The 72,089-nt window shown below is 39.5% G+C and overlaps 2 protein-coding genes across 3 annotated transcripts in view; both read left to right on the forward strand.

The window, feature by feature from the left end:
- Positions 1-5,902: 5,902 nt before the first annotated feature.
- On the forward strand, positions 5,903-56,275 carry zbbx (zinc finger, B-box domain containing). The gene is made up of 9 exons (XM_061925790.1): positions 5,903-6,048; positions 13,974-14,099; positions 17,419-17,532; positions 24,775-24,856; positions 25,929-25,983; positions 28,200-28,309; positions 44,798-45,002; positions 55,539-55,698; positions 55,924-56,275. Exons 1-9 carry the CDS (start codon positions 5,903-5,905, stop codon positions 55,991-55,993), a joined length of 1,068 nt encoding a protein of 355 aa, XP_061781774.1. The 3' UTR covers positions 55,994-56,275.
- Positions 56,276-65,843: 9,568 nt separating this feature from the next.
- LOC133572897 (uncharacterized) overlaps positions 65,844-72,089 on the forward strand; it is a 23,292-nt gene continuing 17,046 nt past the window's right edge. The window contains exon 1 of one of the 2 annotated variants that reach the window (XR_009810591.2): positions 65,844-65,924. Coding sequence is in view for 1 of the 2 variants with exons in the window: in XM_061925972.2 (XP_061781956.1) it covers positions 65,879-65,924 (46 nt within the window). In the remaining variant the exon portion in view is untranslated. The remainder of the gene's footprint in view (positions 65,925-72,089) is intronic. The other variant, XM_061925972.2, reaches the window with a different exon arrangement.

Below are 72,089 nucleotides of genomic sequence, written 5' to 3' on the forward strand. Positions count from 1 at the left end.
GAGGCCGTATTAAAATTCCGCAGAAGGCACCGCATTATTCCAAACAAGGGTCACGCGTGGTCCTCCACATGCTATGCAGTCTGGAACATGCAGGTCACACCAGGTGGGGGATTAAAAGTGTCCACTTGAGGGTGTTTGCTCGGTATTAATCCTGCGATAAGACTGCAGAGTTGTTCTTTTAACATGCATTGGCTGGACGGGATGGGTGGTCTCCAACAGCTTGGGAGTGATAAGAACACATAGATATGATCAAATAATATCAGAAGGACATTTTCCATCCAGGTTTTTATTGTTGGGTGTTGTGAGTTTACACCCAAGTGTGCATTGGGTGCACATTAAGCATCTACAAAACCCAAAACCAGTGAAGTCGGCACTTTGTGTAAATCGTGAATAAAAACAGATGCAAATCCTTTTCAATGTATATTAAATTGAATAGACTGCAAAGACAAGATATTTAATGTTCGAACTGGAAAACGTTGTTATTTTTTTCAAAAAAGCTGGCACAAGTGGCAAAAAAGACTGACAAAGTTGAGGAATGCTCATCAAACACTTATCTGGAATGTCCCACAGGTGAACAGGCTAATTAGGAACAGGTGGGTGCCATGATTGGGTATAAAAGCAGCTTCCATGAAATGCTCAGTCATTCACAATCAAGGATGGGGCGAGGGTCACCACTTTGTGAACAAATGCGTGAGCAAATTGTTTAAGAACAACATTTCTCAACCAGCTATTGCAAGGAAGTTAGGGATTTCACCATCTGCGGTCCGTAATATCATCAAAAGGTTCATCGAATCTGGAGAAATCTCTGCACGTAAGCAGCAATGCTGAAAACCAACATTGAATGCCCGTGACATTCGATCCCTCAGGCGGAACTGCATCAAAAACAGACATCCGTGTGTAAAGGATATCACCACATGGGGTCAGGAACACTTCAGAAAACCACTGTCAGTAACTACTGTTCGTCGCTACATATGTAAGTGCAAGTTAAAACTGTACTATGCAAAGCGATAGCCATTTATCAACAACACCCAGAAAGGCAGGCGGCTTCGCTGGGCCCTGAGCTCATCTAAGATGGACTGATGCAAAGTGGAAAAGTGTTCTGTGGTCTGACGAGTCCACGTTGTTTTTGGAAACTGTGGACTTCGTGTTCCCCGGAACAAAGAGGAAAAGAACCATTCGGACTGTTATAGGCGCAAAATTCAAAAGCCAGCATTTGTGATGGTATGGGGGTGTATTAGTGCCCAAGGCATGGGTAACTTACACATGTGTGAAGGCACCATTAATGTTTTTGGTTTTGGAGCAACATATGTTGCCATCCAAGCAATGTTATCACGGACGCCCCTGCTTATTTCAGCAAGACAATGCCAAGCCACGTGTTACAACAACGTGGCTTCATAATAAAAGAGTGGGGGTACTAGACTGGCCTGCCTGTAGTCCAGACCTGTCTCCCATTGAAAATTAAGCCTAAAATACCACAACGGAGGACTGTTGAACAACTTAAGCTGTGCTTCAAGCAAGAATGGGAAAGAATTCCGCCTGAAAAGCTTCAAATATTGGTCTCCTCAGTTCCCAAACATTTACTGAGTGTTGTTCAAAGGAAAGGCCATGTAACACAGTGGTAAAAATGCCCCAGTCCCATTTTTTTTGCAATGTGTTGCTGCCATTAAATAATGACTTAATGATTATTTGCAAAAAAAAAAGAAGTTTCTCAGTTGGAACATTAAATATATTGTCTTTGCAGTCTATTCAATTGAATACAAGTTGAAAAGGGTTTGCAAATTGTATTCTGTTTTTATTTACGAATTACACAACGTGCCAACTTCACTGGTTTTGGGTTTTGTAAACACAGCAGATGCCTTTGATTACAAAACCATCATCGTTGTCTACAAACAGCCCTGATATTCACATGATTGTCCTTCTGCTGTTGCTCTCTTGTATTTAGTACAAACCCCGTTTCCACATGAGTTGGCAAATTGTGTTAGATGTAAATATAAACGGAATACAATGATTGGCAAATCATTTTCAACCCATATTCAGTTGAATATGCTACAAAGACAACATATTTGATGTTCAAACTGATAAACATATATTTTTTTGCAAATAATCATTAACTTTAGAATTTGATGCCAGCAACACGTGACAAAAAAGTTGGGAAAGGTGGCAATAAATACTGATAAAGTTGAGGAATGCTCATCAAACACTTATTTGGAACATCCCACAGGTGTGCAGGCTAATTGGGAACAGGTGGGTGCCATGATTGGGTATAAAAATAGATTCCATGAAATGCTCAGTCATTCACAAACAAGGATGGGGCGAGGGTCACCACTTTGTCAACAAACGCGTGAGCAAATTGTTGAACAGTTTAAGAAAAACCTTTCTCAACCAGCTATTGCAAGGAATTTAGGGATTTCACCATCTACGGTCCGTAATATCATCAAAGGGTTCAGAGAATATGGAAAAATCACTGCACGTAAGCAGCTAAGCCCGTGACCTTCGATCCCTCAGGCTGTACTGCATCAACAAGCGACTTCAGTGTGTAAAGGATATCACCACATGGGCTCAGGAACATTTCAGAAAGCCACTGTCAGCAACTACAGTTGGTCGCTACATCTGTAAGTGCAAGTTAAAACTCTCAAAGTTTCTCAGTTTGAACATTAAATATCTTGTCTTTGCAGTCTATTCAATTGAATATAAGGATTTGCAAATCATTATATTATGTTTTTATTGATTGAATTACACAACGTGCCAACTTCTCTAGTTTTGGCTTTTGTAAACACAGCAGATGCCTTTGATTACAAAACCATCATCGTTGTCTACAAACAGCCCTGATATTCACATGATTGTCCTTCTGCTGTCGCTCTCTTGTATTTAGTCCTTCTTCTTCTTCCTATCATGTTCTTTCTAGTCCTTTAATTGCCCTTTTACCCCATACACCCCCCAATCCCCATTTTAGCACAGCTTTGCCTCCTCGTTTATTGATCTTTCTCCTCCTCGCTCATCGGTATGCCCGCGCATGGCCGTCCGTCTTCACCGGCCGAGGGAGCAAAAAACGGCCGTGAGAGAGTCACTGCTGAGCAGCCAAGACAGAACCCAGCTGGGAGGGTCACGACCCTAAATGACCATCCAGCCACGGCTACGCTCAATAAGTCACACATGCTCTCTTCCGTGATGGCAGGTGCACCAGGTCATGGGCCTTCTCCAGCGTGCGGGGAGGAGGTTGAGAGATGGACATAATGACAAAAGAGAGGCTATAGTTAAAAAAAAATGCAGTATTTAGTGATTTAGGTGCTTGTCAGGATAATAACAGTATAAGTCTTACCTTGTTTTGAGTAGACAACACTGTTGTAAATATCATCATTATCAGTTTGTATCATTAAATTCATTCAGCTCATCTATCAATATTTAAAAAATGTTTTACATTTATTTAATTTTTTTCCTCCCTTTGCTGATTACATCATCAAAAACATACAGAAATGAAAAGCGAAGAGAGACAAAGAATCCGTCTGTTAGATCATCACCCGGATTTTTAAATAGTCTGGAATTCTGTTTTGTGATGATTGACATTAGAATGTCATTGACCTGTGACATTGTCAAACAAATCAGGTCTTTTGAACGACTCTTTTAAGTGAACAATAAGAACCGTTTCTCAGTTGTGAGCTGTTTGTTTGGGAGCCGTTTTTTTATGCACATACACATTTTGCGTCGACATTTACCACTTTGGACGAAAAAATTAGTCACAGTTAAAGAATTTTTTTTTTTTTAATATGTATTTTTTTTAGAAAAATATACGTGTATATATATATATATATATATATATATATATATATATATATATATATATATATATATATTTTTTTTTAATTGTATGTATCTTTTTGTTATATTTATTAATATTTAGATTCACTTTTAAGGGTTATTGGGTACTAGTTTCTATTCTGATCTATCTATGTCCGTATAATTTTGTACTCACATTCTTATTATGTCCTAATTTTTACTGCAGTTGTATTTATATTTTTTTATACCGGTTACTGCATTTCATTTGTACTTATTATCTGTGCAATTATTTTCTATATTGTTAACTGCTATGAAAATATACCACCGTCTTATGTAATGTTGCAGGGGTCCCCAAACTTTTTGACTCGGTGGCCGCATTGGGTTAAAACAATTTGGGCGGGCGCCGGGCTGTATGTATACATATATATATAAATATATATTTGTATACATATATACATATATAATATGTATGTACTGTATATATATATATATATATATATATATATATATATATATATATATATATATATACAGCATATACATATGTATATATATATATATATATATATACATATATATATATACAGCATATACATATATATATATATATATATATACAGCATATACATATTATATATATATATATATACATACAGTATATACATATTATATATATATATATATATATATATATATATATAGACAGTAGAAATATATTATATATGTATATATGTATACAAATATATATTTATATATACATACATATATATATATATATACAAATATATATATATATGTATATATATATATATATATATATATATATATATATATATATATATATATATATATATATATATATATATATATATTAGGGCTGCAACTAACGATTCATTTGATAATCGATTAATCTGTCGATTATTACTTCGATTAATCGATTAATAATTGGATAAAAGAGACAAATTACATTTCTATCCTTTCCAGTATTTTATTGAAAAAAACATACCATACTTATTTTGATTATTGTTTCTCAGCTGTTTGTACATGTTGCAGTTTATAAATAAAGGTTTATAAAGAAATAAAAATTAAACAATGTAAAAAAATGCAAAATAAAATAAAATTGCCTCTGCACATGCGCAAAACATAGATACAAGGAATCGATGACTAAATTAATCACCAACTATTTTTATAATCGATTTCGATTTAATCGATTAGTTGTTGCAGCCCTAATATATATATATATATATATATATGTATATAAAGATATATATATATATATATATATATATATATATATATATATACATATATACATATATATATATGTACATATATACACATATATACATATATACATATATATATATATATATATATATATATATATATATATATATATATATATATATATATATATATATATATATATATATATATATATATATATATATACCTCGCGCACTAATTGACTGAAAGAGCGCGATGATGTCACGTTATCGATGGGAAAATGCATTTTTAGACAATATGATTTGCCTGAGCGACTAGGAGACACCGAGACTAACAAGCGGTAGAAAATGGATTAGAAAGGACAGATTTAAAAAAAAAAAAAATTTTAAAACAATAAAACTAAATATATATATATATATATTTTTAAACTAGCAACTTCCTGTGGGCCGGATTTTGGCCGCTGGCAGGCCGGATCCAGCCCGCGGGCCGTAGTTTGGGGGCCACTGGTTTACAGTGAAAACGCAACAAAAAATAAAATGATGTCCAATATTTCTGAATAACTCCCACCATTAAAGTAATAATTATGTACATTTATTTATTCTCATCTACATATTATTGTAAAACTGTTACGGGTGATTGTTTTCTTGATTAAAAAAAAAAAACACTGTTCACAAAAAACAAAACGAGCCAGTCTGTTGAACGGCTCTTTTAAAGAACGGCTCCTCAAGATCTGACTCCTTTCAAAAAGCCATAAATCCCATCTCTAATCGATGCTAATCATTTAAAAAATTTTAATAATAAAGAGTTCATTCCGGGCTCCAAACATTAGTTTTCACTAAAATCTCGCCATTAACAGAGCTATCGCGAGAAAGAAAAATGGGCGTCACGTGATGCAGTTGTCATGGAAACGCTTGCTAACACTGCCGGTAGATTGCGTCCAGGAAACGACAAACTACGACCGTTTATTCCTCTCGTATTGGGAAACAAACGCTCTAATAACACACACGTTGAATTAGGTAGTCTACCAGCCTGGGTCACAACCGTCAGGTAAGTTTCTAATCTCTAATAATTGATGTTTTTGTCGTCACTATCACCAATTAGCTTACATCATACGTTAGCATGACGTCATATTCGTGTTTCCTTTGGCGACTTCAGCTTTCGTGATGCGTGATTTTAACTTATATAGTAAATATATATGTCATATTAGTGCTAGGAGTTTTGTTCAACACTCTGCTGTCTTAAATTGTTGTGCCAATTCCACCAATAAGCTCCAACTTGCCTATTTATTTTCTAAATAGTGTATGTGCTTTCCCTCTATTTATTTTTCAGACCTGTGTGAGTGTAAATATATGCCCACAAGGTGACAGGTTGTCAGCCTGTTGCAGGTGAGTTTGTCTGCCTTTTTTACAGTCATTTTCTTGTCCAAATAGTCCAATATGTGTTTATTTACTTAACTTTGTTCATGTTTTGGGTGCTACTAGAGGTGGTTTGCAAGTGTGCCTATTTTGCATGTTCTTCCTCTTATCTGGCTTCCTCCCATTATGTCCAATTGGAGACTCTATATTAGACCTAGGCAAATTAAGGCCTGGGGGCCACATGCGGCCCGTTAAGCTTTTCAATCTGGCCCGCCGGATATTCTCAAATAATTTTTTTTGGATCTTTAAGATGAAAAGTGTAGCTGCCATTATGATGTGAGGTGATGTTTTCAAATGGCCGTAAGTCTTGAACTATACAAAGTATTAATGGTTGGAATCTGCGCTTTTGCACGATATTCTAGTTACTATGGCAGGGGTGCTCACACTTTTTCTGCAGGCGAGCTACTTTTCAATTGATGAAGTCGTGGGGATCTACCTCATTCATACATATAATTTATATTTACTTATTTATGAAATATATGTTTTTGTTAACAAGTTAAAGGTGTTTAATGATAATGCAAGCATGTTTAACACGTATAGTTAATATTGTTAAACAATTAAAGGTGTTTAACGATAATACAAGTATGTTTAATACATATAGTTAATATTGTTAACAAGTTAAAGGTGTTTAAAGATAATGCAAGCATGTTTAACACATAGTTAATATTGTTAACAAGTTAAAGGTGTTTAATGATAATACAAGCATGTTTAACACATAGTTAATATTGTTAATAAATAAAAGGTGTTTAATGATAATACAATAATGTTTAATACATATAGTTAATATTGTTAACAAGTTAAAGGTGTTTAAAGATAATACAAGCATGTTTAACACATATAGTTAATATTGTTAACAACTTAAAGGTGGTTAAAGATAATACAAGCATGTTTAACACATATAGTTAATATTGTTAACAAGTTAAAGGTGTTTAATGATAATACAAGCATGTTTAACACATATAGTTAATATTGTTAACAAGTTAAAGGTGTTTAAAGATAATACAAGCATGTTTAACACATAGATTCCTTTCTTTCATGAAGACAAGAATATAAGTTGGTGTATTACCTGATTCTGATGACTTTTGCATTGATTGGAATCAGACAGTGGTGCTGATAACGTCCGCATTTTTGAATGGAGGAGAAAAAAAGTCCTCCTTTCTGTCCAATACCACATGAAAGTGGTTGGTTTTTTGGCATCTTATTTGTCCAGCTTCCGTACTCCTCTGTATACACTTTACAAGAAATACATTGTCGGCAAACTCCGTAGCTTGCTAGCTTGTGCACGCCAGCTTTCTGAGTCTCTTATTTTGTTAGCGCAACTGTGCAACTGTGCAGTCGGTCTTTGGAGTTTTGACGACAGGTACGGCGCCAGAGTCTGTTGAAATAAAGTGTTTCTCGCCTTCCAGTCGGTAATTTTAATGAGCTGGCAGCAGCCAGCGTCATCTCAGAAGACCCTCGGGTGCCGTGAATGTCAATCAAGTGACGAAAGTGACGTCATAGTGAAGATTTATGATCGCTCATTTTTAGGACTATTTTGTTAATGCCTGGCTGGTGATCGACTGACACACCCTCCGCGATCGACCGGTAGCTCGCGATCGACGTAATGAGCACCCCTGTACTATGGTAATCTAAGTCACAGCAGGCACCAAGCAGTGTGGGTGGAGGAGCGTTTCCACAGAGTGTTTCCAGAGTGTCAGCCTGAAATGCGGGTGTCAGGGACAGACGCGGAAGGAGATTTTCACAACAAAGTTCTAAAGCGATATATCAGATATATCAGATTGTAGGTGGGTTTATTTGTACCCTTCGCGTTCATAATTCGCTGTTTTGTTGCATTTCGCTTGATAGTAAAATATGTTGATCGAGAGAGGATGTGATGTTCATATGTTGTCAATATTCAGTGTTTTATCGTTCATAGTTAATATTGTAAATCCCACATTCTTTATTTTCATGTACATTCTGGGTGTCTCATTCAGTAAAAACATTTAAAATTCCATTCCTTTTTTTAAGGCGGTCCGTCATAACGTTTTTAGCATTCAATCAGACATTATTGTGAGGTTTTGTATTAGTGTTCCTAAAAATAGATGTACCGGCCCCCCAGACACATTTTTTTCCTCTAAATTTGGCCCCTGAGTCAAAATAATTGCCCAGGCCTGCTCTATATTGTCAATAGGTGTGAACACAGTGTTTTACATACATTCATTTATGTGTGGCATACAGCCACAATTAGATATGGACCGCAACAAAAAGATTTAGCGTCTGACCAAAAAAAATATGTACCATATTTTCCGGACCATAGGGCGCACCGGATTATAAGGCCCACTGTCGATGAATGGTCTATTTTTTTAATCTTTTTTAATATATTAGGCGCACCGGATTATAGGGCGCAAGAAAGGAGTCACATTATTACTTATTTTTTCTAAATGTAAAACACTTCCTTGTGGTCTACATAACATGTAATGGTGGTTTTTTGTTCAAAATGTTGCATAGATTGTTTTACAGATCTTCTTCAAGCCGCTTTCTGACAGTGGCTTACGGATGCGCCGTTTTGTGGGCGGTCTTATTTACGTGGATCACCTTTGGCAGCCTCAGCCTCTTCTCCCCGTCATCTTTGTTGTAGCGGTGTAGCGTGCAAGGACGGGAGTGGAAGAAGTGTAAAAAAAATGGAGCTAACATTCAGACTTTACTTAAATCAATAACGGAGCAGCATCTCATTATTCGGAAAAAAACACCTGGAAATGTGTCCCGTGAAAAACCGTCCGACTGGAACTCTAATAACTAAAGTTCCTTGGGTGAATAATGTAAACTCACTGCGCCGGTATGTTTTTAGCGCATTCAGGGCGAGTTTACTGACAGATATAAGAACTTTACACTACTTTATATTAGAAACGGCAACAGCGGAGGATGAATGTCCCATAACAAAAAGATAGAGAAAAATAATCGACTACGAGTTTTTCAGGATTTACGCAGATCCCAATAACAGATCAGCCGGTACCAGAAATTAAGAAAAGTTACTTTTGCATTATATTGTGAAACAATACGCCAGATAATGTCTTACCTTATACACACGCCATAATAATACTTGTATGTTTAATACGCCGACAATCCTTCAAGCGGTGCGGCTTCATAGCTTACCAAAGTCATTTTGATAGATTTTTGAGCACCGCGAGTAATGTTCAATATTTTCAATGGAACATTTAAAATGTTGGTGTTTACATGACACCCATCGTAGTGCAGCCTACACTTATTTCTTATGTTTGACTGCCATTTTCTGGTCACACTTATCATTACACCATGTACCAAATAAAATAGCTTCGAGCTGGGTAAACTCAACCAAACGTATTCCTTACATTAGGCGCACCGGGTTACAAGGCGCACTGTCGAGTTTTGAGAAAAAAAAAATGATTTTAAGTGCGCCTTATAGTTCGGAAAATACGGTATACTATAGATTTGGCATGTTCGGCTTTACTCACAAACACATTGTAATGGGACTATTTGTGTAGCTTGTTGCGCATTAACATACTTGCCAACCTTGAGACCTCTGATTTCGGGAGGGGGGGGGAGTGTGGTCGTGTATGGGGCGGGGGCGTGGTTGGGGGCGTGGTTAAGAGTGGAGGAGTATATTTACAGCTAGAATTCACCAAGTGTATTTCATATATATACATAAGAAATACTTGACTTTCAGTGAATTCTAGCTATATATATATATATATATATTTTATTTATTTTATTATATATATATTTATACATATATATATTTATTTATTCATTTTATTTTATATATATATGTGTGTATATATATATATATATATATATATATATATATATATATATATATATATATATATATATACATATGTATATATATAATAAAATATATATATATATGTATATATATATATATAATATATATATATATATATATATATATATATATATATAAATAAGAGAAATAATTGAATTTCAGTGTTCATTTATTTACACATATACACACACATAACACTCATCTACTCATTGTTGAGTTAAGGGTTGAATTGTCCATCCTTGTTCTATTCTCTGTCACTATTTTTCTAACCATGCTGAACACCCTCTCTAATGATGCATTCTGCTTCGTCTCCTTGTTGTGTGTGCAGTTGTGCACTGCACTCTCTAAAAGCCCTAGATGTTATTGTCACATATGCATGTACAGTAGATGGCAGTATTGTCCTGTTTAAGAGTGTCACAACATTGCTGTTTACGGCAGACAAACTGCTTTACGGTAGACGAAAACGTGACTGCTGTTGTGTGTTACCGCGCTGGGAGGACGTTAATGAAACTGCCTAACAATAAACCCACATAAGAAACCAAGAACTCGCCCTCGATTATTCTACAGTTTTAACGTCATAGGGCAGGCACGCTGTTTATATTGTGGGAAAGCGGACGTAAAAACAGGATGTCGACACGTCACTCAGGTCCACCTGAATTTCGGGAGATTTTCGGGAGAAAATTTGTCCCGGGAGGTTTTCGGGAGAGGCGCTGAATTTCGGGAGTCTCTTGGAAAATCCGGGAGGGTTGGCAAGTATGCGCATTAAGCATGTACTTGTTCTTTAATACAGAGGGGATACAACTTTAATTTTCCATCTGATTTGCAGGTGTGTAATTTGTTGTGAGTTCATGCACTGTGTTGGTTTTGTTTTTCTAACAAGGTGATGTTCATGCATGGTTCATTTTGTGCACCAGTAAAAAAACATAACTTTGTTTTGAATTTGAATTTTTTTATTTTTCACTAAAGAAGGGTTCAGTGAATGCGCATATGAAACTGGTGGGGTCCGGTACCTCCAACAAGGTTAAGAACCACTGGTCTACCATGAATTGATTAACTTGGACCCCGACTTAAACAAGTTGAAAAACTTATTCGGGTGTTACCATTTAGTGGTCAATTGTACGGAATATGTACTGTACTGTGCAATCTACTAATAAAAGTCTCAATCAATTAATCAATTGTTGCCTATTGAAATAGATTAAAACCAATCCAATGCCTTTGGCCCCCCCGAAACAACACCATTTGAATATGTAACATGCTTTTCGAAAAGAAAAACTAACTTTTAGATATGGAATATTGTATGAAGAACGATATAATAGTATGTACTAACTGCTGTAAGTTATGAAGTTATTCAATAATAATGTACAACATTTACCTTGGAGAGTGGACTTCAACAGTATTTCCTTTGGGCTGCTTCTCTGTCAAACACCAACAATGGCTTTTACTTATTTTCATGGAGTTAGATATTATTCCAACGTCCTTGGCTGGCGTTATTTACTCATTATGCTTGAACAGTGGTGGGCCGTCAGGGCCAGCAAGGCCTTTTCTGCTGGCCTAACAACCACAAATCATGATCATAATTAAAGATAAAAGTCATTTTTTATTTACTTTCCCTTAATATCTAAAAGTATTCATATTCTCTTCATGTCATATTATTCTCTTTCCAGTGCTGTTGTTTTTAGGTTAGTTTGTATCCAATCAGAATTCAGCTAGCTTATGATGCCATGTTGTACAAAATCTACCCGGGACCTTCAGAATCAACAATGCAGGCGTCTATGCACCGTAAGTGAACGGACACAAACAGTTGATAGACAATTGCGATAGCCAATCAGATCACCGGGACCGTTAGCGGATGAATTTGAGAACACACACAGTTGATAGACAGTTGCGATAGCCAATCAGATCACAAGTTGTTGACAGTAGCCTCTCTCGGTAGCCTGATGTTAACAAGACTGTGATTGGATACTCACGTTTATTTCCAAAGTGAGTATCCATTCACAAGTTTCAGTTTACCCGGAATCGGGAAGTGTTGACCCACAAAGGAGAACAAAGCGTTGATTAGTTGGCAGATATACATTTGCAAGGCCATTTTCAAGAAGGATGTTTAAAGAGAAACTACATCTGTGAGATGATGTTGACGATGAAATGGGGAAATGCCCGCCATTTCCACTCGAATCAATGTACTACGAGAGGTCATACGGCGTCGAATTGGTGCTACAAGTTGTCAGTTCAAATATTTTTATTTTTTATTTTTTCATGTTTAATAGGTTTTTTTGCAATTTTAATTTTGACAGTACCACATAAGATATGTTTTAGTCGCTGATGCGGGTTTATTGATTTTTAATGCGCCAGAAAATAACCCGTTTTGTACACTGTTGGTGGTGATTCAATGCCCAGTAGGGTGTAAATGTGTTTCTGTATAGTATTTCTCCAGCAATGGTCACGTGGGGACATACATTATGTTATTTTGAGAGGTAATCATTGAAGTCGGACATCACTGAAGGCCTAGGTGGGAAACGCACGGCCCGCCACTTTGCTTGAATATAGTTCAGACTAGCACTGCTACACTCAAGCTGCTTTGCCAAGTCGGCTGCATGTTTTTCGATGATTTCTTACTTCCATTCAATGAATAGCATCCACTTCTTTTCAGCCAAGAGACAGCTTATATCCCGAAAAACCCAACTCTCTAGCGATATGTCAGAGGGGCAATGTTGATACCTTACCTTTTTAAAATGGAAAATTGACCTAACACCTGTAAGTGGACCACTTCATGTTCTGTTATTAAATAAGGTTTAAGGACATGTGATAATGTCACACATTTCTTATGTCACAAACCCAAACACTCTTTATGTGGTGTTTACAACCATCCATCCATCCATCCATCCATTTTCTACCGCTTATTCCCTTCGGGGTTGCGGGGGGCGCTGGAGCCTATCTCAGCTACAATCGGGCGGAAGGCGGGGTACACCCTGGACAAGTCGCCACCTCATCGCAGGGCCAACACAGATAGACAGACAACAATCACACTCACATCCACACACTAGGGCCAATTTTTTTTAGTGTTGCCAATCAACCTATCCCCAGGTGCATGTTTTTGGAGGTGGGAGGAAGCCGGAGTACCCGGAGGGAACCCACGCAGTCACGGGGAGAACATGCAAACTCCACACAGAAAGATCCCGAGCCTGGGATTGAACCCCAGACTACTCAGCACCTTCGTATTGTGAGGCAGACGCACTAACCCCTCTACCACCGTGCTGCCCGTGTTTACAACCATTCACACTTATTTACAGCGTAACGAGGACAGCTGCCAGCAACCGCAATCAGCCGAACCGTCCACTCGGTCATCAGTGACGGATTACCTGATCCTAAATAATTTATTATTGTTCTGTATTCTTTTACTGGCCTAAAAGTCATGACAGAAACAGCAATATTTGCTTTGTCATTGCCTCAAGGTTCCCCTCGCTGAGTGAAACTTAACAAGCCTCATCATTCCAAAGTCATTACGTTATCAGCTGTGTCGCTGGCACTTTCTCAGCTCTAGCTGTAACAATATACCTAAAATGCCTCACTTAACTAATTTCTCAATAGCCCTTTAAACATTTACTGCCAGTTGTTTTAACCACCCTCCATAGCTTTCGGCAAATATGTCATGCTTTCATTTTTAGAAGGTGATGACAGGGGTGTTGTACTTGGTGTGAATTACTTTAAAATGAGTGTGATCATGCCTGTAATCTCATTATCTTTGGATTTTATTGCAGAAAAAGCCCTTTTGTGAAACAACACAGGAAGAATACCCGTGCGCCCAACTCAAGAATAGACATGAATCCAAATGAATTTGTGGGGCATCCCAGCAGTAAATCCAAATCATTACAATTCAGTGCCAGGTAAGTTCAGATAACGTCACCAAATATTTGTTTTGACAGCACTTCATATTTATTTTGCTGCAATGCCTTATAGATAAATGCTTACAGTTTAAAAGTTAGGAAGAATAGTGTGATCGGGATACTTCACCATAGCTCCTCGACACACTTAAAGGGGAACATTATCACCAGACCTATGTAAGCGTCCATATACAGGTAAAAGCCAGTAAATTAGAATATTTTGAAAAAATTGATTTATTTCAGTAATTGCATTCAAAAGGTGTAACTTGTACATTATATTTATTCATTGCACACAGACTGATGCATTCAAATGTTTATTTCATTTACGGTAATTTTGATGATTTGAAGTGGCAACAAATGAAAATCCAAAATTCCGTGTGTCACAAAATTAGAATATTACTTAAGGCTAATACAAAAAAGGGATTTTTAGAAATGTTGGCCAACTGAAAAGTATGAAAATGAAAAATATGAGCATGTACAATACTCAATACTTGGTTGGAGCTCCTTTTGCCTCAATTACTGCGTTAATGCGGCGTGGCATGGAGTCGATGAGTTTCTGGCACTGCTCAGGTGTTATGAGAGCCCAGGTTGCTCTGATAGTGGCCTTCAACTCTTCTGCGTTTTTGGGTCTGGCATTCTGCATCTTCCTTTTCACAATACCCCACAGATTTTCTATGGGGCTAAGGTCAGGGGAGTTGGCGGGCCAATTTAGAACAGAAATACCATGGTCCGTAAACCAGGCACGGGTAGATTTTGCGCTGTGTGCAGGCGCCAAGTCCTGTTGGAACTTGAAATCTCCATCTCCATAGAGCAGGTCAGCAGCAGGAAGCATGAAGTGCTCTAAAACTTGCTGGTAGACGGCTGCGTTGACCCTGGATCTCAGGAAACAGAGTGGACCGACACCAGCAGATGACATGGCACCCCAAACCATCACTGATGGTGGAAACTTTACACTAGACTTCAGGCAACGTGGATCCTGTGCCTCTCCTGTCTTCCTCCAGACTCTGGGACCTCGATTTCCAAAGGAAATGCAAAATTTGCATGGTTGGGTGATGGTTTGGGGTGCCATGTCATCTGCTGGTGTCGGTCCACTCTGTTTCCTGAGATCCAGGGTCAACGCAGCCGTCTACCAGCAAGTTTTAGAGCACTTCATGCTTCCTGCTGCTGACCTGCTCTATGGAGATGGAGATTTCAAGTTCCAACAGGACTTGGCGCCTGCACACAGCGCAAAATCTACCCGTGCCTGGTTTACGGACCATGGTATTTCTGTTCTAAATTGGCCCGCCAACTCCCCTGACCTTAGCCCCATAGAAAATCTGTGGGGTATTGTGAAAAGGAAGATGCAGAATGCCAGACCCAAAAATGCAGAAGAGTTGAAGGCCACTATCAGAGCAACCTGGGCTCTCATAACACCTGAGCAGTGCCAGAAACTCATCGACTCCATGCCACGCCGCATTAACGCAGTAATTGAGGCAAAAGGAGCTCCAACCAAGTATTGAGTATTGTACATGCTCATATTTTTCATTTTCATACTTTTCAGTTGGCCAACATTTCTAAAAATCCCTTTTTTGTATTAGCCTTACACAATATTCTAATTTTGTGACACATGGAATTTTGGATTTTCATTTGTTGCCACTTCAAATCATCAAAATTAAATGAAATAAACATTTGAATGCATCAGTCTGTGTGCAATGAATAAATATAATGTACAAGTTACACCTTTTGAATGCAATTACTGAAATAAATCAAGTTTTTCAAAATATTCTAATTTACTGGCTTTTACCTGTATACCTTGATGTTCGAGAAAAAAGACCATATATTTTTTTAACCGATTTCTGAACTCTAAATGGGTGAATTTTGGCGAATTAAACGCCTTTCTAATATTCGCTCTCGGAGCGATGACGTCACAACGTGGTGTCACATCGGGAAGCAATCCGCCATTTTCTCAAACACCGAGTCAAATCAGCTCTGTTATTTTTTGTTTTTCGACTGTTTTCCGTACCTTGGAGACATCATGCCTCGTCGGTGTGTTGTTGGAGGTTGTAACAACACGAACAGGGACGGATTCAAGTTGCACCAGTGGCCCAAAGATGCGAAAGTGGCAAGAAATTGGACGTTTGTTCCGCACACTTTACCAACGAAAGCTACGCTACGACAGAGATGGCAAGAATGTGTGGATATCCTGCGACACTCAAAGCAGATGCATTTCCAACGATAAAGTCAAAGAAATCTGCCACCAGACCCCCATTGAATCTGCCGGAGTGTGAGCAATTCAGGGACAAAGGACCTCGGTAGCACGGCAAGCAATGGCGGCAGTTTGTTCCCGCAGACGAGCGAGCTAAACCCCCTATCGACCCTAGCTTCCTTGGCCTGCTGACATCAACTCCAAAACTGGACAGATCAGCTTTCAGGAAAAGAGTGCGGATGAGGGTATGTCTACAGAATATATTAATTGATGAAAATTGGGCTGTCTGCACTCTCAAAGTGCATGTTGTTGCCAAATGTATTTCATATGATGTAAACCTAGTTCTTAGTTGTTAGTTTCCTTTAATGCCAAACAAACATACCAATCGTTGGTTAGAAGGCGATCGCCGAATTCGTCCTCGCTTTCTCCCTGTCACTGGCTGTCGTGTCGTTTTCGTCGGTTGCATACGGTTCAAACCGATATGGCTCAATAGCTTCAGTTTCTTCTTCGATTTCGTTTTCGCTACCTGCCTCCACACTACAACCATCCGTTTCAATACATTCGTAATCTGTTGAATCGCTTAAGCCGCTGAAATCCGAGTCTGAATCCGAGCTAATGTCGCTATAGCTTGGTGTTCTTTCCGCCATGTTTGTTTTTGTTGGCTTCACTATGTGACGTCACAGGAAAATGGACGGGTGTTTATAACGATGGTTAAAATCAGGCACATTGAAGCTTTTTTTAGGGATATTGCGTGATGGGTAAAATTTTGAAAAAAACTTCGAAAAATATAATAAGCCACTGGGAACTGATTTTTAATGGTTTTAACCATTCTGAAATTGTGATAATGTTCCCCTTTAATGGGAAATGTAGTCCAACTTCCGCTTGTAGTTTCTCATTTGCCAACCAGTAATTGACTGAATTGATGCTAAAGTCCTTCGGTACTCTCCTCCAGTGACTAATTGATGAAAGTATCGATCCGCCATGGCAACAGGGATCCGCAATTGCAGTAGATGAATTGAACATATTGATGAGAGCCTGGCTCACCAATCTGATGGACTGGGTCATTTGTATGATTGACTGTCATTGATTGACTTCATATAAGTGAGTGTGTGTGTGTGTGTGTGTGCGTTACCATAGGAACCCTCAAGGCCTGCAGACAGAGAGTGTGACTCTGGCCCAGCAGGGCAACGTGATGGAAGACATGCTGCAAAAGCTGAAAGAAAGCATGAAAAAGGAGAAAGGCGAGAGGGGGTGAGTGTCAAATATGTTCTGTGTACCAATGGCGGTCTAACCTTAATTCAAAGGTTATATAGATCAATATGTGGAGAGGGCCACAGATGACGCACACATAGGTAATGCTTCTTGAAATACTGTTTGCTTTTTACTGGACTCATGATATGTGAAGGTGTGGGCTACCTGTCTTTATTTTGATACAGACACCTCGTAAAAATTGCTATTTATGTTTAAAACCAAACCACAAAGTACAAAAGTATTAGTACTTGATTTAGCTACTTTATTAAATCATTGGTGTAGTTCTACACCCCACGAATAAACAAACATTTTAGCGAATGTAAATATCACACAACTCTTGATACATGTTCTTTCTATGTACAACATCTATGCTGGAGCATATTGCAATCTACAACTATTCCTAATAAGTTTATATTTGTGTATATATTTGTGTATGTATATATGTACAGTATGTACTGTTATCTGATTAAAGTGAGTACAACTTCCATGTTTCTGTAAATAGTTTTACCTCCACCAGGAGGTTGTGTACCGTATTTTCTGGGCTATAGAGCGCACCCACTAAATTTTAGAAGAAAACGTTTTCATATATTACCCGCACTGGCTTATAAACTGCAGATGTATACATTGTGAAATGAGTTATTTAAACATAAATATTTTGTAAATGTTTATTTACACAACTTAAATGTTTCCCAATGGTGTCTGTAAAACGGCAGTAAAACGGCTGATAAAAAAACCAACAACAGTAGTCATCGTCATGGACCTACTAGCTGCGGAAGCTAGCTCTCCAAACAGCTAAACAGACTTAATAATTTTATGGTGACGTTTTGGTGAATTTACAAAACTGAAACAATACAAAAAGAATGCCATTGTAAGTTTATAATACTAACGGACACTCGTAAAACATGTTAGCGTATTAGCTAATGATAATGACGCTAGCTTTATTAGATTACGATAGCACGTACAACACTCCTACGGACATCACACATGGGACGGTTTAGTAAGTAACAATTGTTTTAGTTATATTGTAAAACTTACAAACGTTGCTTGGCGTGACGAATGAAGAATCATTTTGAGCAGCAACGCTATAGACAGTTTTACTTACGGGTTGATGCATTAAAACAAGAAGTACATTTTCAACACCAATGCCATAGCACAAACAATAACACACATTTTCAGTGTATTTGCTTGTTTTTTTTAAAAACATATTTGCATTATGGCCATCAGGGAATTAAAATCCATAAACAAGCTACACTGCTTTATAAGCCGCAGGGTACAAAGCGTAGGAAAAAAGTAGCGGCGTATAGTCCGGAATTTGTGGGAATTGCTGGAGTTAGTTAAATGGTGACTTAGTTAGCAACATAACTCCGAAAATTATGACCGGGCTTTTTAGGAAATGTCAGGAATTGGCTAAGGATTTTGGAAATGGTCTGCGGATCTGGATCATTTCTACTATATTACCTTATGTTTATGTTACGAGCACGAAATTCTCTATCTTTGCTAGTGGTACTGCCTCCACCCACAGAGACAAAGAGAGTAAATGACTGCCAAGAGGATTCACTCCGTTTATTTAAACCTCTTGCAGCCTGTTTGAAAGTAACAGAACAAAATAAATCGACCACACTCACATTTAATTTATCCTTCAATTAATTTCCTCCCCCTGGTGGTTATGTATTTGTCGCTGGACTTTGTTTTTTGTCCTGTTGTCTGTTTGTTAGCTACATTGCCAAAAAAAAGTTGGAGGCAAATTTTAATTAAACTTTCAGGAAATGTCAGAAGTGGGATAAGGAACAAGTGATTAGATTTTGGGGCTGATCTGGATTACCGTCTGGATTCAAGATTTTTTTTATAAAGATTTCTTTGCTTTTGGAAGATAGAGCCTGGCAGATGTCTGCGCTACGTTTAAAAAAAAAAGTTATTACTGTTTACTTCTGGGTGGTTAAACCTTTTGCCTCCAAGGACCAAAGTGAAAATTAAGGAGCCAGAACAGCCAGTAAGTTTTGGTATTGAAAAAAACAATGGCATTGTAGAAAACGTTGTATTGACACTGAAACAAATTATGGAATTAGTGTTAAATAATAAAAAAAATGCAAACATTGAAAAAACAGTACTTTTAGTGGATATTATTTGTATCATTTCATGTTTTTCAATGCCAATCTTAATATTTAGACTTTTATTGTTTTTACGTGTATCAAAAGCATTAATTTCCAGTATGTATCATATAAATACAAAACTCAATAATTACTGTATTAGTTAGGTCAGGATTTTCTAATCTTGTCATGGGTTTAGCAGGGAAATGACCAAACACAAACATGGTTATTTAACTGCTTATTTTAGTATTAGTCTTTCAACTTGAGGGTGCCGTAGCACACTTTAACATTTGCACTACTCTCAACAAAACAGGCACATCATGAGGACGCTTGACTATGAAAAGCTGTGGGACAGAGATGTTCAAATGAGGGTTATATTGTTAATCTATACTTTCTTGTAATAGACTTTCTTAGTAGTGATGTTCTGGTTTACCTGAAAACATAGCAAAAAGCTTCCCTAAAATGTCTACTCTCCTCAGAACAATAGTAGTTCATATTTGACAAACTCTGCCTGCAACTCTTCAAGCTGTGATTTATAGCCCAGCTGTGCTGTTGTTGTGTATCTGTGTTATGCACTGCTTTGTTTTTCTCCCTGTGCTTGTCCCCCACGCCGCACTGCTCCCCGAGTGGATGGATGGCTCATCCTTGTGTTAGAGTCAGATTCACTTATAAGGGCCCAAAGAATAGTTGTGCAAATTTAGTTTGCTGAAGGAAAGTGTGGTGTAATCACTTTGTGACAAGTACACAGGCAATAATAAAGTCTGTCTGATGGCTTAGAGCGAATGCAGTACATCCTTCTGTGATTGGGTCTTCCCAACTCTCTGTTTTAACGTGGCTTTGTCTATTAGGCCTTGAAGGGTTGTAGATACTAGCTCTATTTGGCCTAGTCCTAAACTACCCTTGAGAATGGCTTTTTTCCCACTCCTTTGCTGTGCAGTTTATCTTTATTGGCTCTGGTGTTGGGTGGAAACAGCCAGGAGACCTTACGGTTGAATAACAATCTGCTTTCTTTTTTGTAATTGGTCATTTTATATTGTAGTTTGTTTGTTTTAAATAATAAACAAACAAACAAATTATGTAAACATAGGGACACACGTAAGTGATCACGTGGCCACTATAAATAGTATGTCTTCGTTAGCACGTATAATAACAATATCACCAACACTTGGTTAATATTCAATTTTTTATTGAGTATTGTTTGCGCTTTTTGAATGGTTTAATTATCTGATTTTATGGGCGGAATAGTGGACCTCCCATTACATTTTTTAATATTTCAAATGTATAAAAAAAAATCCATCCGTTGTCATGGTTTCATAATGATTGTGAACGATAGGCAAAATTCCCCAAAAAGTGCAGTTCCCCTTTAAGTTAAGTTATTTGATACTTTGTAATACGCTTCTGCCTTGGAGACTTTGTTTCTGTAAGTAATATCAACTGTAATTATTTGGTACGTGTTTATTTTGAGAAATGTGCTGTTTTGAACTGCAAATGTTGTTGAGCTAAAGAGACTTATTACGTATACTTCTTGCTTGTGCGCTATTGTGTGCTTAGCTGTTGTGTAGCTGCCAACTCCTGGTAGCTTATAGCCAACAATCTTTACTTTTTGTAAAGGACTTCACTAAAATACAAGAAAAAAACAACTTTGTGTGCTTAATGTACAGTATATATATATGTCCCGATCCAGGTTTTTGCACTTCCGATCCGATACCGATACTGACCGATACCGATACTGGCCTATCCGAGCATGTATTAAAGTTTAAAGTTATTTAGCCTACTTAGTTGTCAGAATCATGTTGAAAAGGGTTTTAGTACTCTTGATAACAACTAGCCAGCTGAATTAGGGGAGTTTGAATAATACACAATGGTTGGTAACAAGAAACTGACCTGTTTATTCAAGGATAAACACAAAATAGACAAAATTATACATGACAAACAGAAATGGCATCATTGAACTAGGGCTGGGCGATATGGCCTTTTTTTTAATATTGCGATATTTTAAGGTCATATTGCGATACACGATATATATCTCGATATTTTGCCTCAGCCTTGAATGAACACTTGATGCATATAATCACAGCAGTATGATGATTCTATGTGTCTACATTAAAACATTCTTCTTCATACTGCATTAATATATGCTAATTTTAAACTTTCATGCAGAGAGGGAAATCACAACTAAAAAAAATCACTATTTTTTTCATACGGTGTTGATGTGGAAATGTTTGCCTCGGCATTTTGATGGTGTGGACGTGTGGCACCGAATGGAGATAAGCGTCTCGACAGACCTTACAATATTTGAACAATGATGACGAAAACTGTTTTCTCTGTCGTGTCCGTGTGTCGAAAATTGTCATGCGCTTATTTTTTTATTTGATTTTGTGCGTGGCATAGATTTGTCGTGCGCAGAGGACGCTTGAGCAGGTGCGCACCTTAGCGGCTGCACTAGCATCACAGCTAACGCTAGCCATGCTGCTACCTCGCTCTCTGCTGGGAGAGGACGTATACGTATGTGACGTGACAGAATGTGACGTGTGTAAGAAGGTGCGCTCGCTGTCTGTAAGAGGGAGACACAGGAAAGTGAGAAGAGCCTGTCGTGTAATGCCAGCAGCTAAAAGCAACTGCGTGAGAATCCACAGACCTGTGGATGTGTTGAAGGTGTGCTGGAAAATGCGGAACGGAAATTAGGGAGCAGCAGAAAAGTGGAATGTATTATTTAAATCGGTGCGTTGGAAAACACGGAACAGAGGTTTTTTTTAACTGGATCTGGATCGGCATTTTCCCATGCCTTACCGATACGCATTTTTTTGCAAATATCGGCGGCCGATCCGATCCAGATATCGCATCGGGACATCCCTAGTAGATGTTAACTGGCTTTAAACTCGTTGCAGGTCTGCTTGTATCGGAGAGCTTATATCAGAGATTTTAGCTGATATCCAATACAAATATCATATCGGGACACCCCACACCTCCAGTAATCATTGGTCACCAGATTATGAAGTGAAGTGACCATGCCCTTTGTCACACTTGTAACCAACTTGAAAGCTTCGCTGCAGGCTGCGAGGGCTGTGATTACACTATTTCTGTGTGTATATGACTTGTTTAGAGAGTGTACCGCCCAACTTTGTGGAAACCTTCTCCATTATCAGATCGAAATTTGCAAAAAAAACAACCCAAACAGGCACACTTTGTGTCCCCAGGTTGCATGTCCTGAAGGGACATCTTGTCCTGCACCTGCAGAGGTGCGCCTCAGCTGTCTCCCTTGGCGACAGTCAGTTGCCAGGGCGATGGCGCTGGGGTGATTACCTGACGCCCACCCCCAGTGTCAGCATGGCACACCAATAGATTTCAGGGAGTTGGCAACTCTTGTCACAGTTATAAACACACACATTCTCTCTCACACACACAGATATTGTCTGACTTGCGGTGACAGGTTGCCAGCTCAACCCAAAATAAACAGGCTTCACAATAGCATAAATAATTCAGCGGCATGAGCATGAATAACTGCTGTCTAAATGAAGATTCCTTTTCAGATCTTCACACCAGGCAGGATTGACTATTTGTACGTTCATCACGTACACCTGAATACATTTTCATTAATGAAAAATACATTGTGCATACCTTATTTCTTAAACTAAAGTCATTTCAAGAAATAGTTAGTTCTGCCTCAAACCTACAGTAAGTACTGCTGCAATAAATCCCTGCTTAAACTTTGCAAGCATTCTGTGCACATCTGTTACTTTCCTTCATAGACTCAAGTAGTTATAGAATTTTAAAAAATTCTAACAATGTAATGTAACATACATTTTCAAATTTCCTGAAATGAAAGATCTAAGGGCTTCTGTCATGAATGGATGTGTTGATCATTTATACAAATAAGACCACAAATCCTACAGGCTTTAAACCCACTTCAGGGCATCAGACACATTTTGGACAGTCTCTTGTACAATATATTGGTGGATTCAACAATCCATGAAGTCCCAAAGGTTCTCATTGGATTCAAGTCCGAAGAAGGGGCAGGACAGTCAGAAGCATCAATATCCCTGTTCTTCAAAAAATTGCTGACACACATACCTCAACTGGGCATTGTGATGTACCAGAAGAAACGTTGGACTCGGTACACTACAATGTCTGACGATTGTTCTCGAGCTATTTGTGTACCTACCTATATGTAGTCATGGTACGCCTAGCTAGCATGCTCGGGTCCTTGCTGCCCTTCAAGGATGTGCCTCCCGAGGCTGTGACTAACCAAGTACTATCTTAATCATGCTGGAGGGTTATGTAGGAATCAAAGAATCCCCTAATCTGTCACATGTACTCAACGTGAACCTGCTATCATACTGTATATGAGACCAGGGCAACAATTGCAATTCTGCCAATTATAGTGTTCTGCTGTGTTGCGCAGATCTCACTTGTGACCGTCGGGCTGTAATGCAACCCTAATGGAATCGGCTTCTGACAGTTTGGACCAAAACACACACACAAGTGACCTGCCGGAGGTCAAATTGTTGCTCTGACTGTGCTCGTCCTGCACAGAGGAGCAGATAGTTATCCTGATGTTGGGTTTTGCCGCTACTCTTAGTTTACTGGCCTGTCTCCTGGTATCTCTTTCTCGCTCTTGACACAGCACACTTTGTGGCTATGGTTCGTATGTATGTGCTACTGGTGGAGCTGCACTACCATAGAAACGTCTTGTCGACTGCATGCAGATATCATTTCATGCTGCCATTAGTGATGAGGGCACTCAAGATGTCCGTAATCCAATAACTACCAGTACTGTATTTATTGACAATGCAAGCCTTCACAGTATGTCAAACATCAGTAAATTGAAAATGACAATAACATAATTAAACCAACCTATGTATAAAATTTAAATAAGTACTGTGGGACCTTAGAGATCAACAAAGGACTGTGAGACACGCATGGGAACACAGATGATGGTTTCTATTGGCTGTGAGATAAAGGATAAAGGATGACAACGTTTGATTAAACTGACACGGAGGAAGTCCATAACCAATGATCATTTTAATTTGAAGACACATTAGGGATTAATAAATAATTTCAAAATGCACTAAGGAAGAGTTACAGCAGCGATAGAGCATATCTTATCAAAATGATTGTATAATTATCCCCCAAAATCCTCTCCCTGTCTTTTTAGGCATCCAGGAATTCTTCAGTGGAAGGCAGGACAATCAATAAACAGCTGTGCTCCAATGCCCAACCCTAAGAAACCACAAAAGGTAAGGTTTACTGTACTCGTGGAATCTGTTCCTGCAAAAATGTTGTTACTTTCTTAATTTTACATATGTTCAATTCAATATTCTGTATTTCTTTTCAAGTTTTAGTGCATGGATACCAATACCAGCAGGCCTGCAGTGCGTTTACAGCCAGTTAACATCTAAATGTACTCCAATAAGCTTACATAGTTGGTCTTTACTAGCAGCTACACAACAGCTAAGCACCTAATAGCACACAAGCTAGACATACTTAATGTGTCCTTAATTGAAAAGCAGTCTGAAAAAGTCAATATAAACACATATCAAAAAAATATAGTTGTATTTTACTTACAGATACAAAGTCTGCAAGAAAGAAGCATATTAGAAAGTATCCAAACATGTATGTATCATTCAACTTAAAGCGGCATGAGCTTAACTTAAGGAATTATTGTGGCCACTTAGTATCCCCCAAAAAACAATTGACTTAAACTTAAAGACGGTTAATTCAAAATATGTTTTTTTACCATCGTTTTTTGTTTGAGTAATTTTACCTAATCAAACCCTTTCTAACATTCCACATTATAAGATGAAAAATGGTGTATGATTACTGCTGATATCGTATCGCACCAATATCGTTATCGGCCAATACTCAAGGCTCCAATATTGTTATTATATCAGAAGTAAAAAAAGTTCAATCAGGACACCCGCAGTTTTCAGTGTACATGTGCATAAAAGAGCAATAATTAAATGTTACACTGTGTTCCTTGTCATATTTGAATGTCATACATTTTAAATATAAAAGCTTTGACTTTGGATTGCTGTCAAGTCATGAATGGATATCCAATAAACTGAGTTTCTTGACAAAGAAGCTATTCAAAAATATGCTCTTAGCTTGAATATGGTCCGAATTAGACCAATTAATAATTGATGTACAGAAAAAAAGTAGTTGTTAGATCCAATTGCCAGTATTTCTTTTCAGTGATTAACTGAATTTTGCGATCCTAAGAGTTGCATAGAAAATGTCGAAATATAAAGGACTTTTACAGTTGAGTTGGTTTGCTCCAAGCTTTATCACTGGTTCATGTCCTGTCTCCAGCAGCTGTCAGCAGGCAAGGTGAAGATTCGTGTGCTGAAGGATGAACCTTTAACAGGTAAGAAGTCTTCAGCCACAGCATGAGCCTTTGCTGTACAGCTTCAAATGGATATGCTCTTCAAAATATTTGATTCTAAATTTACTTGGCAGCAAAGTAGGCTCTCTTTGTAGGCTCCACATGGAGGTTAATATTTAAAGGGAACCCTCATTGTTCTGACAAGTTTGCCTTACAAGGTAGAACATGTTAGGAGCATTATAAATATCTCATTAAAAAGTCATGTTAAAATCTTTTTAGTGGATTCATGTTTTTTTAATATTTGAAAGAATGTCAATGGGGTCAACTTTTGGCAATGCACTCCTGGTTGCTCATTGATCGTCAAGCATATTTTTCATTGCTGTGTCCTTATTACAGTTATACTGTAGTGTGCACAAGGGTAGAAATGACAAAATAAGCACACATGCTAAATCAAGCGCTGGATGCGGTTGTATATTAAAGGGGAACATTATCACCAGACCTATGTAAGCGTCAATATATACCTTGATGTTGCAGAAAAAAGACCATATATTTTTTTAACCGATTTCCGAATTCTAAATGGATGAATTTTGGCGAATCAAACGCCTTTCTAATATTCGCTCTCGGACCGATGACGTCACAACGTGGCGTCACATCGGGAAGCAATCCGCCATTTTCTCAAACACCGAGTCAAATCAGCTCTGTTATTTTCCGTTTTTTCGACTGTTTTCCGTACCTTGGAGACATCATGCCTCGTCGGTGTGTTGTCGGAGGGTGTAACAACACGAACAGGGACGGATTCAAGTTGCACCAGTGGCCCAAAGATGCGAAAGTGGCAAGAAATTGGACGTTTGTTCCGCACACTTTACCGACGAAAGCTATGCTACGACAGATGGCAAGAATGTGTGGATATCCTGCGACACTCAAAGCAGATGCATTTCCAACGATAAAGTCAAAGAAATCTGCCGCCAGACCCCCATTGAATCTGCCGGAGTGTGTGAGCAATTCAGGGACAAAGGACCTCGGTAGCACGGCAAGCAATGGCGGCAGTTTGTTCCCGCAGACGAGCGAGCTAAACCCCCTATCGACCCTAGCTTCCCTGGCCTGCTGACATCAACTCCAAAACTGAACATATCAGCTTTCAGGAAAAGAGCACGGATGAGGGTATGTCTACATAATATATTAATTGATGAAAATTGGGCTGTCTGCACTCTCAAAGTGTATGTTGTTGCCAAATGTATTTCATATGCTGTAAACCTAGTTCATAGTTGTTAGTTTCCTTTAATGCCAAACACATACCAATCGTTGGTTAGAAGGCGATCGCCAAATTCGTCCTCGCTTTCTCCCGTGTCGCTGGCTGTCGTGTCGTTTTCGTCGGTTTTGCTTGCATACGGTTCAAACCGATATGGCTCAATAGCTTCAGTTTCTTCTTCAATTTCGTTTTCGCTACCTGCCTCCACACTACAACCATCCGTTTCAATACATGCGTAATCTGTTGAATCGCTTAAGCCGCTGAAATCCGAGTCTGAATCCGAGCTAATGTCGCTATAGCTTGCTATTCTTTCCGCCATGTTTGTTTGTGTTGGCTTCACTATGTGACGTCACAGGAAAATGGACGGGTGTTTATAACGATGGTTAAAATCAGGCACTTTGAAGCTTTTTTTAGGGATATTGCGTGATGGGTAAAATTTTGAAAAAAACTTCGAAAAATATAATAAGCCACTGGGAACTGATTTTTAATGTTTTTAACAATTCTGAAATTGTGATAATGTTCCCCTTTAACCTCAGTTTGCTGTCATTCTGCTGTCCATCCATCCATCCATTTTCTACCGCTTGTCCCTTTTGGGGTCGCGGGGGGTGCTGGAGCCTATCTCAGCTGCATTCGGATGGAAGGCCGGTACACCCTGGACATCGCAGGGCCAACACAGACAGACAGACAACATTCACACACTAGGGCCAATTTAGTGCTGCCAATCAACGCATCCCCAGGTGCATGTCTTTGGAGGTGGGAGTAAGCCGGAGTACCTGGATGTACCCACGCAGTCACGGGGAGAACATGCAAACTCCACACAGAAACTCTTCTGTCAAGTATGTCAACTTAATGTGACCAACAGACCTTGTTTTTGCAGAATCCCAAATCTTGACCACAGACACTTGCTGCACCGACAAACCCTGACAGGGAAAACATTTGAGGAAATGTAAACTTGAGCGGGCAGGAAACACTGCTCGATGGTTGAATCACAATATCTCTGTCCCTTCAGCTCCACCTCATCTACCCTTGTGTGAAACCTGCTGCTGTCCTCAGCCACCAAGACAAAACAAGATGAGGGGACCAAACTTTGGACAAGGTGATGCGGCAACTGATAGACAGGTATCCACAAACCCACTTGAAGTGACACAACATTTTAATTAAATAATTTTCCAGACTATAGAGCGCACAGGTGTATAAGCTGCACCCACTAAATGTTAAAAGAAAAAAATATTGTTGTATATATTAGTTGCACTGGACTAAGCTGCAGATATATACGTTGTGAAATGAATTATTTAAACAAAAATATTTTTGTAAATGTTTATTTACGGGCAGCACGGTGGAAGAAGGGTTAGTGCGTCTGCCTCACAATACGAAGGTCCTGAGTAGGCGTGAGTTCAATCCCGGCCTCGGGATCTTTCTGTGTGGAGTTTGCATGTCCTCCCCGTGACTGCGTGGGTTCCCTCCGGGTACTCCGGCTTCCTCCCACCTCCAAAGACATGCACCTGGGGATAGGTTGATTGGCAACACTAAATTGGCCCTAGTGTGTGAATGTGAGTGTGAATGTTGTCTCTATCTGTGTTGGCCCTGTGATGAGGTGGCGACTTGTCCAGGGTGTACCCCGCCTTCCGCCCGATTGTAGCTGAGATAGGCTCCAGCGCCCCCCGCGACCCCGAAGGGAATAAGCGGTAGAAAATGGATGGATGGATGGATGGATGTTTATTTACATACCTTAATTGTTTCCAAACGGTGTCTGTAAAACGGCTGATCAAACAAAACAGAAGTCCCCGTCATGGACCCGCTAGCTGCGGAAGCTAGCTCTCCAATCAGCTAAACAGACTGAATAACTCCACAGTGACGTTTTAGTGAATTTACTGAGGAATTTGTGAAACTGAAACAATATAAACAAAATGTCATTGTAAGTTAAAGGGGAACATTATCACCAGACCTATGTAAGCGTCAATATATACCTTGATGTTGCAGAAAAAAGACCATATATTTTTTTAACCGATTTCCGAACTCTAAATGGGTGAATTTTGGCGAATTAAACGCCTTTCTATTATTCGCTCTCGGAGCGATGACGTCACGTTGTGACGTCACATCGGGAAGCAATCCGCCATTTTCTCACTTTCGTCGGTGTGTTGTCGGAGGGTGTAACAACACGAACAGGGACGGATTCAAGTTGCACCAGTGGCCCAAAGATGCGAAAGTGGCAAAAAATTGGACGAAATTTGTTCAAAATACGAGGCTGTGGGGAAAGCCGACGAAATGGTCAGTCGTTTGTTCCGCACACTTTACCGACAAAAGCTATGCTACGACAGAGATGGCAAGAATGTCCTTAAAGATATAAATAAATAAATAAATGATAAATGGTATAGCGCTTTTCTACCTTCAAGGTACTCAAAGCACTTTGACAGTATTACCACATTCACCTATTCACACACACATTCACACACTGATGGCGGGAGCTGCCATGCAAGGCGCTAACCAGCAGCCATCAGGAGCAAGGGGTGAAGTGTCTTGCCCAAGGACATAACGGACATGACTAGGATGGTAGAAGGTGGGGATTGAACCCCAGTAACCAGCAAGACTCCGATTGCTGGCACGGCCACTCTACCAACTTCGCCACGCCGTCCCTATATCCTGCGACACTCAAAGCAGATGCTGACATCAACTCCAAAACTGGACAGATCAGCTTTCAGGAAAAGAGAGCGGATGAGGGTATGTCTACATCCATCCATCCATTTTCTACCGCTTATTCCCCTTGGGGTCGTGGGGGGCGCTGGAGCCTATCTCAGCTACAATCGGGCGGAAGGCGGGGTACACCCTAGACAAGTCGCCACCTCATCAGAATATATTAATTGATGAAAACTTTATTCATTACTCGCGGTTTTACGTAAATTATTATACATAAACTGTGTTTACCAATAATTTAGCTTAAAAACATTTATTTTTTTCAATCGTTCGAGTACATTCGGGTAGTCTTGTGTAATGCAGTATTTTGTGTCTATTTAGGTATGGTTAACCTGAGTGCTGAAATCGTGGAAAAATATATGTTCTTAGCGCGCCTGAAATGGGCTGTCTGCACTCTCAAAGTGCATGTTGTTGCCAAATGTATTTCATATGCTGTAAACTTAGTTCATAGTTGTTAGTTTCCTTTAATGCCAAACAAACACATACCAATCGTTGGTTAGAAGGCGATCGCCGAATTGGTCCTCGCTTTCTCCCGTGTCGCTGGCTGTCGTGTCGTTTTCGTCGGTTTCGCTTGCATACGGTTCTAACCGATATGGCTCAATAGCTTCAGTTTCTTCTTCAATTTCGTTTTCGCTACCTGCCTCCACACTACAACCATCCGTTTCAATACATGCGTAATCTGTTGAATCGCTTAAGCCGCTGAAATCCGAGTCTGAATCCGAGCTAATGTCGCTATACCTTTCTGTTCTATCCGCCATGTTTGTTTGTATTGGCATCACTGTGTGACGTCACAGGAAAATGGACGGGTGTATATAACGATGGTTAAAGTCAGGCACTTTGAAGCTTTTTTTAGAGATATTTTTTGAAAAAAACTTTGAAAAATAAACTAAGCTACTGGGAACTGATTTTTAATGGTTTTAACCCTTCTGAAATTGTGATAATGTTCCCCTTTAATAATACTAACATAGACACCGGCAAATGTGTTAGCATCTTAGCTAATGCTAAATACATTACGAAAATATACATGAAAATGGTTTTATGGTTTTATAAGCAAGTAATTGTTTTAGTTGTAAAGCTTACAAAATTTGCTTGGAGTGATGAATAAAGAAGCCATACGAGTAGAAACGCTATGGACGAATAGTGAGCAGAATGGCATTTGTGCCTCCGGTTGAAAGCTCAGTCTAAAAAGAAGGGCACTGCAGCACCAGTAAGCAAACTCGTCCAAAAGATGGCGCTATAGCACAAACAATAACCTTTCAATGTCTTTGGTTGTTGTTGTTTTTTTAAACTATTTGCATTACGGCCGTCAGCGAAGAAAAATCCATAAATTAGCTGCACCTTTTTATAAGCCGTAGGAAAAAAGTAGCGGCTTGTAGTCCGTAATTTACGGTGATTAAACTGTCTGCGTCATATGTCCTAAAGTAATATTTTTTGGCTCTCATGAAGTCTGCCGTGAGTAGTAGGTTTGTGGTTGTTGAAGGGAAACGCGAAAGTTGTGGCGCGTCTGTGAAATGAATACGACGCCGTATACTCAAAATGAGCAAATATGTAAATTGTGCATGTTATTATGAATGTGCCTGTTACTAAATTACATATACAGATGCAAATAAAATGAAGATGGAGGCTTTCTGATGTTTTTTTGAGCGCTATATTGGCGCAATAGCACGACTCCCAATGGGTCTATTGTTAGCTGACTTTTGCTTGCGTTTATTTACTATTTAGAATGCATTACAAAAGAAAAACATATGTGTTCTTGTTATACATAAGGATTGTGATTGAAATATATTATCCCTTGTGCAAGTCCAAGTCACTTCCCAAGTCAAAACAAGACAAGTTGACACTCTTCTGGTGCCAAAACACTGCTCGCGGACCTTGCCCTTCAACTCACACGCCTTCTGGGTGAGAGACATGCCCCTTAGTGTCCGCCATATTGTTGCTGGTCTTTAAATCATCTCTCTCTGTGTCACTCTTACCGTGACATTATTGTCCAAATTATGTTTGCAGTTCACAGATTAGCTGTAGCCTCTCATCAATAATCAAGTGACCTCTCATCAGAGCACTGTTGTTGTTTCTTTCACTTCAGCAGGAGAGATACACAATGCATGCATGCACTGCATTGACACAGAAATGGGAACTAATTTCCTCTAGCATGGCACACAAGAGTGCAGTGATGTACTGCGTGTTGCCTGATAGGATGCCCAATCCCTGAAGAGTGGCTGTAATTCATCCTCAGGCTTGAGGGGGGAAATAAGGGCCAGCTTTATGGGACCATTACAAGGCAGTCTCATACTTGTGTAGGCTTGCTTCTACAGTATTAGTATTTGTGCAACACACACACACAGGTATATCATTGAAAAGGAACATATGATGTAGACGCACAATGACAGCTACATTACATCAAAGGAATCGATACATACTAGATGACTATAGCACAGACGTCCTCTAAGGCCAAACATTCAACAGAATCCTTTTGAGTTCTGCTCAGCAACAAACATGTGCTTAGAATAACTAATCCACTGAGAAAATAGGTACAACATTGTCTAAACGTGTAAACAATGCTAGTAATGATTAGGAATGGGTACATTTCACATCTGAACAAATCAAGTACTAATTGCCGGAGCCTGGGAACCGATACCAGTACTCAAAAGGACCCATTTTTGATACTTTTGTGTGTGTTCATGTGGTAATGAACGTTAATCGTTAAATAACGAAATCAGAATTTGTATTTAACAGTAAGCCGATAATGATAATTGTGCTGTCCAGTTGTCATTATCATTATCTTGTTTTCTCGGTCTCATTTGCAAGTATTATATAAGAGACTTTGCATGCAGTTGCAATTTCAAGACACTAGATGGCAGTAGTGTATAGGCTTCGGTCTGGTGTAGTAGTCAGGAAGTAATTTTTGCCATTAAACTGAACGTGCCAATCTTGTCTTTTGTTGAGCCCTACGAAGTGTTTATACTGTAGGTATTTTACATACTACACCAGGGGTGCTCATTACGTCGATCGCGAGCTACCGGTCGATCGCGGAGGGTGTGTCAGTCGATCACCAGCCAGGCATTAAAAAAAGAGTCCTAAAAATGAGCGATCATAAATCTTCACTATGACGTCACTTTCGTCACTTGATTGACATTCACGGCACCCGAGGGTCTTCTGAGATGACGCTGGATGCTGCCAGCTCATTAAAATTACCGACTGGAAGGCGAGACACTTTATTTCAACAGACTCTGGCGCCGAACCTGTCGTCAAAACTCCAAAGACCGACTGCACAGTTGCACAGTTGCGCTAACAAAATAAGAGTCTCAGAAAGCTGGCGTGCACAAGCTAGCAAGCTACGGAGTTTGCCGACAATGTATTTCTTGTAAAGTGTATACAAAGGAGTACGGAAGCTGGATAAATAAGATGCCAAAAACCAACCACTTTCATGTGGTATTGGACAGAAAGAAGGACTTTCTTTCTCTTCCACTCGAAAATGCGGACGTTATCAGCACCACTGTCTGATTCCAATCAATGCAAGTCATCAGAATCAGGTAATACACCAACTTATATTCTTGTCTTCATGAAAGAAAGGAATCTATATGTGTTAAACATACTTGTATTATCATTAAACACCTTTAATTTATAAACAATATTAACTATATGTATTAAACATGCTTGCATTATCATTAAACACCTTTAACTTGTTAACAAAAACATATATTTCATAAATAAGTAAATATAAATTATATATATATGAATGAGGTAGATCCCCACGACTGGAACAATTGAAAAGTAGCTCGCCTGCAGAAAAAGTGTGAGCACCCCTGTTCTACACCATCTGTTTGATTGTAACATGTATCTTAGTTGTAGTTTTCGTTTACAAATTTGGAGGTGTTGAAATTGCTAATGCTAATCGGTAGCTTGTATATGGTATATCCAATGTGAATCAACATGGAGTTAGCACATTTTTAAAAGTAGACCCTTACTTTTGAGTGCTTTCTATTGGGCATGCTTGCTTTGTTGGCGTGGATTAATTGCAACATTACCTACAGGCAGTCCGCTACAAATCTGCCTGTTTGCACGCCATAGTTAAACATCACCATAGAAGATGTCACATACAATAAATATATATTATGGTACAGTTTGATTTTACGTGAATCTGTAACAACTAGTACTGACGGATTTGTGTCAGTATCTGTAAAAGTGCCAAATTCAGTACCCATCCCTAGCATACTTGCCAACCCTCCAGGATTTTCCGGGAGACTCCCGAAATTCAGCGCCTCTCCCGAAAACCTCCCGGGACAAATCTTCTCCCGAAAATCTCCCGAAATCCATGCGGATCTGAGTGACGTGTTGACAGCCTGTTTTAACGTCCGCTTTCCGACAATATAAACAGCATGCCTGCCCAATCACGTTATACATGTAGAATGATCGAGGGCGAGTTCTTGGTTTCTTATGTGGGTTTATTGTTAGGCAGTTTCATTAACGTCCTCCCAGCGCGGTAACAACACACAACAACAGCAGTCACGTTTTAGTCTACCGTAAAGCAGTTCGTCTGCCGTAAACAGCAATGTTGTGACACTCTTAAACAGGACAATACTGCCATCTACTGTACATGCATATGTGACAATAACATCTAGGGCTTTTAGAGAGTGCAGTGCACAACTGCGCACACAACAAGGAGACGAAGCAGAATGCATCATCAGAGAGGGTGTTCAGCATGGTTAGAAAAATAGTGACAGAGAATAGAACAAGGATGGACAATTCAACCCTTAACTCAACAATGAGTGGATGAGTGTTATGTGTGTGTATATGTGTAAATAAATGAACACTGAAATTCAAGTATTTCTCTTATATATATATATATATATATATACAGTATATATGTATATATATATATATATATATATATATATATATATATACAGTATATATGTATGTATATATGATAAAATAAATATATATAGCTATAATTCACTGAAATTCAAGTATTTCTTTCACCAAGTCTTTTTTTTTTTTTTTTTCACCAAGTATTTCATATATATATATATATATGAAATACTTGCTGAAAAAATAAATAAATAAATATATATAGCTATAATTCACTGAAATTCAAGTATTTCTTTCACCAAGTCTTTTTTTTTTTTTTTTTTTTTTCACCAAGTATTTCATATATATATATATATATATATATATATATATATATATATATATATATATATATATATATATATATATATATGAAATACTTGGTGAAAAAAAAAAAAAAAAAAAAGACTTGTATATATATATATATATATATATATAAAAAAAAGACTTATATATATATATATATATATATATATATATATATATATATGAAATACTTGGTGAAAAAAAAAAAAAAAAAGACTTGGTGAAAGAAATACTTGAATTTCAGTGAATTATAGCTATATATATTTATTTTTATTTTTTTTCACCAAGTATTTCATATATATATATATATATATATATATATATATATATATATATATATATATATATATATATATATATATATATATGAAATACTTGGTGAAAAAAAAAAACCCACCCCCCCCAACCCACCTACCGAAATCGGAGGTCTCAAGGTTGGCAAGTATGATCCCTAGTAATAATACTCCGACAATAAGTGGATTTGTCTCTGCCCTGTCATTGATGCTTTTCAATGAAAACCAAATGATGATCTAACGAGGAATTCACAGCCAAAGGTTGTCATCTTCCCTCTCTGACACACACACCCTCTCTGGCTTTGTTAAAACCTGAAGCACTTCAGTCAAAGTTTATTTGGAAAGTTTGGGAAGGAAAGGAACTATATCCAGCTTTTAGCTACAATTCATTACAAGTTATTTAATCTTATATCCACACAGATAAACTTTGTAATAATGAAAAAAAACATCCTGCCTTACACGTGGGGGCTTCTGTGGAGTATATAGTGTGTGTGTGTACGTGTATTTGGTCAAGAACCATCTGTTCAAGTCATTTCAAAGTTCTTGTTAGAAGTCATTTCTGAGAAACGCATGGAAAATGCATTTCACAAAACAAACATTTAAAGGACTCCCTGTGACTAGAGCACTGATGTTATGATGACAGCAGGACACAAGATGTTCACAAACTGCACCAACAGGGAGCCAAATGAGTCATTTAAGTACTGAATCTGATCTATGCATATAAACACTTGTGCCACTTTAAAAAGTTGAACTATTGGACACACACTTTTCAGTATTGAGAGTGATGTCCTTATCAGTTGTGGTGTTTTCCAAACATTTAGTTTTAAAGGGGAACATTATCACAATTTCAGAATTGTTAAAACCATTAAAAATCAGTTCCCAGTGGCTTATTATATTTTTCGAAGTTTTTTTCAAAATTTTACCCATCACGCAATATCCCTAAAAAAAGCTTCAAAATGCCTGATTTTAACCACCCGTCCATTTTCCTGTGACGTCACATAGTGAAGCCAACACAAACAAACATGGTGTAAAGAACAGCAAGCTATAGCGACATTAGCTCGGATTCAGACTCGGATTTCAGCGGCTTAAGCGATTCAACAGATTACGCATGTATTGAAACGGATGGTTGTAGTGTGGAGGCAGGTAGCGAAAACAAAATTGAAGAAGAAAGTGAAGCTATTGAGCCATATCGGTTTGAACCGTATGCAAGCGAAACCGACGAAAACGACACGACAGCCAGCGACACGGGAGAAAGCGAGGACAAATTCGGCGATCGCCTTCTAGCCAACGATTGGTATGTGTTTGTTTGGCATTAAAGGAAACTAACAACTATGAACTAGGTTTACAGCATATGAAATACATTTGGCAACAACATGCACTTTGAGAGTGCAGACAGCCCAATTTTCATCAATTAATATATTCTGTAGACATACCCTCATGTCAGCAGGCCAGGGAAGCTAGGGTCGATATTCTTCTCTTGATCATCTTCGGAACGGTGTGAGCCAAGACATCCAGGGGGTTTAGCTCGCTCGTCTGCGGGAACAAACTGCCGCCATTGCTTGCCGTGCTACCGAGGTCCTTTGTCCCTGAATTGCTCACACACTCCGGCAGATTCAATGGGGGTCTGGCGGCAGATTTCTTTGACTTTATCATTGGAAATGCATTTGCTTTGAGTGTCGCAGGATATCCACACATTCTTGCCATCTCTGTCGTAGCATAGCTTTCGTCGGTAAAGTGTGCGGAACAAACGTCCAATTTCTTGCCACTTTCGCATCTTTGGGCCACTGGTGCAACTTGAATCCGTCCCTGTTCGTGTTGTTACACCCTCCGACAACACACCGACGAGGCATGATGTCTCCAAGGTACGGAAAACAGTCGAAAAAACAGAAAATAACAGAGCTGATTTGACTCGGTGTTTGAGAAAATGGCGGATTGCTTCCCGATGCGACGTCACGTTGCGAATATTAGAAAGGCGTTTAATTCGCCAAAATTCACCCATTTAGAGTTCGGAAATCGGTTAAAAAATATATGGTCTTTTTTCTGCAACATCAAGGTATATATTGACGCTTACATAGGTCTGGTGATAATGTTCCCCTTTAAGCCATTGCGTCATTAACCAAAGGTAGGCCTTCTAACAGCATGTAGGGGCAAGAAAGTATTTTTTTCCCCCTACATTAAAAAGTACAAATTGCATAACACGTAATGGTGGGGCTTTGGTCAAAATTTTACACAGATTTGGTTTTAAAGACCATCTTCAAGCCGCTTACTGACTGCACCGTTTTGTGGGCGATCTTATTTACGTGCCCCTTCGACTCTGTCTCCACCCCGTCAGCCACGTTGTAGTTTTAAGCGCTTCCATATCGAGTCTACTGACAGATGGAAGTTAGAACTATATGCTACTATTTATTGGAAAGGACAACAGCTGAGGATTTTAGCATGCATGTGCATGTATGAGTTAGTCTGCCCCACAACAAGAGGATACAGAAAAAGAAGCAACTTATTGACTACATCTTTGGACTACAACTGAAAAAAAAAATGGCAAAGTCGCTCACGCAAAGCTCTTTGGGAGAATCTCTACCATATACAGTCGTGGTCAAAAGTTTACGTAGACTGGTAAAGAACATAATGTCATGGCTGTCTTGAGTTTCTAATAATTTCTACAACTCTTATTTTTTTGTGATAGAGTGATTGGAGCACATACTTGTTGGTCACAAAAAACATTCATGAAGTTTGGTTGTTTTATGAATTTATTATGGGTCTACTGAAAATGTGACCAAATCTGCTGGGTCAAAAGTATACATACAGCAATGTTAATATTTGGTTACATGTCCCTTGGCAAGTTTCACTGCAATAAGGCGCTTTGGTTGCCATCCACAAGCTTCTGGCAAGCTTCTGTTTGAAATTTTGACCACTCTTCTTGACAAAATTGGTGCAGTTCAGCTAAATTTGTTGGTTTTCTGACATGGACTTGTTTCTTCAGCATTGTCCACACGTTGAAGTCAGGACTTTGGGAAGGCCATTCTAAAACCTTCATTCTAGCCTGATTTAGCCATTCCTTTAACACTTTTGACGTGTGTTTGGGGTCATTGTCCTGTTGGAACACCCAACTGCGCCCAAGACCCAACCTCCGGGCTGATGATTTTAAGTTGTCCTGAGGAATTTAGAGGTACATTCTGGTTGTCTCATTCAGTAAAAATTTTTTTAAATTCCATTGTTTTTTAAGGCGGTCTGTCATAACGTTTTTAGCTTTTATCTATATATAGATAAATATACCGGTCCCCAGACACATTTTTTTCTCTAAATTTGGCCCCCTGAGTCAAAATAATTGCCCAGGCCTGTTCTAACCCTTGTTCTGAGAAAGGCATGCTAACTACAAATTAGGGATGTCCGATAATGGCTTTTTGCCGATATCCGATATTCCGATATTGTCCAACTCTTTAATTACCGATACCGATATCAACCGATACCGATATCAACCGATATATACAGTCATGGAATTAACACATTATTATGCCTAATTTGGACAACCAGGTATGGTGAAGATAAGGTACTTTTAAAAAAAAAATTGTAAAATAAAATAAGATAAATAAATTAAAAACATTTTCTTGAATACAAATGAAAGTAAAACAATATAAAAACAGTTACATAGAAACTAGTAATTAATGCAAAAGAGTAAAATTAACTGTTAAAGGTTAGTACTATTAGTGGACCAGCAGCACACACAATCATGTGTGCTTACGGACTGTATCCCTTGCAGACTGTATTGATATATATTGATATATAATGTAGGAACCAGAATATTAATAACAGAAAGAAACAACCCTTTTGTGTGAATGAGTGTGACTGGGGAGGGAGGTTTTTTGGGTTGGTGCACTAATTGTAAGTGTATCTTGTGTTTTTTTATGTTGATTTAATAAAAAACAAAAAAACAAAAAAAACAAAAAACAAAAAAAACCGATACCGATAATAAAAAAAAACATACCGATAATTTCCAATATTCCATTTTAACGCATTTATCGGACGATAATATCGACAGGCCGATATTATCGGACATCTCTACCAGGGGCGTCACTAGCTTTTAAGGACAGGAGGGGCTTAGCCCCCAGGAGATGCACAGGATGCGAGCAAACGTTACGCACAAGCACAAAACTTCACAAACGGCTAACAAAGACTTAGAAATTATTCATTGTTATTACTATTTTAAAAAAATGCACGGGACGAAATGAAATGCTCCCCGGGACGATGGCTTTTAACCATTTTTTTTCTTTTTCTTTTTATGTATTTATTCATTTTACATTTGATATTAAATGTCTTGGTTTTTCCTCCCTCTGAAAATCCTATGAAATGTTTAACAAGCCATCCTATAATAATACAACAACTATTAATGTAACAATACAATAAAACAAATATATTTAATGATGTTTTTTTCATTATTTTAACAATAGGCTAATGTATACTACTTTATATAGATTCTACAAGAAACACAAAACTTAAACACTAAATTATTTACAATTGCACACACAAGGTTTTGTGCAGCTTCACTCATTGTAAAGGAAGATAATGTGCTTCGTACACCTGCAGGACCGCAAGCAAGGTCGCAGAGAAAATGCGGACTGGAATTTGAGTGACGTGGGCATTTTCTATATGAACAAGTGGAATGGATTGGATACCGACGCACTAAAGGGTCTCTCTACCTTACGCTACGAAGTGAGGGGAAACTGAGTGAATAATAACAGGTTATATGATTACTTATTTAAACTCATATTCGGGCCACTTTATAATGAATATGTATTTGTAAAAAAAAATATATATATATATATATATATATATAAAACACCAAATTATTTAGGGGGGCTTAAGAATATTTTAGGGGGGCTTGAGCCCCCCTAAAATAGGCCTAACAACGCCAATGATCTCTACTACAAATGATGCAAACTCTAATAATTGCGTAGAAAGAACAACTCTACATATATGGTAGACGTAAACTACTTTGTATAGCCCCTCTAGTTCCATCTTCAATGATCTGTTCTCTGAGAAGGTGCTAAGTATTTATTGAAGTGAAGTACACTTCAAGCAAGGCTCCATGTCCACAGCTACTTGAGGTGCGCAGCCCCCCTCTCTGAGTGCCGCCTCTTTTCCCATTGGATCCTGATTGTTCTCGTCTGTGTATGTCGCCTGATTGTTCTTATTGGATAATTTACCATCACATGCTTGTGTGTACACAGACCTGCATATAAGTGTGTATGGCGTAGCCTGATTTGCCAAAGTTCACCTACAGGGGGCACTGAAGCTCCATTTATTTATTCACATTAGGTGCTCCTGGACTACTGTTAAATCTTTGGTCAGAGTTGACACTGATAAACTAAAATGAATAAAAATCACTATTCAGACATTTCGGTGGAAAGTGTTTTCAGTTACACCACAAACCAAAAAACATGGGAAATGCACACCAATATTACCATGAAATTGTCTCTAAACTGTCTTCTTGTTAGAATTATTCATATTTTTTTTAGGATGTAGCACCCTTAAACACGGACTGCCGTATAATCACCTCTAATCAAGTTGTAGCTCCACAACATAAAACAGTGATATTCCGGTTCAGCTTTGGTAGCAAAACATTTTTTAGTTAATGCAACATGCGAGACGAGGATTATATGACAAAACAAAAGCCAAGCCAAACCTGATAGAGCGTTATAAACGGAAATGACTTAGGCCAGCTGTTAAAATAAACACTGTAATATGCATTGTAAATGTTGGCATGGTCAACCTGATGTTTAGTGGGCTTCTCATTGCCAGTGCTTGGTATTACTGGAGTGGATGCCTGCTTAATTTTGAAGTGCACACATCCCTGCCCTTATTCAATCACGCTCAACTGTGTGTTTTGGCAGGATGCGAAGGCTAGGGATAATACACATGCGGCTGACGTGTGCATTTCTCGCTCCTCGGCTAATCCTGTGTCATTTGTGTTGGAAAGAATGGGCGCTAAGGGGACAGAGAATGGGACGGAAAGCCAAAAAGAATATTGATTTCATTACTCTAGTTTCTCATCACCTTGTTATATGAGGGGTTTAGTCTATTCGTCAGTTTAAAAGCATTATTATTGTTTAATTGTGTGGTATGTTATGAAATGGTGGAATGTTTGATCATTTAAAATAGCCATCAGCAATGACTTAATTTGTCCTTTTTTTATAATATCGGACTGTTGATATTATCGGACGATAAATGCTTTAAAATGTAATATCGGAAATTATCGGTACCAGTTTCAAAAAGTAAAATTTATGACTTTTTAAAACGCCGCTGTACGGAGTGGCGATTTTTTATTTTTTTATTTTTTAAAGAAATACAATCATGTGTGCTTACGGACTGTATCCCTGCAGACTGTATTGATATATATTGATATATAGTGTATATATTCTGTTTTTATGTAGGTTTAATACAAAAATAAAAACATTTTTTTTTCTTTTTCTTTTTCAATCTGTCCCGGCCGCGGCCCGGTGGTTGGGGACCACTGTGGAGTGGTACGCGGATGTAGGGAGAAGTACAGAGCGCCAATAAACCTTAAAGGCACTGCCTTTGCGTGCCGGCCCAATCACATAATATCTACGACTTTTCACACACAAGTCACATGTCACAGGTCACATTGAGGGTGGCCGTATAAACAACTTTAACACTGTTACAAAAATGCGTCACACTGTGAACCCACACCAAACAAGAATGACAAACACATTTCGGGAGAACATCCGCACCGTAACACAACAAAAAACACAACAGAACAAATACCCAGAAGCCCTTGCAGCACTAACTCTTCCGGGACGCTACAATATACACCCCCGGGCCCCCCACCTCAACCTCATGCCCTCTCAGGGAGAGCATGTCCCAAATTCCAAGCTGCTGTTTTGAGGCATGTTAAAAAAAAATAATGCACTTTTTGACTTCAATAATAAATATGGCAGTGCCATGTTGGCATTTTTTTCCCATAACTTGAGTTGATTTATTTTGGAAAACCTTGTTACATTGTTTAATGCATCCAACGGGGCATCACAACTAGGGATGTCCCGATCCAGGTTTTTGCACTTCCGATCCGATACCGATATTGTTTTTGCACTTCCGATACTGACCGATACCGATACTGACCGATACTGGCCTATCCGAGCATGTATTAAAGTTTAAAGTTATTTAGCCTACTTAGTTGTCAGAATCATGTTGAAAATGGTTTTAGTACTCTTGATAACAACTAGCCTGCTGAATTAGGGGAGTTTGAATAATACACAATGGTTGGTAACAAGAAACTGACCTGTTTATTCAAGGATAAACACAAAATAGACAAAATTATACATGACAAACAGAAATGGCATCATTGAACTAGGGCTGGGCGATATGGCCTTTTTTAAATATTGCGATATTTTAAGGCCATATCGCGATACACAATATATATGTGGATATTTTGCCTTAGCCTTGAATGAACACTTGATGCATATAATCACAGCAGTATGATGATTCTATGTGTCTACATTAAAACATTCTTCTTCATACTGCATTAATATATGCTACTTTTAAACTTTCATGCAGAGAAGGAAATCACAACTAAAAAAAATCACTATTTTTTTCATACGGTGTTGATCTGGAAATGTTTGCCTCGGCATTTTGATGGTGTGGGCGTGTGGCACTGAACAGAGATACGCGTCTCGACAGACGTTACAATATTTGAACAATGATGACGAAAACTGTTTTCTCTGTCGTGTCCGTGTGTCGAAAATTGTTATGCGCTTATTTTTTTTATTTGATTTTGTGCGTGGCATAGATTTGTCGTGCGCAGAGGACGCTTGAGCAGTGCGCAATTGCACAGGCGCGTACCTTAGCGGCTGCGCTAGCATCACAGCTAACGTTAGCCATGCTGCTACCTCTCTGCTGGGAGAGGGCGTATACGTATGTATTATTTAAATCGATGCATTGGAAAACGCGGACCGGAGTTTTTTTTTAAACTGGATCTGGATCGGCATTTTCCCATGCCTTGCCGGTACGCATTTTTTTGGCAAATATCGGCGGCCGATCCGATCCAAATATCGGATCGGGACATCCCTAATCACAACACAATTAGGCATAATAATGTGTTAATTCCACGACTGTATATATCGGTATCGGTTGATATCGGAATTGGTAATCAAGAGTTGGACAATATCGGAATATCGGCAAAAAAGCCATTATCGGACATCTCTAGTTTAAATGTCACTTAGATAATGAGTTTCACTATGTAAAGCACTTTGAGTCACGAGAGAAAGTTAAAGTTAAAGTACCAATGATTGTCAAACACACACTAGGTGTGGTGAAATTTGTCCTCTGCATTTGACCCATCCCCTTGTTCACCCCCTGAGAGGTGAGGGGAGCAGTGGGCAACCAGCGGTGCCGCGCCCGGGAATCATCTTTGGTGATTTAACCCCCAATTCCAACCCTTGATGCTGAGTGCCAAGCAGGGAAGTAATGGGTGCCATTTTTATAGTCTTTGGTATGACTCGGCCGGGGTTTGAACTCACAACCTACCGATCTCAGGGCGGACACTCTAACCACTAGGCCACTGAGTAGGTTAGAAAAGCGCTATATAATTCACTTCACCTTCATTATTTTTTTTCATCCCTGCATCCATTTTCTTTCTGAAACAATCTTTAATAAAGTCATAATAAGCTAAACATGTTTAAGTAGAAAATCACTCGAGAATGCATACCTTTGCCAGGCCCTACCTCCCAACAGTAAACATGTGTTCGGATCACCCGCAAAATGTTATCAGTTCCTTATCCTATTTCTGACGTGACCTAAAAGTTTAACCAAAATGTAGCCATTTTTTTTTTGTAGTGGATTGAAAGAAGCCTCTCATCAGTCATACACTCTTTGTCTCTGTGGGTGGAGGTGGGGCTGCGAGCTTAAGCACACGCTCAAGTCTTCTAATGTCAACGTAAGGAAGCATAGTAGAATTTATCCGGATCAGGCCCAAAATTTAGTACGTTTAATTTATTTTAATTTTCAATACATTGTAGTCGGTAGACGTTGATTAATGTCATTTGGCCATGGATGGTGTTGACATGGCACCGTGTTATAAAATGTACCTCAACAGGAGCTACCGTCTAATGTGAGTTTTGCATCGTGTCAGGCTCGCACAGTAAAATGAGCTCCCATGTACGTAAAAATGTTGAGACAATTACTTTATCATTTCTGTTTGCCTGCTCAAATTAGAAATGACATACCCACAGCTTTGAAAAAATCTCATTAACTGTCCCTTCTATTTGTTTTCTTCAATGCCTAATTATTCAGCTATGCAGTGGCAGTACATCGATTAGAACTGTGTCACAGAACATGACTTTTGGGACTATCATTTACTTTATACCCGTGTTTTGCAGTTCTGTCATAATAGTAGATTAGGAAAGATGAGCATACACACTTTGGCATGTTTTGTCATTCAGTGCACTTTTTACCGCAGATGTTTGCTGGGGATTGTGGACAAGACAGAAGGGCGGCGATGACTAAGAAGGAACAGAATGTTCAAAAGTCTTTTCAAGATTCCCTTCTTGGTGGAGACTATGATGAGGAGGAGTCTGCGAGATCTTTCCAAGAAGCTCTCAAACAGTGGCGACAAGAGAGAAGTGTTGGTCCCGAAGAACAAGCAACTATGTGGACACAAACAGGTGAGAAATGCCACAAAACCATCAGAATGCAAGGTGATTTTTGAAACATTTCTTAAATGTACTTTACTTATTTTATTTATATTCATAGGTATTTTACTTTTAGATAATGCTATATGAATACAATTTAATGCAGGCCCATATTTTGATATTTTATTTATTATTTTTTAGAGTTTAGTCCAGGGGTCGGCAACCTTTACCAGTCAAAGAGCCATTTTGACCAGTTTCACAAATTAAAGAAAACAATGGGAGCCACAAAAATCTTTTGAAATTTAAAATGAAATAACACTGCATACAAAGTTTTTTTTCTTGTTTTGTGCTATGTATAAACCAAGGGTCTCAGACACGCGGCCCGCACCTTAATATGAAAATTGAATGTTAGTGCGGCCCGCGGGTTTTATGAATGGCGCTTGACAGCGTCATAATTGTCGACCCTCCCGATTTTTCCGGCAGACTACGAATTCCTAGGCAACTGAACTCTCGAACGTGCCGTGGTGGTACAGTATTTAGCGCCTAATACTACCAGCGTGTCCCGGCCCAGTCACACATTGTTTGAGGCTTCTGTTTGCTCACGTAAGTGACAGCAAAGCATACTTGGTCAACAACCACACAGGTTACACTGACGGTGGCGGTATAAAAAACTTTAACACTCTTACTAATAATGCGCCACACTTTGAACCCACACCAAACAAGAATGACAAACACATTTCGGGAGAACATCTGCACCGTAACACAACATAAACACAACAGAACAAATACCCAGAATCCCATGCAGCCCTAACTCTTCCGGGCTACATTATACACCCCTGCCCACCTCAAGCGACGCACAGAGGGGGGGTGGGGGGGTTGATGTGCAAGGGAGCAGGGTTGGGGTGGGGGCGGGGTTTGGTGGTAGCAGGGGTGTATAATGTAGCCCGGAAGAGTTTCAAGTTTCAAGTTTATTCACAATACCATATGACAAATACAATAGTAGTGAAATATCATCATTTAAAGATGTTGGTACGTGAAAGGGTCCCCCAAATAAGCTAGAAGAAGCTTTTGACAGGGGGTCCAGAGGATAGTATATACATGAAATGATAGAACATGGTAGCAAGTACAACAACAGAAAACAAAACAAAAAACAACGCTATATGATTAACACAAGATAATAGTACTAAAGCAAGCATACACATACATACATACATTCATTCAACCATGCAAAACCCAACAGTAGTCTACCCCACATGAGGCATTAAATATAGGTGGTTAATAGATAAGTTTTTAGTTTATTTTTGAAGAGACAGGGCTGCATGGGATTCTGGGTATTTGTTCTGTTGTGTTTATGTTGTGTTAAGGTGCAGATGTTCTCCCGAAATGTGTTTGTCATTCTTGTTTGGTTTTGGTTCAAAGTGTGGCGCATTATTAGTAAGAGTGTTAAAGTTGTTTTATATGACCACCGTCAGTGTGACCTGTGTGGCCGTTGAGCAAGTATGCCCTGCTGTCACTTACGTGGGCAAGCAGAAGATGCATATAACAAGAGACTGGACTGGCAGCTGGTAATACAGATTGTAGAGGGTGCTAAATGCTGTACCATCATGGCTCGCCCTTATTTTTATTGTAAGGGTGAAAAACGGAGAATATTGATTCTGGGAGTTTTCCGCGAGAGGCACTGAAATCCGGAAGTCTCCCGGGAAAATCGGGAGGGTCGGCAAGTATGCAGCTGAGCCGCATCAGAGTGAAAAGAGCCGCATGCGGCTCCGGAGCCGCGGGCTGCCGACCCCTGGTTTAGTCTAATTTCGGCCCGCACACCCTGGTTGGCTATACTGTATTTTACGGACTTCTGAACCAATATATAAGCCGCACCCACTGAATTTTAGAATAAAATGTTTTTTTCCATGTATTAGCTGCACCAGACTTTAAGCTGCAGTTATAAATGTTGTGAAATTAGTTATTTACACAGAAAGATTTTGTAAATGTTTATTTTCATACTTTTAATTGTTTCCAAAAGGTGTTTGTAGCAAGCCAGTAAAACGGCTATTAAAACAAAACAGTAGTCACCCTCATGGATGCACTAGCTGCGGAAGCTAGCTCTCCAATCAGCTAAACAGACTCAATAAGTTCACAGTGATGTTTTAGTGAATTTACGAACAATACAAAAATAAAGCCATCGTAAGTTAATAATACTAACAGACACTCGTAAAACATGTTAGCATATTAGCTAATGGTAATGAGGCTAGCTTCATTACATTATGATAGCACGTACAAATATGCATTAAAACAGTCCTACAGACATCAGACATCAGACGTGTAGTAAATAAGAATTATTTTAGTTATATGGTAAAACTTACAAACGTTGCTTGGAGTGATGAATAAAGAATCAGTACAAGTAGAAACGGTATGGACTGATAGAAGACGTACCGTATTTTCCGCACTATAAGGCGCACCTAAAAACCACAAATTTTCTCAAAAGCTAACAGTGCGCCTTATAACCCGGTGCGCTTTATTACGATTCATTTTCATAAAGTTTCGATCTCGCAACTTCGGTAAACAGCCGCCATCTTTTTTCCCGGTAGAACAGGAAGCGCTTCTTCTTCTACGCAAGCAACCGCCAAGGTAAGCACCCGCCCCCATAGAACAGGAAGCGCTTCTTCTTCTACTGTAAGCTACCGCCCGCCCCCGGAAGAAGAAGAAAAAACGCGCGGATATCACCGTACGTTTCATTTCCTGTTTACATCTGTAAAGACCACAAAATGGCTCCTACTAAGCGAAAAGGATCCGGTTCATAAAAAGACGCAATCTCTCCATCCGCACACGGATTACTACCGTATTTCACAGCAACTGATATTCCTGTGAACCGCACTGTGGAACGGGAGCACGTACGGTGAATATTCGCACCACAGGGAATGAGAAGTCATCCTTCACTGTGGTTCTAGCTTGCCATGCTAACTTCCACCCATGGTGATATTCAAAAGGAAGACCTTGCCAAAAGAGACCTTTCCAGCCGGCGTCATCATAAAAGCTAACTCGAAGGGATGGATGAAGAAAAGATGAGCGAGTGGTTAAGGGAAGTTTACGCGAAGAGGCCGGGTGGCTTTTTTCACACAGCTCCGAAGGCGAACACACCTTCACTAAGACGGGCAGACAGCGCCGGACGACATACGCCAACATTTGCCAGTGGATCGTAAATGCCTGGGCAGATATTTCGGTCACAACTGTGGTCCGAGCTTTCCGGAAGGCAGGATTCACAGAACTACTGGACAACAGCGACACTGACTCCGATGACTTCGACGAGACGGAACCGGCCATTTTGCATCCCACGCTTGCGCAACTTTTCAATTCGGACACCGAAGACGAAGAATTCGAAGGATTTACGAATGAAGAATAACTTCAGAAGGTGAGCGCTATGTTTATTTTGTGTGTTGTGACATTAACGTTCGAGCAACATTATGTTGCTATTGCTCTACACCATTTTGAATTTTACTATGTTTGTGATTGCACATTTGCGTACATTTTGGGACAGAGTTGTTAGAACGCTGGTTTTCAATATATTATTAAAGTTTGACTGAACTATCTGACTGTTTTTTTGACATTCCCTTTAGCGCAGCGTAGGCGCGGCTTATAATCCGGGGCGGCTTATTGGTGGACAAAGTTATGAAATATGTAATTCATTGAAGGTGCGGCTAATAATCCGGTGCGCCTTATAGTGCGGAAAATACGGTAATAGGACTTTAACTTCTGGTTGAAAGTTCAGTCTAAACAGAAGGGCACTGCAGCACCTGCAGTAATCAAACTCGTCCAAAGATGACGCCATAGCACAAACAATAAGACACCTGTTGAGTGTCTTTGTTTTTTTGTTGTTTCGTTATGACCCTCAGCGACAGAAAATCCATTAATTAGCCGCATTGTTTTATAAGCCGCAGGGTTCAAAGCATAGGAAAAAAGTACCGGTTTATAGTCAGTTTATAATCTTGAATCCCAAGAAAGACCAAGTACAATAACATTGCAAACACAACAATTACTGCATTAACAAACACACAAATAGGAACTTCTTGTGAACAAGTGGACGTGTCTCCTGGGGAACTTAACTGTGTCAAAAATATAGAATTATTACATTCAAGTTTAGATTTAAGGACTACTGTGCAGGCTCACTATAGCTGCTGGTAGAAGTATTTTAAATTAGTCACATGGTTGAAACGTATAACCCAGACTCTACCCCCAGAGGCCCCCCAGTTAAATTGAGTTCCAGACCCCTGTTGTAGCATATTACATTTGAGTCATTTGTTGGAAAAATAAAAAAATAAAACACACTTTTTTTGTCATCAAAGTGGATCCTCGGAACTTGAACATTATTCATTCCGGGAGGCGTGTTGACCTTCTGGGTTTGTTCCAAATTTGAATTAATTAATGTGCCTCATAAGAAATAATGAAGACAAAATGAATCTGTTCCAGAAGTCTAACTTTTGTCATAACAAGTTTTCATTGTTTTTATAATTAAGTTGTAAATGAAACGGCAACTATGCCAAAATGCTGCCATCCTGAAATAATTGAAGTAATTAACATCGCTAACCTGGAATTTTGCAGAATTGAATACAGTAGCTGTGGTTAACAAACTTATGAAAACATTCGGTTGAAATGATTATTGTTGTTATTCAGTGATAACTTTGGCAAATTAGTTATTTAACTGCCTCTGGTATTCAAGTATTCCAAGGGCATTAAAACGGAGTTACAGAGGACAATCTCCCTAATTTGAATGGCTATTTTTGTTACACATTGCAAAGCCCAATGTGATAACTTGCACATCCATCCATCCATCTTCTTCCGCTTATCCGAGGTCAGGTCGCGGGGGCAGCAGCCTAAGCAGGGAAGCCCAGACTTCCCTCTCCCCAGCCACCTCGTCCAGCTCTTCCTGTGGGACCCCGAGGCGTTCCCAGGCCAGCCGGGAGACATAGTCTTCCCAACGTGTCCTTTGTCTTCCCCGCGGTCTCCTACCGGTCGGACGTGCCCTAAACACCTCCCTAGGCAGGCGTTCGGGTGGCATCCTGACCAGATGCCCGAACCACCTCATCTGGCTCCTCTCGATGTGGAGGAGCAGCGGCTTTACTTTGAGCTCCTCCCGGATGACAGAGCTTCTCACCCTATCTCTAAGGGAGAGCCCCGCCACCTGGCGGAGGAAACTCATTTCGGCCGCTTGTACCCGTGATCTTGTCCTTTCGGTCATAACCCAAAGCTCATGACCATAGGTGAGGATGGGAACGTAGATCGACCGGTAAATTGAGAGCTTTGCCTTCCGGCTCAGCTCCTTCTTCACCACAACAGATCGATACAGCGTCCGCATTACTGAAGACGCCGCACCGATCCGCCTGTCGATCTCACGATCCACTCTTCCCTCACTCGTGAACAAGACTCCGAGGTACTTGAACTCCTCCACCTGGGGAAAGATCTCCTCCCCAACCCGGAGATGGCACTCCACCCTTTTCCGGGCGAGAACCATGGACTCGGACTTGGAGGTGCTGATTCTCATCCCAGCCGCTTCGCACTCAGCTGCGAACCGATCCAGTGAGAGCTGAAGATCCTGGCCAGATGAAGCCATCAGGACCACATCATCTGCAAAAAGCAGAGACCTAATCCTGCAGCCACCAAACCAGATCCCCTCAACGCCTTGACTGCGCCTAGAAATTCTGTCCATAAAAGTTATGAACAGAATCGGTGACAAAGGGCAGCCTTGGCGGAGTCCAACCCTCACTGGAAACGTGTCCGACTTACTGCCGGCAATGCGGACCAAGCTCTGACACTGATCATACAGGGAGCGGACTGCCACAATCAGACAGTCCGATACCCCATACTCTCCGAGCACTCCCCACAGGACTTCCCGAGGGACACGGTCGAATGCCTTCTCCAAGTCCACAAAACACATGTAGACTGGTTGGGCAAACTCCCATGCACCCTCAAGGACCCTGCGGAGAGTATAGAGCTGGTCCACAGTTCCACGACCAGGACGAAAACCACACTGTTCCAGCCTGAATCCGAGGTTCGACTATCCGGCGTAGCCTCCTCTCCAGTACACCTGAATAGACCTTACCGGGAAGGCTGAGGAGTGTGATCCCACGATAGTTAGAACACACCCTCCGGTTCCCCTTCTTAAAGAGAGGAACCACCACCCCGGTCTGCCAATCCAGAGGTACCGCCCCCGATGTCCACGCGATGCTGCAGAGTCTTGTCAACCAAGACTCTGCAGTTATCTCCAAGATAACTTGCAGTTACACTTTTTTTTGCTATTGCAAATCTTTTCTACATCTGGGCACGCGTGAATAACGGAACCTTGTCTACCCCCAATTGTGTGCTAATGTCATATTTTCTGCCTTACACGTCTTTCTTGGGTATATTGACAACTCCACAATCGTTCTCCTTCCATTTTCACCAAGTTCTGAGTGTTCAGGAGGCCTTCTGGAAAGTGCTTACCACTGCAGTAAAAATAAATAATCCACGGTGGTTGCATATTGAGATAATGAGAGAAGTGTTATGGATGGCTGTTCTCCACATCACAGCACTCGTCCCTCTCAGCCGTGTGTGTGAATGTTTTTTTATGCCTTCCAAGTTGTGGGTCTGCATGTGCAGCCGAGCGTGTTGTGCCATTAGCGATGTTGGTCTGGGTTCTGTGTGTGTCTCTGTTTGTGCTTTTTTTCCCCCGCCCCTCTATTTTCTTCACCTTACCATTCGGACAAACACCGCTCCTCTCCTCATTCTGCAAATTACTGCCAGACCCTTCAGCCCTAATTATCTCAGTCAAGCCACTGGCACTTAGGTCCAATTGAAAGCTGCCATTGTGGACTTCTTAAGTGTTGAGAGCAATCGTACGGTTTTTCTTTCTGACATTCATCTGTACATTTTTTCCGCTCATGCACTTGCAACGTTGGAAGTGCATTGTACACATTGTTCTTACTCACTATGGGCACTACTGCGGTCTGTCTGTGTTTTTACACAAAAAGTGCAATGAATAGGTGTTTTCTCACTTCTCGAGAAAACGTTCTCCTATCTTTTGTCCGAAACATCCTTTTAACCGGGCTCTGTTTTTACTTTCATTCTTCAATCAATCAATGTTTATGTCATGTCTGTGTTGATCATGTTTTTGTTTGGCCATGTGCTGTTTGTTTTTTGGACACTTTCTTAGTTCCTGGTTGTTCACTCCCTTGTTTTGTTTCCAATATATATATATATATATATATATATATATATATATATATATTTTTTTTTTTTTTTACAAATACATATTCATTATAAAGTGGCCCGAATATGAGTTTAAATAAGTAATCATATAACCTGTTATTATTCACTCAGTTTCCCCTCACTTCGTAGCGTAAGGTAGAGAGCCCCTTTAGTGCGTCGGTATCCAATCCATTCCACTTGTTCATATAGAAAATGCCCACATCACTCAAATTCCAGTCCACATTTTCTCTGCGACCTTGCTTGCGGTCCTGCAGGTGTACGATGCACATTATCTTCCTTTACAATGAGTGGAGCTGCACAAAACCTTGTGTGTGAAATTGTAAATAATTTAGTGTTTAAGTTTTGTGTTTCTTGTAGAATCTATATAAAGTAGTATACATTAGCCTATTGTTAAAATAATTAAAAAAACATAATTAAATATATTTGTTTTATTGTATTGTTACATTAATAGTTGTTGTATTATTATAGGATGGCTTGTTAAACATTTCATAGGATTTTCAGAGGGAGGAAAAACCAAGACATTTAATATCAAATGTAAAATGAATAAACCAACCCATTAGTTTTCACCTGTCATGTCACGCACCTGTTTCATGTTTTGAGTCACGCACCTTTGGTAATCATGTCCGTGTTATTTAAGCTTTTCATTTTCTGTTGGTCAGTCTGGCAACATCACACTCTTTATCGTCACTCTGCATAATGCCATGTTCACTGTCCCATGCCAAGTAAGTTTTTGTTTCATTGTTCACAGTTTCTGCCTTTGTGCAAGTTTTGTTTTTATTAGCCAAGTTTTTTTTACCTCCGCCATTGTGCGTGCCTTTCGTTTGTTCTTTTTTGATAATATTAAATCAAATCATGTACTCATATTCCCGTCTCGCCCGAGCCAACTTTCCGTTGCCTTCCGGAAAATCAAACACCAGGGACCAAGTCCTGACAGTTTATTTATATAGACCTAAATCACAGGTGTCTCAAAGGGCTGCACAAGCCACGACATCCTCGGTTCAGATCAGGGCAAGGAGGTGCAATGGACGTCGAGTGGGTCTAGCATAATATTGTGAGAGTCCAGTCCATAGTGGATCTAACATAATAGTGTGAGAGTCCAGTCCATGGTGGTGCAATGGACGTCGAGTGGGTCTAGCATAATATTGTGAGAGTCCAGTCCATAGTGGATCTAACATAATAGTGTGAGAGTCCAGTCCATAGTGGATCTAACATTATAGTGTGAGAGTCTAGTCCATAGTGGATCTAACATAATAGTGAGAGTCCAGTCCATAGTGGATCTAACATAATAGTGTGAGAGTCCAGTCCATAGTGGATCTAACATAATAGTGTGAGAGTCCAGTCCATAGTGAACCTAACATAATTGTGAGAGTCCAGTCCATAGTGGATCTAACATAATAGTGTGAGAGTCCAGTCCATAGTGGATCTAACATAATAGTGAGAGAGTCCAGTCCATAGTGGATCTAACATAATAGGGTGAGAGTCCAGTCCATAGTGGACCTAACATAATTGTGAGAGTCCAGCCCATAGTGGATCTAACATAATAGTGTGAGAGTCCAGTCCATAGTAGATCTAACATAATAGTGTGAGAGTCCAGTCCATAGTGGATCTAACATAATAGTGTGAGAGTCCAGTCCATAGTGGATCTAACATAATAGTGTGAGAGTCCAGTCCATAGTGGATCTAACATAATAGTGTGAGAGTCCAGTCCATAGTGGATCTAACATAATAGGGTGAGAGTCCAGTCCATAGTGGACCTAACATAATTGTGAGAGTCCAGTCCATAGTGGATCTAACATAATAGTGTGAGAGTCCAGTCCATAGTAGATCTAACATAATAGTGTGAGAGTCCAGTCCATAGTGGATCTAACATAATAGTGTGAGAGTCCAGTCCATAGTGGATCTAACATAATAGTGTGAGAGTCCAGTCCATAGTGGATCTAACATAATAGTGTGAGAGTCCAGTCCATAGTGGATCTAACATAATAGTGTGAGAGTCCAGTCCATAGTGGATCTAACATAATAGTGAGAGTCCAGTCCATAGTGGGGCCAGCAGGAGATCATCCCGAGCAGAGACAGATCAGCAGCGCAGAGATGTCCCCAACCGATGCACAGACGAGCGGTCCACCCCGGGTCCCGACTCTGGACAGCCAGCACTTCATCCGTGGCCACCGGACCTGTGCCCCCCCCCCCCCCCTCCTCCACGAGGGAGAGGGGGCAGAGCAGAAAAGAAAAGAAACGGCAGATCAACTGGTCTATTTAAAGGCTAGAGCAGTGTTTTTCAACCTTTTTTGAGCCAAGGCACATTTTTTGCGTTGAAAAAATCCGGAGGCACACCACCAGCAGAAATGTATTAAAAACAAAACTCAGTTGACAGTAAAAAGTCGTTGTCGCAATTGTTGGATATGACTTTAAACCATAACCAAGCATGCATCACTATAGCTCTTGTCTCAAAGTAGGTGTACTGTCACGACCTGTCACATCACGCGTGCCCTGACTTATTTGGAGTTTTTGCTGTTTTCCTGTGTGTAGTGTTTTAGTTCTTGTCTTGCGCTCCTATTTTGGTGGCTTTTTCTCTTTTTTGGGTATTTTCCTGTAGCAGTTTCATGTCTTCCTTTGAGCGATATTTCCCGCATCTACTTTGTTTTAGCAATCAAGAATATTTCAGTTGTTTTTATCCTCCTTTGTGGGGACGTTGTTGATTGTCATGTCATGTTCGGATGTACATTGTCTTTGCTCCACAGTAAGTCTTTGCTGTCGTCCAGCATTCTGTTTTTGTTTACTTTGTAGCCTGTTCAGTTTTACTTTCGTTCTGCATAGCCTTCCCTAAGCTTCAATGCCTTTTCTTAGCGGCACTCACGTTTTGTTTATTTTTGGTTTAAGCATTAGAGACCTTTTTTTTACCTGCACACTGCCTCCCGCTGTTTCCGACATCTACAAAGCAATTAGCTACCTGCTACCACCTACTGATATGCAAGAGTATTACACGGTTACTCTGCCGAGCTCTAGACAGCACCGACACTCAACAACAACACATAATTTTCAGACTGTAATTACTGGTTTGCAAAAAATATTTTTAACCCAAATAGGTGAAATTAGATAATCTCTCACGGCACACTCAAACACTGGGCTAGAGTATTCAAATGAGTTTTAAGATGGGACTTAAATGCTTCTACTGAGGTAGCATCTCTAACTGTTACCGGGCTCTATAGCCCGCAGACTTTCTTTGGGCTCCGGGAATCACTAATAAGCCGCAGTTCTTTGAACGCAGATTTCTTGAAATATGGTACAATACAATCAGCAAAAAAATATATTTTTCATTGTTCTTTTTTCTTTCAGCATCAAAGTCAGGTGTAGCTACTCAGACCGGCTTTCCTCCAGAGCGAGACCATGAAAGACGAGGCGCAGGATGGGGAAATGGCAAGGTGCCGATCAAGGTGGAGTTCCATGAGAGCAGACTCACCTACATGGACAGGTTGCTTCTCAAAAAGCACCGCAGGTACAGTCATTAACACTTTTACTGTTGTTATTGGCAAGACAACACCGCTAAATAATCATAACGACTTTTTTATTGAACCTTTGAATGTCTCAGAATGTCGTAAACAATGAGTCAGTGTCTCATGATGTGCTTTGATAGGCTCGTTCCGAACGATGCATTTTGGCTCAATTTAGCCTTGAATGATGTTAGAACGGCCACTTACCAGTTATGTGCTACTGTAAACAGGTCTACCGGAGCTCAGCGTGATAAGTGTAATGACCGTAGATCGACCAATGACTGCATGAGCAGAGACTGAGATGCCAGGCAGGAACAGAATAGGCCGGTATGTGTATATTCAGAGAGCATGCAAGAAGAAATGTGAGTCTCAGAAGAATATATGCCAACTCAGGTGATGAAAGGAATGACTCTAAAATTGAGACGTTTGACATGATTCCTAAACAGATTGTGTGATTAATGTTATCATCTATGTAAATGCAGCCTTTACCTCACAAACATTATTTAAAATAAATCTTACAATAGTTAAATATTTGATCTAACGTGTGCCATTATTTTACCATTGCTTTTTACTAAATGCAGACCAGACCACCTCATAAAACTGCACAATATTTTTTCTCGAATTAAAAAAAGGTAACTGCTTGCTTCTCCTGATCGATAACTTATTTATACCTATTATTTTATTTGGATTTAACTGTAGTTTGCGCATACCATTCTTTGAGTCTGGCTTTGGGACGGCGTCATTTGCAGCAGGCTTCTTCTTACCTTGGATTTTCACTGGATGCGTAACGTAATCCAGTGTTTTTCAACCACTGTGCCGCGGCACACTAGTGTGCCGTGAGATACAGTCTGGTGTGCCGTGGGAGATTATCTAATTTCACATATTTGGGTTAAAAACATTTTTTACAAACCAGTAATTATAGTCTGCAAATGATGTGTTGTTGTTGAGTGTCGGTGCTGTCCAGAGCTCGGCAGAGTAACTGTGTAATACTCTTCCATATCAGTAGGTGGCAGCCGGTAAAGGCAGGTAAAAAGGTGTCTTATGCTTAAACCAAAAATAAACAAAAGGTGAGTGCCGCTAAGAAAAGGCATTGAAGCTTAGGGAAGGCTATGCAGAACGAAAGTAAAACTGAACTGGCTACAAAGTAAACAAAAACAGAATGCTGGACGACAGCAAAGACTTACTGTGGAGCAAAGACGGCGTCCACAATGTGCATCCGAACATGACATGACTATCAACAATGTCCCCACAAAGAAGGATAAAAACAACTGAAATATTCTTGATTGCTAAAACAAAGTAGATGCGGGAAATATAAGACATGAAACTGCTACAGGAAAATACCAAAAAAAGAGGAAAAACCACCAAAATAGGAGCGCAAGACAGGAACTAAAACACTACACAGGAAAACAGCAAAAAACTCCAAATAAGTCAGGGGGTGATGTGACAGGTGGTGACAGTACACATACTTTGAGACAAGAGCTATAGTGATGAACGGTTGGTTATGGTTTAAATTCATATCCAACAGTTGCGACAACAACTTTTTACTGTCAACTGAGTTTATGATTTCTGTTGGTGGTGTGCCTCCGGATTTTTTCAACTCAAAAAATGTGCTTTGGCTCAAAAAAGGTTGAAAAACACTGACGTAATCTATTTATATCTGCACCTTCTTTTATAAATGCAAACACTGCACCGTATTGCTCTTTTATCCTGCACTACAACGAGCTAATGCAAGGAAATTCCATTCTTATCTGTTCTGTAGTGTTGTAACGATACCAATATTTTGGTACCGGTACTAAAATTATTTCGATACTTTTCTAAATAAAGGGGACCACAAAAAAATTGCATTATTGGCTTTATTTTAACAAAAAATCTTAGGGTACATTAAACATGTTTCTTATTACAGTTAAGTCCTTAAATAAAATAGTGAACAAACAAGACAACTTGTCTTTTAATAGTAAGTACACAAACACAGGCTCCTAATTAGTCTGCTGACATATGCAGTAACATATTGTGTCATTTATCATTCTATTTGTCAACAGTATTAAGGACAAGTGGTAGAAAATTAATTATTAATCTACTTGTTCATTTACTGTTAATATCTGCTCACTTTCTCTTTTAACATGTTCTGTGTACACTTCTGTTAAAATGTAATAGTCACTTATTCTTCTGTTTGGATACTTTACATTAGTTTTGGATGATACCACAAATGTGGGTATCAATCCGATACCAAGTAGTTACAGGATCATACATTGGTCATATTCAAAGTCCTCATGTATTTCCTGAGTTTATAAACAATATACATTTTAAAAAAAACGAAAGATGTGATGCCAAAAAATATTGACGTAATCATAGTAGTATCGACTAGATACGTGCCTGTAGTTGATATCATTACAGTGGATGTTAGGTGTAGATCCACCAGTGGTGTTTGTTTACATTTTGATGCCGGTGAGCTACGGTGTGTAGTGAAGCATGTTTAGCTATTCCTCGTCCTGCAGGGATGATACTTGTAAGAAATGTACTTTATTTGTCGCCATGGAGACCAGGATTATTGATTTAGAAGTCGCTAAAACACTGCTGACGGCGGATGGATGTTAGCCGCTAGCTAGCTAGCCTTGTCTAAAAGCACCTCTTCCTGAGGGCGTTTCAGTGGTATAACTTCACCTTTATCGTTAAAGGGGAACATTATCACCAGACCTATGTAAGCGTCAATATATACCTTGATGTTGCAGAAAAAAGACCTTTTTTTTTTTTTAACCGATTTCCGAACTCTAAATGGGTGAATTTTGGCGAATTAAACGCCTTTCTATTATTCGCCCTCGGAGCCATTTTCTCACACCGGGTCAAAACAGCTCTGTTATTTTCCGTTTTTTCGACTGTTTTCCGTACCGCGGAGACATCATGCCTCGTCGGTGTGTTGTCGGAGGGTGTAACAACACGAACAGGGACGGATTCTGTTGCACCAGTGGCCTAAAGATGCGAAAGTGGCAAGAAATTGGACGTTTGTTCAGCACACTTTACCGACGAAAACTATGCTACGACAGAGATGGCAAGAATGTGTGGATATCCTGCGACACTCAAAGCAGATGCATTTCCAACGATAAAGTCAAAGAAATTTGCCGCCAGACCCCCAGGAAAAGAGAGCGGATGAGGGTATGTCTACAGAATATATTAATTGATAAAAACTGGGCTGTCTGCACTCTCAAAGTGCATATTGTTGCCAAATGTATTTCATATGCTGTAAACCTAGTTCATAGTTGTTAGTTTCCTTTAATGCCAAACAAACACATACCAATCGTTGGTTAGAAGGCGATCGCCGAATTCGTCCTCGCTTTCTCCCGTGTCGCTGGCTGTCGTGTCGTTTTCGTCGGTTTCGCTTGCATACGGTTCAAACCGATATGGCTCAATAGCTTCAGTTTCTTCTTCAATTTCGTTTTCGCTACCTGCCTCCACACTACAACCATCCATTTCAATACATTTGTAATCTGTTGAATCGCTTAAGCCGCTGAAATCCGAGTCTGAATCCGAGCTAATGTCGCTATAGCTTGCTGTTCTATGCACCATGTTTGTTTGTGTTGGCATCACTATGTGACGTCACAGCAAAATGGACGGGTGTATATAACGATGGTTAAAATCAGGCACTTTGAAGCTTTTTTTTAGGGATATTGCGTGATGGGTAAAATTTTGAAAAAAACTTCAAAAAATAAAATAAGCCACTGGGAACTGATTTTTAATGGTTTTAACCCTTCTGAAATTGTGATAATGTTCCCCTTTAAGTTTCCTCCATTTTTGCTAATTGCTTCCTGACTTAACACACGTCTATACATTGTGCCACTGGATCTGTCTTTCAAAATAGCTTCTCAGCACTTATTCTGCTACAAACTTCATTAGGGCTTGGCTTCAGCAAGTCCCATAATTACAACCCTTTATTTAAGCACAATCTTTGGGCTGATTAGCCTACCGGAGATTGGGCCAGAGGGGAGGAAAGCTCCAGTCCACCTTTAGGCCAACTGACTGCCTGAGCTGGACTGCTGCAAGTCCCTAGCTGCACTGGCCATTAAGTGAGGAACAGAGGAGGGAGCCAATCTATGGTGCAATAAGCCTGCAGCCATGATAGAGGCAGAGCTTAATGAAGAGACGGAGAGACTGGTTGGCTGGCAGGAAAAAAAAAGAGTGATAGGCTGAATTTTAACAAGTTTCTGAGAGTGAAGGAAGGACGGCTAGGAGATGTTTTATAGAAGTCAACTGAAGTGGAAAGGTGTATTAGAGTCGTAAACACCACCAGTCCGGTGACTAGGAGGGTTGTCAAGCTACACGAGGTTGCTGGGCAGTGTGGGTGGGGTGAGTGGGCACCTCTATCAATGCCAACGTCAGAAGTATCTGTAATTAAAGGGGAACATTATCACCAGACCTATGTAAGCATCAATATATACCTTGATGTTGCAGAAAAAAGACCATATATTTTTTAACCGATTTCCGTACTCTAAATGGGTGAATTTTGGCGAATTAAACGCCTTTCTAATATTCGCTCTCGGAGCGATGACGTCACAACGTGGCGTCACATCGGGAAGCAATCCGCCATTTTCTCAAACACCGAGTCAAATCAGCTCTGTTATTTTCCGTTTTTTCGACTGTTTCCGTACCTTGGAGACATCATGCCTCGTCGGTGTGTTGTCGGAGGGTGTAACAACACGAACAGGGACGGATTCAAGTTGCACCAGTGGCCCAAAGATGCGAAAGTGGCAAGAAATTGGACGTTTGTTCCGCACACTTTACCGACGAAAGTTATGCTACGACAGAGATGGCAAGAATGTGTGGATATCCTGCGACACTCAAAGCAGATGCATTTCCAACGATAAAGTCAAAGAAATCTGCCGCCAGACCCCCATTGAATCTGCCGGAGTGTGTGAGCAATTCAGGGACAAAGGGCCTCGGTAGCACGGCAAGAAATGGCGGCAGTTTGTTCCCGCAGACGAGCGAGCTAAACCCCCTGGATGTCTTGGCTCACACCGTCCCTTATGCCACCGAAGATGATCAAGAGAAGAATATCGACCCTAGCTTCCCTGGCCTGCTGACATCAACGCCAAAACTGGACAGATCAGCTTTCAGGAAAAGAGAGCGGATGAGGGTATGTCTACAGAATATATTAATTGATGAAAACTTTATTCATTACTCGCGGCTTTACGTAAATTATTATACATAAACTGTGTTTACTAATAATTTAGCTTAAAAACATTTATTTTTTTCAATCGTTCGAGTACATTCGGGTAGTCTTGTGTAATGCAGTATTTTGTGTCTATTTAGGTATGGTTAACCTGAGTGCTGAAATCGTGGAAAAATATATGTTCTTAGCGCGCCTAAAATGGGCTGTCTGCACTCTCAAAGTGCATGTTGTTGCCAAATGTATTTCATATGCTGTAAACCTAGTTCATAGTTGTTAGTAATTATCTTATCAGACAGTGTAAAGCCGCTGAAATCCGAGTCTGAATCCGAGCTAATATCGCTATACCTTGCTGTTTGTTTGTGTTGGCATCACTGTGTGACGTCACAGGAAAATGGACGGGTGTATATAACGATGGTTAAAATCAGGCACTTTGAAGCTTTTTTTAGGGATATTGCGTGATGGGTAAAATTTTGAAAAAAACTTCGAAAAATAAAATAAGCCACTGGGAACTGATTTTTAATGGTTTTAACCCTTCTGAAATTGTGATAATGTTCCCCTTTAAGGCTTTAAAAAAAACCTTCAAGGAAAATCTCTACTGCACCCATCTAGTATTTGCAAATGTGAAAACAAAACCCATGTCATTGCCTCGTTCAATTATGTCATGTAAGAAGGATTACACAAAAAAATACTAAAACTTTTTGCTAAATACTGTAGAGGTGTCCCCAGGTCCAGTATTTTGCCATGAATTGTACCCACTATGTTAAGGCCAGTTAGTTTGATCCAAAACGTCTGCCGAATATAAGTATTTTTGACACAACACACATGTTCTACCTTGCCAATGGCGGGCAGTTTTGTCGAAACAGATTCAATCCAATGATCCATACAGACGCTTACAGCCTGCAGACCTGATGAAATAATGAATCAGACGGTCTCATGTATAATTCCACAACCCTGCTCGATCATAAATCAGAGGTGACCTCTAAAGGAGCTATTCTTTACACTCCTCTCTCCTTCCACTGCTGCTACTTGACACTTAACATGAGAAAAGTTAGAGTGAAAACGAAAAGAACAATGTTGATAGGTCATTTCATAGCATTTTGTTTGCCCTCGGTAGACCACCTCCCCAAATAATAAGCACATTTTATTAACCTTAAAGGGATCATATTATGATTTGTTTTCTACTTAACACATGGTTGTGGTCTACATAACGTGTAATGGTGATTCTTTGGTCAAAATGTTGCAGTGATTATGCTTTACAGACCATTCTCAAGCCACTTTCTGGCCATCTCTTCCGGATGTGCCGTTTTGTAGGTGGTCTCATTTACGTGCCTCCACTTCGACAGCGTCTTCTCCCCCCGCCATCTTTGTTGTAGTTTTTTCCGCTTCCATAGCCAGTCTACTGACGGATAAAAGTTCAAAATATACGCTAATTTGTAATAAATATGGCAACAACGGAGGATATATGTGCATCTACGAGCCAGACTGCCCCACAACAAGAGGATAGTGAAAAAGGAGCTTATCGACAACATCAATGGTGAACACGCGCAAAGCAGATTTTTAACCATACAGTCGCGATGAATAGTTTACATACACTTGTAAAGAACATAATGTCATGGCTGTCTTGAGTTTCCAATAATTTCTACAACTTTTATTTTTTGGTGATAGAAGGATTGGAGCACATACTCACCTTTTCTCCTCCAAACATTGCTGCCAACCAGCTCAATTTTTGTTTCATCTGACCACAGAACTTTCCTCTAGAACAGGGGTGCTCACACTTTTTCTGCAGGCGAGCTACTTTTCAATTGATCAAGTCGTGGGGATCTACCTCATTCATATATATAATTTATATTTACTTATTTATGAAATATATGTTTTTGTTAACAAGTTAAAGGTGTTTAATGATAATGCAAGCATGTTTAACACATATAGTTAATATTGTTAAAAAATTAAAGGTGTTTAATGATAATACAAGCATGTTTAATACATATAGTTAATATTGTTAACAAGTTAAAGGTGTTTAATGATAATACAAGCATGTTTAACACATATAGTTAATATTGTTAACAAGTTTAAGGTGTTTAAAGATAATACAAGCATGTTTAACACATATAGTTAATATTGTTAATAAGTTAGAGGTGTTTAAAGATAATACAAGCATGTTTAACACATATAATTAATATTGTTAATAAGTTAAAGGTGTTTAAAGATAATACAAGCATGTTTAACACATATAGATTCCTTTCTTTCATGAAGACAAGAATATAAGTTGGTGTATTACCTGATTCTGATGACTTGCATTGATTGGAATCAGACAGTAGTGATGATAACGTCCGCATTTTCGAATGGAGGAGAAAAAAAGTCCTCCTTTCTGTCCAATACCACATGAAAGTGGTTGGTTTTTGGCATCTTATTTGTCCAGCTTCCGTACTCCTTTGTATACACTTTACAAGAAATACATTGTCGGCAAACTCCGTAGCTTGCTAGCTTGTGCACGCCAGCTTTCTGATACTCTTATTTTGTTAGCGCAACTGTGCAACTGTGCAATCGGTCTTTGGAGTTTTGACGACAGGTACGGCGCCAGTCTGTTGAAATAAAGTGTTTCTCGCCTTCCAGTCGGTAATTTTAATGAGCTGGCAGCAGCCAGCGTCATCTCAGAAGACCCTCGGGTGCCGTGAATGTCAATCAAGTGACGAAAGTGACGTCATAGTGAAGATTTATGATCGCTCATTTTTAGGACTATTTTTTTTAATGCCTGGCTGGTGATCGACTGACACACCCTCCAAGATCGACCGGTAGCTCGCGATCGACGTAATGAGCACCCCTGCTCTAAATGGTCTTATCTTTTTCCACCAAAAATTGAGCTGTTTGGCCACAATACCCAGTAATATGTTTGGAGGACAAAAGGTGAGGCCTTTTAATCCCAGGAACACCATTCCTACCGTCAAGCATGGTGGTGGTAGTATTATGCTCTGGGGCCTGTTTTGCTGCCAATGGAACTGGTGCTTTACAGAGAGTACATGGGACAATGAAAAAGGAGGATTACCTCCAAATTCTTCAGGATAAAATCTAAAATCATCAGCCCGGAGGTTGGGTCTTGGGCGCAGTGAGGTGTTCCAACAGGACAATGACCCCAAACACATGTCAAAAGTGGTAAAGGAATGGTTAAATCAGGCTAGAATTAAAGTTTTAGAATGGCCTTCCCAAAGTCCTGACGTGTGGACAATGCTGAAGAAACAAGTCAACGTCAGAAAACCAACACATTTAGCTGAACTGTACCAATTTTGTCAAGAGGAGTGGTCAAACATTCAATTTGACCCAGCAGATTTGGTCACATTTTCAGTAGACCCATAAAGAAGAACCAAACTTCATGAATGTTTTTTGTGACCAAAAAGTATGTGCTCCAATCACTCTATCACAAGAAAATAAGAGTTGTAAAAATTATTGGAAACTCAAGACAGCCATGACATTATGTTCTTTACAAGTGTATGTAAACTTTTGACCACGACTGTATATTTAAAATCCGCTGACGCCACCGGTCTGAAAAATCGCACAGGTTGTTTAAATTCCCTAAGGCTTGTTTGGCGAAAGTATGAAGGAATTGAGTTGAGTTTGAGTTTATTTCGAACATGCAAGCATACAACATGATACATCACAATTTCCAGTTTCTCTTTTCAACATGTTCGAAAAGGAGTAGGAAGAAGCAGAGCTTATTTAATCCTACCCCTTTTCTTTTACATAACAGTTGCTAAAACTTTTTGTTCACAATTTATTCACAATATACTCCATAAGTGATCACAATAAAAATAAATAAATAATAATAATTGGTGAAGTCATATTTCATATGATGAGATAAGTAAGTTTATTTTGAGAATGAATGAATGAATGGATGGATGAAATAAATTGAGAATGTTTGTCATGGTTCTTGTTCTTTGTAAACACTTTAAGTTTGAAGAGTTTCTTGAAGTGGATCATATTAGTACATTGTTTGATTGCTTTGCTTAATCCATTCCATAATTTAATTCCACATACTGATATACTGAAGGTCTTAAATGTTGTACGTGCATACACATGTTTTAAATTACATTTTTCTCTAAGATTATATTTCTCCGAAGGCAATATTATTTTATAAGTATCTCCCCAATAAAGTTGACATATTCATCAATGTAGCTCAACTTATCGTATTTGATGTCATGATGTTCTAAATTTGACCGCAACTAGCTGAGACTGATTCAGATCCGAATGATCAACAATTAATTCCAGACAGGCGACTTAACAATGAATGAATTAATTGGTTATCCTACCCGAAGGAAAAAGAAGGATCATCTTTATTGTCATCTTCTGGATTTAACCCATCCTCTTGAAGAGCAGAGGGGAACAATCATGGAGAATCGGCTCGCAGATCTGCAATGGGGACAAGGTGTGTGGGGTTCCTTACCCAGGCATGGGGAGGCAAGATTGGAACCCTCCGATTACTCTGTAGACCCCTTCATCAGAATGATAAATGTATGCAACCGATGCAGACAGTGAGTCTCAAGGTTTCAGTGTCTTGTTTGGATAATAGAAAAGTGAAAGATGAAGCAAAGTGATGACAAGAGAGACAGTAATTAAAAATGACATACCGAGTCCATTATTTACAGATATCTTGCCATGCTTGTGCAGAGTAAAAGCTAAAGAAGAAGGTATTCAGAATGGGGGGAAAAAAATATCGCAATTGCAGTCTCTCGGTGACCATTTTTCTCTCACCGGCCTCGCACTTTGCCCTGCTGAGCGGAATGAAGTTGCCTGGGAAGGTAAAGACAGACAGAGTGAAGGACAGGGGTCTGCAGTGAAGGTGAGCTGTATACATTTGAATAGATTATCATCCTGCGTGCATCTACTTAAGATAAACTGAGAAAGGCTACCTTGTTTTCTCCATATGCAAATGCATGGTGTATGACCAATAAGGACTCTACATTTACATTTGAATTTCTACTTTCTAGCACCCCACTTATCCACCACGGGTCTGCTCTGCAGCTTTGGAATCTATGAATGATACTCTAATTGAAGCGAAACAGGCAAGCAGCCGAAGAGGTAATGAACCCCCGTTTTTATGTCCCATTAATGTACAGTAATATGCTCTTGTTCTTTGTGCTGCTTATACCCAAATGAGTTCTCAAACTAAATAAACATTTAAGAGCGTTAATGCTCTGACCTGCACCCATAAACAGAAATGCATTAAGAGTTTAAACACATAGAATGCGAGTGGGTTTGATGCATTGTGCCCGCCTGTCCATCTGTAACAGACTGATGTGTAATCACAGGCTCTGATTGTGTGGGCAGAGGCATGTCGGGGACGATTCATGCCTGACAGGTTGCACTCTGCCTGGGTAAGAAGATGGACAAGGTAGACAGGGCAATGGGGGTTTGGGTTTGCATTCCTGTCTGATGCTTATGACCTGTCACTCATCAGTCAGGGGAGTGTCCTGAGTGCTTGCCCCCAGCGGTAGCTGTTAAGAGACAGTTAGACTTGGGTGATTGCTCTCCTTCCAAACCTTACTGTACAACTCTGAGGCTATCGAATCCCTCTTATATCTCGTCCATCAAGAGTTGCTCCAATCCTGAACTCATGTAGATCAACTACTTCTTGTTTACCTTAACCCTCTGAGGACATTTGATTTTTATTATCTTCAGAATCAAACTGGACATAAATATCCTTACGTTTTTGAGGATATTTTTTTTTTGGGTTAGGGTTAGTTAGGGTCAATACACTTCAGTCCTAAACAACAACATGTATTTTTTTTCAGTTTCCTTTTGATCAGACAATGTCATAGGTTTAAATGAGAAAATGATCCGTTATGATCCATGTTTTATTTTAGTTTGACTCCCTTAGTTCTGTTTTCAGCACCCCTGGGTTTGTGTTTTAGTTGCCATGGGTGCTGATTATTTTTCACCTGCCTCTGATTAGTGTTCGGGACGCTCACCTCTTTAATCCTGCTTTTCGCCACGCTCAGTCTGGCTGTCTTGTTTGCTCAATGCAACAAGTTGCGTGTGTTTTCCGTTTGATTCCCGAGCTAAGCTTTGCCATTGGTTTGCTTGTTTTCCATGCTAAGCTTTTCCTGTTAGCTTACCATAGCTTCCCGTGCTATCGGCACACTTCCTATATTTTTTGTATTCCTGCCTGACTGATTTATGGACAATAAATCATTGTCTTAAAGGGGAACATTATCACAATTTCAGAAGGGTTAAAACCATTAAAAATCAGTTCCCAGTGGCTTATTTTATTTTTCGAAGTTTTTTTCAAAATTTTACCCATATCCCTAAAAAAAAGCTTCAAAGTGCCTGATTTTAACCATCGTTATATACACACCCGTCCATTTTTCTGTGACGTCACATAGTGAAGCCAACACAAACAAACATGGCGGAAAGAACAGCAAGCTATAGCGACATTAGCTCGGATTCAGACTCGGATTTCAGCGGCTTAAGCGATTCAACAGATTACAAATGTATTGAAACGGATGGTTGTAGTGTGGAGGCAGGTAGCGAAAATGAAATTGAAGAAGAAACTGAAGCTATTGAGCCATATCGGTTTGAACCGTATGCAAGCGAAACCGACGAAAACGACACGGGAGAAAGCAAGGACAAATTCGGCGATCGCCTTCTAACCAACGATTGGTATGTGTTTGTTTGGCATTAAAGGAAACTAACAACTATGAACTAGGTTTACAGCATATGAAATACATTTGGCAACAACATGCACTTTGAGAGTGCAGACAGCCCAATTTTCATCAATTAATATATTCTGTAGACATACCTTCATCCGCGCTCTTTTCCTGAAAGCTGATCCGTCCAGTTTTGGAGTTGATGTCAGCAGGCCAGGGAAGCTAGGGTCGATATTCTTCTCTTGATCATCTTCGGTGGCATAAGGGACGGTGTGAGCCAAGACATCCACGGGGTTTAGCTCGCTCGTCTGCGGGAACAAACTGCCGCCATTGCTTGCCGTGCTACCGAGGACCTTTGTCCCTGAATTGCTCACACACTCCGGCAGATTCAATGGGGGTCTGGCGGCAGATTTCTTTGACTTTATCGTTGGAAATGCATCTGCTTTGAGTGTCGCAGGATATCCACACATTCTTGCCATCTCTGTCGTAGCATAGCTTTCGTCGGTAAAGTGTGCGGAACAAACGTCCAATGTCTTGCCACTTTCGCATCTTTGGGCCACTGGTGCAACTTGAATCCGTCCCTGTTCGTGTTGTTACACCCTCCGACAACACACCGACGAGGCATGATGTCTCCAAGGTACGGAAAACAGTCGAAAAAACGGAAAATAACAGAGCTGATTCGACTCAGTGTTTGAGAAAATGGCGGATTGCTTACCGATGTGACGTCAAGTTGTGACGTCATCGCTCCGAGAGCAAATATTAGAAAGGTGTTTAATTTGCCAAAATTCACCCATTTCGAGTTCGGAAATCGGTTAAAAAAATATATGGTCTTTTTTCTGCAATATCAAGGTATATATTGACGCTTACATAGGTCTGGTGATAATGTTCCCCTTTAACTAATGCAAATGTATACTAATTGACAACTGTGACATAATTTAATCAGAATGCCTTTAAGGGTTAAAATAACAAATAAAAACATTTTTTTTGTATAAGTGGGACCTCAAAGCAATCGCCTAATGGTAGCAGCTGGAATGATGAGTGCAATGGATGTGTGGGGTCCTGAATGATGGAAGTGGCTATTCTTTTATTAGCATGTTTTGTTAAGAGAGATGTAATATAAAAACAAAGCAAAAAAAAAATATTACAACATGTTTTTCCCTTTGAAAAATTAAGGACCCCTATGCCCTGTGTGGCTTTAAGAATATTGTCGAATAACTGTTAGTCTATCGTGAATGAATTGCACATTGGAATTGTATTGTTTTAACATTAAAAAATATATATTTGGAAAAATCATGTATCATGGAGTAACAACAACAAATTTGGCCATAGATACAGCAAACATTTACACATCTCCCATAGCATTAATATTAAAAAACAATCTAAAAAAAAAATCCTGTCGAGAAAAATGTCTTCAAGAGGAAGCCAGAAAGATCATAATGACCATTTAGTCTCACTTATTTTGTCATATCTAAGTTTTCACCAACTGACACAAGAAGTGAAATTACTTAATAATAAAAAATATACTCAAATTACATAAACTACTTATTGAATTGACAAACAAAACTTATATTACCGCATTTTTCGGAGTATAAGTCGCACCGGAGTATAAGTCGCACCTGCCGAAAATGCATAATAAAGAAGGAAAGTATAGGAGGAGTATAAGTCGCATTTTTTGGGGAAATGTATTTGATAAAAGCCAACAGCAAGAATAGACATTTGAAAGGCAATTTAAAATAAATCAAGAATAGTGAACAACAGGCTGAATAAGTGTACGTTATATGAGGCATAAATAACCAACTGAGAACGTGCCTGGTATGTTAACCTAACATATTATGGTAAGAGTCATTCAAATAACTATAACATATAGAACATGCTATACGTTTACCAAACAATCTGTCACTCCTAATCGCTAAATCCCATGAAATCTTATACGTCTAGTCTCTTACGTGAATGAGATAACTAATATTATTTGATATTTTACGCTAATGTGTTAATCATTTCACACATAAGTCGCTCCTGAGTATAAGTCGCACCCCCGGCCAAACTATGAAAAAAACTGCGACTTATAGTCCGAAAAATACGGTACTTATAGGCCAATAATGATAATAGGGCAACTGTCTTCCCAGAAAATATCAGCGCTATACACATATCAACATTTCAATAAGTAGGGGTCTGTATAGAGCGGCGTATAGAGATATCCAGACCAAGGTCCGTCTGTTTGACGGCTTTATAAGAAACATAAATATGTTTTTTTGCCCATGAGACTTTCAGACATTACATTACAATTGTTTGTGAAAGAAAAAAAACCAATTATTTGTCGCCTTTTTGACCCTTTAAGGCCCATGCAGTTGAATGTGAACCAAACAAACTTTAGAATACAGATCCTTTGTACAGGCAGCAATAACTGTTATTCTTTGGACTGCTACAACTACGTAACCTCTTTTTCCCCATGAATCTGTCACACAAATAAAATGTCACAAAGGTTCACACTATGTGTCATGTTTCCAGTGCATTATTCACACATTGAAAAGGTGTTTAGTCGGATACACAACATTCCTGTAGCATTCGTACAGGGCTGGAGGAGCCACAGTCAATAATAGCACAGTAAATGAAAAACTCCACTTACCTTAGATGCATTAAATATCCCCCTATTAGTGTTTATTACTTTTGGAATGAACTGCTGTGAATAAGCGGAAGTTGTTCTAAATACTCCCCAGGGATGTGTTGCTGTAAACAAACATGCAATGAAACACGTTTAAAACTAATTAACAGCAACTAATCTTGAACACCAAAAAAAACATCATTCATCACTCAGACCTACAGACAAAGGAAGCAGTTAGCAAGATGCCCTTCGGTACAGCCAATAGTTCACACCTTTGATATACAAAGATAGTCTTTTTATTAAAACATCATTTAAACAATACGTTTGTCACAGTTAAAGGGGAACATTATCACCAGACCTATGTAAGCGTCAATATATACCTTGATGTTGCAGAAAAAAGACCATATATTTTTTTAACCGATTTCCGAACTCTAAATGGGTGAATTTTGGCGAATTAAACGCCTTTCTAATATTCGCTCTCAGAGCGATGACGTCACAACGTGGCGTCACATCGGGAAGCAATCCGCCATTTTCTCAAACACCGAGTCAAATCAGCTCTGTTATTTTCCGTTTTTTCGACTGTTTTCCGTACCTTGGAGACATCATGCCTCGTCGGTGTGTTGTCGGAGGGTGAAACAACACGAACAGGGACGGATTCAAGTTGCACCAGTGGCCCAAAGATGCGAAAGTGGCAAGAAATTGGACGTTTGTTCCGCACACTTTACCGACGAAAGCTATGCTACGACAGAGATGGCAAGAATGTGTGGATATCCTGCGACACTCAAAGCAGATGCATTTCCAACGATAAAGTCAAAGAAATCTGCCGCCAGACCCCCATTGAATCTGCCGGAGTGTGTGAGCTATTCAGGGACAAAGGACCTCGGTAGCACGGCAAGCAATGGCGGCAGTTTGTTCCCGCAGACAAGCGAGCTAAACCCCCTGGATGTCTTGGCTCACACCGTCCCTTATGCCACCGAAGATGATCAAGAGAAGAATATCGACCCTAGCTTCCCTGGCCTGCTGACATCAACTCCAAAACTGGACAGATCAGCTTTCAGGAAAAGAGAGCGGATGAGGGTATGTCTACAGAATATATTAATTGATGAAAATTGGGCTGTCTGCACTCTCAAAGTGCATGTTGTTGCCAAATGTATTTCATATGCTGTAAACCTAGTTCATAGTTGTTAGTTTCCTTTAATGCCAAACAAACACATACCAATCGTTGGTTAGAAGGCGATCGCAGAATCCGTCCTCGCTTTCTCCCGTGTCGCTGGCTGTCGTGTCGTTTTCGTCGGTTGCATACGGTTCAAACCGATATGGCTCAATAGCTTCAGTTTCTTCTTCAATTTCATTTTCGCTACCTGCCTCCACACTACAACCATCCGTTTCAATACATGCGTAATCTGTTGAATCGCTTAAGCCGCTGAAATCCGAGTCTGAATCCGAGCTAATGTCGCTATAGCTTGCTGTTCTATGCGCCATGTTTGTTTGTGTTGGCTTCACTATGTGACGTCACAGGAAAATGGACGGGTGTATATAACGATGGTTAAAATCAGGCACTTAGAAGCTTTTTTTAGGGATATTGCGTGATGGGTAAAATTTTGAAAAACACTTCGAAAAATATAATAAGCCACTGGGAACTGATTTTTAATGGTTTTAACCATTCTGAAATTGTGATAATGTTCCCCTTTAAACATTTGATACAGCATTGTTTTGTTGAGAAGACTCTAATGCTGCTGCTGTTTTGCCATCGTCTTCAAAGAACTGTTGGCATTCTCTTCAATCATTCTCTCTCCCCATATTGATTCAACCATATGTCCACATTCTGAACTTATCAATCCAGCTCCTTTTTATTCTCCTTGGTTTTTACTTTCCTTCAACTTCTCTTTTTATGGCCCATCTCCACTTTGCTATGTGGCCGTCGCTTCAGTGTTCGTGCATGCAGACCACCCCTGTTACTCCTACACTTTGGCGCACCCAACTCTCGGTCTTCTC

Source organism: Nerophis lumbriciformis, linkage group LG30 (genome assembly GCF_033978685.3).
Source record: "Nerophis lumbriciformis linkage group LG30, RoL_Nlum_v2.1, whole genome shotgun sequence".
Classification (NCBI taxonomy): Eukaryota; Metazoa; Chordata; class Actinopteri; order Syngnathiformes; family Syngnathidae; genus Nerophis; species Nerophis lumbriciformis.

Bases quoted from the DNA above. Each gene is read 5' to 3' on its own strand.
- zbbx (XM_061925790.1), top strand. From the start codon at position 5,903: ATGGAAACGCTTGCTAACACTGCCGGTAGATTGCGTCCAGGAAACGAC. The intron at 14,100-17,418 runs GTAAGTTCAGAT...GCGTTACCATAG, and splicing joins TCATTACAATTCAGTGCCAG to GAACCCTCAAGGCCTGCAGA. The intron at 45,003-55,538 runs GTGAGAAATGCC...TTTTTCTTTCAG, and splicing joins AACTATGTGGACACAAACAG to CATCAAAGTCAGGTGTAGCT.